The sequence below is a fragment of the Equus quagga genome, chromosome 17, assembly GCF_021613505.1.
Source record: "Equus quagga isolate Etosha38 chromosome 17, UCLA_HA_Equagga_1.0, whole genome shotgun sequence".
NCBI lineage: Eukaryota > Metazoa > Chordata > Mammalia > Perissodactyla > Equidae > Equus > Equus quagga.
In genome coordinates, this window is record NC_060283.1 from 17,057,729 (window position 1) to 17,123,818 (window position 66,090).

General features: G+C 35.3%; 5 pseudogenes; 1 reads left to right on the forward strand and 4 right to left on the reverse strand.

Moving 5' to 3' along the window:
- Nucleotides 1-21,341: 21,341 nt before the first annotated feature.
- On the reverse strand, nt 21,342-22,271 carry LOC124229238 (olfactory receptor 4A15-like; annotated as a pseudogene).
- A 7,729-nt stretch (nt 22,272-30,000) lies between these two features.
- LOC124229283 (olfactory receptor 4A47-like) lies at nt 30,001-30,925 on the reverse strand (annotated as a pseudogene).
- A 5,374-nt stretch (nt 30,926-36,299) lies between these two features.
- LOC124229130 (olfactory receptor 4C46-like) lies at nt 36,300-43,622 on the reverse strand (annotated as a pseudogene).
- Nucleotides 43,623-44,664: 1,042 nt separating this feature from the next.
- LOC124229131 (olfactory receptor 4A47-like) lies at nt 44,665-45,481 on the forward strand (annotated as a pseudogene).
- Nucleotides 45,482-50,737: 5,256 nt separating this feature from the next.
- On the reverse strand, nt 50,738-53,121 carry LOC124229132 (olfactory receptor 4A47-like; annotated as a pseudogene).
- Between the last annotated feature and the right edge of the window lie 12,969 nt (nt 53,122-66,090).

Sequence of the window (66,090 nt, forward strand, 5' to 3'; positions counted from 1 at the left end):
GATTGATAAAGTCTCACCTGTTGAAGAACATAAGGGTAGAAGGTCATCTATATCCAATTAATTCTTTTCACTCCTTACTTTCTGCAGAATCTAGTGCTCTTACTCTTATTAATCATCAATATGGAATTTCACCAGGATGAATCTTCTATCAGCCAGGTAAATTATTTACATGTGAAAATTAGGTATATAAACTATTCTCCATAGTGTCAGTTATCAAAACTTTGATACCATAAAAACCAAAAGATAGTATTACTAGGCTTTCAAGTTAAACCAGTAAGTTAACACTTCTCTACTTTAAGAACATAATTTATCATAGTTTCTTAAGAAGATGTTTTGTTAAAAATACAAATTAAAATCCTTTAGATAGAAAATACTATAGTACTTTATAATTACAATTTTATGCCTTGCTAAGTAACAGTAAGCAAGGTCCTTCCCTGAGCATGGGTTTCTTTATGAATATGTATAAACATGGTTGCTGTGATAATTTTAAAAGATTCACACATAACAATTCTTATCAAGCCCCCAGAACAAAATAGCCACTCATTCCTTTATATTCTAACACACTTTATATATCATTTTAAATTCTCTAATAAAACTATCTAAAAGTAATTATAAATATTAACATATCACATAAAATATAACAGCCCTTGAACCTAAATTATAAATCCATTAGTGTATTTGTTATGAATTACACGTTTCTCTTTGTTATTTGGCAAAATGGACAATGAACATCTGTCAGGCTGTAATACCAAAAACAAATACATTTTGTATATTCTGCTTAATTTTTATGTTTTGCTAGCTTACTTTACTAAATTCAGATCTCCTCCAATGAAAATATATGATGCTTAAGGGTTAGCTATATTTAAATATATATATAAATTAAATATATGAATTTTCAATGAATAGCCCTTGTTGTTTGTTACAAGAACTCACCTCTTGCGTTTTTTTCCTCAGTTTTTAAAATCAGTGCTTCCTTCCTTCACATGAGGTAACTGTATATACCTCATGTATCTATGTGTGACCATAGAACACATAATAACGTATGGCTGATCAGCAGATCTAGAAATAGTTTCAAGTGGCCACATTTTCCATATTTCCACGCAGGCTCCCCATCATCTGAATCTTTTAGATAAATGTAGGAGTATTCAATGTGGATGCCTAGAACAGAAAGACACAAATACAACATAAATATTTACTGTGCTAAGATAATTGAACATTCTCACCTACTGGGAAAATTTCTTCAAAAAACAAAGCTGATATGTTCTTATGACTACGTAGAAACTGACGTAATTAGTGGAAATTAACTTAGGCAAGCCCATTATTTGACAAAACAAAAACGCCCCAAATTTAAAAACACTGAAATTGGTTGTTTGAATGTATCTCTTCTCAGTCAATTACCAAAAGGTACTTTATTTTGTTGATTTAGGATGACATTCATGTCTCTGACCATTAATATATCTCTGTACCTAACAAGGCAAATGTTGAGATTTGACTTCCTAGAATAGCCAATGACTGAGCATTCCCCCTGGTAATAGTAGAGCCATTTAGCCTTTCAATCATTCAAATAGCTTATCCCTAAGGCTTCTTCCTCCATAAAGTAAAAACATGTCTCTACCTCTCTCCAACTTCATCCCAGGAAATTGGGAACTTCCCTAAATTTCTATAAGCAATGAGGGATATCTATGAAAAGGAAAATATAACCAGAAAACACCTACAGGACTAGATATGAGTGGAAAATAGACTGCAACCTGGAAATCTCTTGGGCCATTCTATCAGGAAAATCATTCTTCCATTTATTTGTGTGGACACAGCCTGTGGTATTCACATCATTACTGCTTTAAATGAGAGCTAATGTAAGGTCATTATAGATTAGTTTATTAGAATATTCGGAACAAATGCAAATAAAGTAACCTCTTCTGGACAATTTTCTCCCCTAGAACAATACCTAGAGAAAAAAAAGATTTGGCTCTTGCCAAGAAATAGCAGTAAACAGCCAAATATGTGAAAAGCCAGTAATTTGAAAGGAAAAAACTGTTAAACAAAGTAAGTAATAAATTATGAACTTCATATTAGGAAATATTTAGGTAAGGCAAATAATATTTCAGCCAAAATGAAAGGAAAACCAGCTTCAGTCTTCTTTATCCATTCATATCCCCAACAAAGGAGGTCCTTACTCTAGCTGTTAGAGTGTTTGCTCAAGAGGCCCTGAGGCTCAGAGGCGGAAAGCCTTGAGACTGGAAAGTAATTCAAGTTGATGTTTCAATTCTTCAAAATGCAAGTAATCACAGAACTGTAGTTCTGGTTTGGAGTGGATATTGTTGATCAAGGCCTGAATCTATGTCAGGTGGAATCATAATGTTTTTCAGTCCATCAATTCAGTACCTTAATTTTAGTCCAATATCAATTGGGTAACACTTTGTCAAGAAAGGTATTATTTTCCAGCAAGAGCCTGCCTGTACCTCAAATCTCTGAGAGCTTCCATTGTTGTTTGTCTTAACATGACTTACTATGGGCTCCACTGAGCATGTTCGTCTCCACTGTATTTAGTTTAATATTGCATTTTCTAGGTCATAAGGGTCTTAGGTAAAGAGTCATTAAATACATATATGAACCAACTGAAGATCGTTATTATGTGCTAAGCCACACCAAAAGTTGGAGGTTTTCAGCTTACCTAATAAATGGAGGAAATCCAACAACTCCAAATGTTACATGTATTAATTCTAAGATTTAAAGAATACATGTCAGAACTGTTCCTCTCTTACCGGTGAATGGCAAAACATATAGAAGTTATCCTTAATTTAGGAGAACCATCTGATATGATCAAGGTTACTGTGAACTAAATTGCAACTCAGAGCTGGAGAACTAATATATGCAGAGATATATTTCTCTATGTCCCTCCAAGCTGAATGCAAAAAAACCATTAATGTTTTCTGCATAACTAAATGAAGTGAAAGAATTTGCTAGATGATGGCTACAGCAGCCCAGAAGCTGAATTTATGTGCTCCAACAAGAATAATACACTGAAAATATTAAATGATATAGACATTGCCTTAAAATAGGTAATAATTCACAGTAATTCTCTATAAACCACATCCATTCCCAAACTAGAAAACTAAATGGAGAGACAATATTTGTCAATGGAAAAGCAAGAACAGCTTATTTTGCACGAAATCTCCCAATAAGAGAAGCTGGAAGAGCTAGAGAAATATAAAATGCATGTGTTTAAAAGCATTAGAGATCGAATAAGGAATCAAGGATCTGTAGGGCCAATATTTTCAAGAGAAGAGAAACCAGAGAGCTCGACCCTGCATTTCCTGGCTTCTTTTCTCTATAAAGATGTGAGCTAATTCTCAAAACCACAAATGAAAGCCTGAAAAGCTAAGTGGAACTTCCTACAGACACTTTACCCTGGGGGACAACAAGTGGAATTCAAGGTCTATCAAGGAAAAGAAGCTTGGGGCCAGCTCCGTGGCCAAGCGGTTAAAGTGCCACATGCTCCATTTCAGTGGCCCAGGTTCACAGGTTTGGATCCCGGGTGCAGACCAACTCCATGCATCAGCCATGAGCTAAAGGTATCCCACATACAAAGTAGAGGAAGACTGGCACAGATGTTAGCTCAGGGCTAATCTTCTTCAAGGGAAAAAAAGAGGAGAATTGGCAACGGATATTAGTTCAGGGCAAATATTCCTCACCAAAAAAAAGGAAAAGAGTCTTTAGTAAACAATCAGGCTCTCATTTGAGACCATAATGGGCTTTACTGTTGAAGTCAGGGTGAAGAGAAAATAGAGTAGTTCTCAGAGAAACTCAAGCCCAGCTTGAATCATCTAATTTCTTGATGAGATTATCTGTGTTCTTGCTTTTGCCCAAACCTAGCTGCCAACTAGAAACAAAATGAAATCTCTTTTAAGGATGAAAACACCATAAAATTCTTGAATTATCTCTACAACTTTTTGAATATAAAATCTGGCACAAAAATGAAGATAACAAAACATCGGAGAATACAAGGCTTAATTGAAAAGCAATAGCAATAGAAACAGATATAGATGATCCAGACTAGGAAAAAACAAGCATTTCAAAACAGGCTTAGTATGTTCAAATAATTAAAGCGCAAGATGCATAACAAATTGAATCAAAGAAATTTGAAAACTAAAATATATAACTGAAATTGAGAACTCAATCATTTGGTTTAACAGCAGATTAAACACATATGAATAGGGAATTAATAAATGGGGAGAAAGATTGGAAGAGAATATGCAGAATATGCAAATAAGAGAGAGGTAAAAGGGTAGACAATGCAGGAAATAGCAGAAAAAGACATTTAAAAGGCACAGCGCATAGTTTCAACATACTTTTAATTTAGTTACAATTTAAGAAAGAGAGGAAAAAGAGATAAGGTAGGCAAAATATTTGAAGATAGGACTGAATTTTTCCCAAAACTATTGAAAGGCATTAAGATGTACATTAATTCAGACTTACAAATCTCATGAAGAATAAAATTTTTAAATGATAATTTTGGGCGGCCAGCCCTGGTGGCCTAATGGTTAAGTTTGGCATGCACTGCTTCAGAGGCTGGGCACAGACCTACACCACTTGTCTGTCACTGTTTATCCTGTGGTGGCGGCTCACTTACAAAAAAAGAAGATTAGCAGATGTTAGCTCAGGTTGAATCTTCCTCAGCAAAAAATTTATTTATTTATTTATTCATTTATAAAGTGATAAATTTCAAAAAACGATAAATAGAAAACGTAGGGCATAATAAAACCAAACACAAAGAGAAAACCTTAAGGACTTATTGCATTCAAGGAAGTAACAATAATAACGACAACCAATCTCCTAAAAGGATAGAAAGCAAGAAGATAGAGGAATTATGTCTTCATAGTACCAAATGAAAACAGAACTAATTGGTATGATCCTTACAAGGTAAACATCATAAATAAGAGGATAAAAAGTGAAAATAATAAAGTGGAATAAATTTTAGCCAAAAAAGGGGTACTTTTTCTATGCTACTGTCAGAAAGAGAATAGACTTCAAGGCAAGAAGCATTTCCACATATAAAAGTTCTACAAGAGCAAAAGTTCAATATAGCAGAAATATGCAACAATTATAAATGTGTATGTGACTAAAAACATAGCTTCCTAATATATATTTTGAAAAACTATATTGACTTGAAAGGAATAATAGATAAATCAGCAATAACAGAAATAGATATCAGCACAACTCTCAGTAACTGCAAGAACATGCACACAACAAAAAATTCATAGAGATATAAAACATTTAAAAAACATCACTAACAAATGTGATCTATGACATAAGAAAACAATACATCCAACAACTGCAAAATCCATCTTCTTTTCAAGTGGACAAGGAACATTTTTCAAAATTGATTATCTACTGGGTCATAATGCAATTCTTAACAAATTTCAATGAATTACAATCATAAAGTATGTCTCTGAACATGAAGAAAATAAGTTAGAAAATAAAAACCTAAAAGTAACCAGAAAATTCCTATATGTTTGAGAATTAAGCGCTGCATTTCTAAATCACCCCTGGGTACAATAAATCACATCGGAAATTAGAAAATATTTAGAGCTTAACAATAATGAAAGTACAGCACAACAAAGCTGTGAGAGTCAGCTAAAATTTTATCTGCATGTACTAAAAATTGATAAATCTTGAAAAACCAATGCACTAAACATATATTCAAGAAGATATTAAAATGACAGAAAAGTAAAACTAAAATAAGCAGTGGGATGGAGAGGATAACAATAAGAACAAGTGTATGAATAAATCTGCATAGCATGGTAACAATAGGCAAAAGTGGACAATTGCTGCACCGCAGTCTCACTTGAGGGAGGTCTTGAAGGATTGTAGTGAAGGAAACCCTCCTAGTAAGCAGTATTTGGAGCAGTACATATGGTTTTCCACTTCACATGGAAAGAGAAATTGTTGACTTATGGATCTACACCAACTCAAGGACAGTGAACATAGATTTCATAAACTATTGAAGGAAAGGAAAAATGAAAGAATGGATGACAAAGCAGTCTGGAAGAGCAGTATGTGGATGGATCACTCAGAATGGACACCAAATACAGCAATGTTTGTTTCTCATATAAGTGCCTGTCACAGAGAATCCACTGCAGAGAAGGCTCTCGAAAGTCTGGTTGACAAAATGACCTGTCTTATGAATATCAGTCAGCCTTTATCCCCAGGCACTTTTGTGGTCCCTGTGGCATAAATGAGTGTTCTACACAGCTCAACATGATCTGCCTTTCACCATTCCTGGCCTGGCTACTATCACTGCTAAATGTCCAAAATTCCATTAGTAAAGTCCATCACTGATTCTCTCATAGGGCACAGTTCTCTAGGGAAACCAACCAACAACTGTGGCAGCTTACTTCATTGAAACTCTTCAACCTAGAGGAGACAGTATCTTGTCATCACATATTCTAGATATATATTTGTCCCTGCTACAAGCAGTGATTCAGCCTGCTTTATTATTCATGGATCTGAACCCATTATCCATTGCCATGGTACTCCACTCATTGTCTTCTCTAATCAGGAGACAGATTTTAGAGTAAATAAAGTATAGCAAATTGCTCACCACCATAGAATTAACTGGTGTAACCATGTTACTCATCACCTAGAAACAATTGGCTGAATAGAACATTGGAATGGCCTACTGAAGGCTGGGTCATGGTGCCACCTGGGATACCCTGCTCTGAAAGTTTGGAATACTCTCCTATATGTTTAGCATACAGTATGTATTTAGTCTGCTCTAGTCATATTGTACTATATGCTGTGTATATTTATGAGGGAATTTCCCCATGCTAATAAACTTTCCTCCATGTAGCCTTATATTTTGCCCTCCTCTATTTCAATATCCAAGAGATCCATTTCCACATATTACTCCAGTTATTGCCAACAGATATTATCCAGATACTGCATTTTTTTAATCAAAAAACTATTTCCTTCTAAAACAACGTTGTATTCCCTACTTGGTCTCTACTGACATCTGAACCTAGTTATTTATCTGGAAGTGATGAGCTACTGCTCTGGGAAGGGGCATGAGACCTTTGATAAGGTGGATCCCTGAAGCTTATGTGAACTTTGAAGAAGTTAAACTTGAATAGATTGTCTACCAACAGCACTCCAAGCAACAGGAAAAATATATTATTCTTTACTAAGAGGAGAACAGGGTAGGACATCACCATGCTCACTTCAGTCCACACTTCAGGCCACTTGAATCCCTTTCTTCATATACATCATGGGAACAGTTCATCTAGGCTCCTCTTTCTGGGGGAAAATTAGAAGAGAATGCTTAGAAGAATAAACTATATCCTTTGCCACTGCAGCTGATCTTAGAATTTCAACTTCTACTTATCATCTTCTTCCTTCACTCTCAATTCTATTCTCAATTCATCTTCCGCTAACACCTTGACTGGTCTCAGTGACTTACCTACATGTGTAGCCCAGAACTTCATCCCCAAAAGGTCTGATCACCTCTTCCTATGCTTTTCTTGGGCCAGAGTTCCTGTATTTTCTCATTTACTGTCACAATTGGAATAGAGTAGCAGTAGGTAGCCAAGTGGATCACCTGAGAGACAAAAATATTCTTCCTTGACACTACTGTTTTATAGCATTGCCATTTTCACCTGATAATCAGGTTCAATTACCTCTACCAGAGTCATAGAAAGAGTCCTTTCTCTGAATTGTTACAGATAGCAATCCATCTAGTGCTAAGAGAGCAGGTTAAGACAAAACCAACACTGTGAAAAATGGGACAAAGCGAATAAAGAAAAGAAGCTTTTTATAACATAACTCATTTATTTTATCAGCTACCTATGAAGCTTCCATAACTTTGAGGTTTGCAGTTATATTAGCCAATCAACAAATATCTTTATATTTCAAAATGACTCGAGTTGAGTTTTCTGTCATTTACAAGCAAAAGTATCATAACTGAAACACTCTAATTTTAAATATGTATGTGAAATTGGGTTAATTTATAATTCCTATTATCCATTTACATATATATCTATATTTGAACCAGTACCACATGATTTTAATTGTTGAAACAATGTAATCTGTATTATCATCTAGAATGGCTCATTATCCTTTCAAAATTTAATTACAATTTGTGTATCTTTATGCTTCCAGATGAACTTTTAGAATCAAAGGAATGTCAAGCATAGTTTGCTTTTATGTGGAAAGGAATGCAATATGTGTTTACCATTTTTTCCCAAGGAAATATATACTTAACACACTGCCATATTTTTTAATGAAATTTAGATATGACCACACTCAAAGTAAGCATATTTATTACAGTGATGGCATCATAGTTTGCTTTTCAAAGGAAGAAGCTTGGGAGGATATAAGAGCTATGATACATATGGTTAGTGAAGTATGACTGATCAATCTAGCCAAAGTACAGAACCTGAGCCAATCAGGCAAGTTTCTGGAAATAACGTAGTCCATGACATTCTACAAATCCCACCAAATTCACATCTATCCCTGTAATATCCTAGTACAAAGAAAGAAATGACATTGGCTCTAGGAGATTCATAATGGGAAGATAGTCATGCAATGTCACTGAATCCCATAATACTAGTGATCAGATGTTTCAGAAGTGTCTACTATATAAATACTTGCAACCTGGAGACTTTGGCAGAAGTCTAATACTGTTGCTCTTAAGGAACATTGGGATTTGGGATTCAATAATTCCTTGATACAGTGGCTAGCTGCAGCTTACTTGAAAGACAACAATTGGAAGTCATTGGGTGTTTGTGGACACATCTTAAATGTATCACCAGTGCCATTTATGTCATGGGTGATGTCAGAGGGTCATTCTCAAAAAGATGGAGTAGAACAACAAAGCTCTTTAATGAAATGGAATTACCATATACAGAAAAATGCTCTGGGAGGTGGCCCAGGGAAGGTATATCATATTCATAAACATAACTTTCAGAACAAAATAGAACCTCTGGCAGAGTTTGTCACTCACTCCTATTTGTAAGTGATAAGAATGTAATTATTCACTTCCTGCTACAGAAACGCAAGATACTTAATTGACCAATGAAAGTTCCCAAACTGAATGGTAGGATTCAAATGGAAATCTGCTAAAATTCTCTCTGAAAGGTAAAACCTTGGTCAAATAAGACAAAATTAAGTTTACTCAGTGGCTAAATTTATGAGCAGCATATCAATCAATACAGGGAAACTGGTTCTCACCTTCACAGCAATTTCTGAATATTTACAAATCCATGGATTGTAGCAAATAACATCATCATTTTGTCAGACAAATAAGCCCTTGATGAATGTATGATCATGATATCCATGACAGAGAGTGCTGTTATGGAAGGTCTTAGAGTACTCAGAAGGAAGGTTAAAGTAGGTCATGTAAATCCCCCAAAGAATCCAGGTATTGATTCAAAAAAAGGAATACAATGCATTTTACCTAGCCTCTAGAGGTAGCCATTTGAATATATGAGATAAATGATGTACACTAATGGGCAGAATAACAACATATACCACAAAGTCAACCAAAGTCACTGATGTGATGGAGACTAATGTGCTATAACAATAACAGAAAAGCTGTTTAAAATCATTTGAGGAGGATTTGCTAGGGCTAAGGACCACCATATAGCTTGTAGGGAATGTTACAAAAGACCATTAGCCATAGCTCCTGGTGGCCTCAAGCAGATTATCTTTTAATTCCACTTTGGACTTTAGTTAGCCTGTGATCCAAATCACAAATGAAAATGCTATCAAGCTATTGGAACAATACATGGTGTGCCAATTTGTTCCCATGTATTACATCTTATTGAAACAAGGCACAAATTTTCCCATGTCCAGTGGGCATAAATGGGCTAAGAAGTATATCACATGAACATATTATACCCCTTACAACTCACATAATCATAAGTTAATCAAAATCTGAAATTGGGTTCAGATAGGTAATAAGTGGTTAAATGGGAAAATCATGACAGAAAGGAAACAAGCACACAAATCAGTGATAAATCTTAAGAAGGACATTATTATTCTTTTCCCGTAAGATTGTCTTGACTCTACTGAATAAAACTCAACTATTTCTCTCATGTGTGACATGAAGTTAGTTGGTGCTAGGATAAGGCACTCAATCCCTTTTTACTTGAGTGGGAGAACTTGACCGAAGTTTATTTAGCACTTTACCTGAGAATTATGCTTACATTATTTGTAGGAAATATATAATGCAATGCCTCTACTGAACCACCTGAACTATTAAGTGGTGAAAATTATAAAGGGTAAAGAAGGAAAAGTGGTCCAGTTAGTAGAGGAATACCTAAATGTCCTAGTGTAGTCCTTAATCCTGAGATGTGGACACTAATCCTGAGGCATGGACCTTCTTGGGTTTCAGTGGAAAGTCTGATGCAGAACTTGAATGGAAACTGGCAGAACTTGGGCTGCAAACTCTTTCCCAATACCTCTGCACTGGGAAGCTGCTGAAATTTCTGCCCACTCTTTCAGCCTTTCAGCTATTTTTTCACTGAGCTGAATGTAGTCTCAACCTGTGTATATGGAACTCAAAAATCAGTTCAGTATGTGAGGGGTGGAAAAAGTCGTAGCCAGCAGATTTACATTGCAAGAAATACGAAAAGAATTTATTCAGGCTGAAGAAAACAATATCATATAAAAATCAGGATATACAGAAAAGATGGAAATGACGTATATGGATAAAACAGATTTTTTTCTTAAATACTTTTAAAAATTAATCATTTAAAGGAAGATTGATAATAAATTCAGGGGTTTATAACATTTTTAGCAGTAAAATGTGTGACGATAATTTCAAAGGACAGTGGAATGTAATTGGGATTACAATTTGAAGAGACTGTTAATTTATGTTGAGAAATTGAATTCTGCCAGCGATCATGTGAGAAAGCTAAGAAGTGGATCCTTCCTCAGCTGAGCCTTCATATGAGACTGTAGCTCCAGCCAACACCTTGATTATAGCCTTATGAGAGACCCTGAAGTGGAGGAATCAGCTAAGTCATGCCCAATTTTCTGATGCAAAGAAACTGTGAGATAAGAAGTGTGTTTTGCTTCAAGCCACTAAGTTTTGGGGCGTTTGTCATGCAGAAATAGAAAGCAAGTAGAGATATCTAGAAAACCTTCCAAATATTTGGAAATAGCAATAAATATTTAAAGAACCTATAAATCAAAGAATAAATAATAATAGAAATAAGTAGATATTTAGAACTAAGTAATGAAAACATATGGGGATTTGTGAGATGCAACCAAAACAGTACTTAGAAGGAAACTTATAGCTTTAAATGCTTATATTAAAGATAAATACTGGGGCCGGCCCAGTGGCACAGTGGTTAAGTGCGCACATTCGGCTTCAGCAGCCCAGGGCTCGCTGATTCGGATCCCAGGTGTCGACATGGCACCACTTGGCACGCCATGCTGTGGTAGGCATCCCACATATAAAGTAGAGGAAGATGGGCACGGATGTGAGCTCAGGGCCAGTCTTCCTCAGCAAAAAGAGGAGGATTAGCAGCAGTTAGTTCAAGGCTAATCTTCCTCAAAAAAACAGGAAAAGAAAATAAATGCTTAAAAGAAGCTATCTAAGCATTTATCTTAAGAAGCTAGAGCAAGAGAAGTAAGTTAAAGCCAAAGTAAAAGAAAGGAGATAGTAAAGATAAGATCAAAAATCAATAAAATAGAAAACATAAAATGGAGAAAATCAAAACAGGCAAAAGTTGGTACTTTTTTAGCAAAATTGATAAACTTGTAGCAAGAGTGATCAAAAGACAGAAAACTCCAAATTACCAATATCAGAAACAAAAGAGGAGATAAACATCATACAGATCCCTCAGACTTTAAAAGAATAATTAAGGTTGTCCTTAAAAAACCTTATTTCAATAAATTTGATAACATAAAATGGATAAAGAATAGGAAAAACACATACTTCTGAAAATTACTCAAAAAGAAGATGAAAAACTAAATACTCCTATATCTCTCAAAGAAACAAACTGTCCTTTTTTAGTAGATGACATTATTGTGTCATAGAAAATTCTAAGGAGTCTACAGAGATTGCTATAAATAAGTGAATTTAGCAAGTTTGTAGGATTCAAGGTCCAAATTAAATATTCCATTGCATTTCTATATATTAGCATAAATAACAATTGAAAAAAATATTAAACATCTTTTACAATGGCATCTGAAAATATAAATATTTAGGAAAAGCTGAGCAACATCCCTATACTAAAAATTACATTTCAAAAATAAATTTTGAGAATACCTAAATAAATAGACATATGGTATTCAGGAATTAGAAAATTCAATATTGTTAGGATGGTATTCAACTCCAAAATGATCTATAGATTCAACTCAATCTGAATGAAACTCCAAGCATGCACTTTCAGAGATGTAAACTATTGTATTTTCCAAAAATGAATACAATAATATCTCCCATCCCACCTGCTGTTCTGCAATGTGACTTTGCCAGTCCCCATCAAATGTTGTCATCTACTTCTCCACCAACTCAAATCTGGGCAAGCCACGTAACTTCTTTGAGCAATACAAGATTGTGAAAGTGACAGTCTGATATTTTGGGACATAGCCCTTAACTGGCCTGACACCTTCAACTTTGTACTGCTGGGATCCCTGAGTATCACATAAAACGTCTGACTATCCTGCTTGTGCTCCTGCATCTAAAGGGATAGGGATAGGGATCCTACAGACTGTCGGTTATCACTTGAAAACAAGAAATTAAAACACCATTTTCTTAAAATAAACATGCAAAGTCATGAAATTCTAAATATATTTTTATGAAAAGTTTCCAAACTTTACAAAATGACCCTAAAATTTATCAGGAAAAATAATATATAGGAATTGAAAGAAAGTGCGAAAAAGATGAGTTATTAGGGGAGACTACCCCGGGTAAGTAAAAGTACACACAAAAAAAATCTTGGTCACTGAAATAGTATGTTAGTGGTAGGGACTTACACCAAAGAAGAAGGAAAATGAGGAGGAGGAGGAGGAAAAATGGGAGAAATGGCCCCAAAATTAAACCTTCTAAATTGATAAAATTGACATATTACATAGAAAAGTTTCAAATTATTACCGAAATTAATAATAATCTTGGTGATGTCAACATCATGGCAGAGTGAACTTGCCTGGTAATCTCTCCCATCCAACATACAACAAAAAGCATTCATATTCCAACAGTGGACATCCAAGCACAACACAAATAATGTCAGAGAGACCCATGCAGCCATATGATGGAGGGCAGAGAGGCTGGAGCTGCCCCTCAGATTAGGTGGAGCAGTGTAAGAGAAAACTTCACTCCCTCCCCTAAAGACTGATATAGGGGATCACAAGAGGCCTCCAAGATGGAAGGAACAGTGGAGGAGATGTTTGTAGGAACATCAAGGATCCCAGAGGGCCTGTGCAGCCTAGAGGGAAGACCTCTACAAGAATGAGAGCTTTCGAGGGGGGTGACCTTATCAAGTCAACACCCCAGGAGAGCAGATAGGGAGAGCAGAGTGAGAAAACCCCAAAAGCAAGCAGGAGAAAGCACCCCCTTCCCTCCTTCCCAGTGCGACTCCACAGCCAGGGATCTCAGCTGAAGGCAGAGGGCTCAGAATACTTGGCTCTCAACTCCTACCCAGCAGCAATAGGAGGTAACTGCAACCAAATAATACCAGGATGTGTAGAAACAGAGCCACCACCTCTAGCAATAACAAATATTATATCAAATCTCTAGACCAGAGAGAAAACAACAAGTACCCAGAACTCAGTCCTGAGGACACAGAAATATGTAATCTAAATGACAATGAATTCAAAATAGCTATCATCAAAAAACTCAATGAGGTAAAAGAGAATGTAGAGAAACAATTCAAGGAGTTCAGGAGCAACTTCACAAAAGAGCTTGAAACGATAAAGAAGAATCAATCAGAAATATTAGAGATGGAAGACACAATGGAAGAGATAAAACAAAACATGGATTCCCTGAACACTCAAGTGGACATCATAGAGGGGCATGTCAACATAATCGAAGATAGACATGTTGAAATGCTCCAGATAGAGGAGTAGAGAGAATTAAGACTAAAGAGAAATGAAGAAAGTCTCCGAGAAACATACAACTCAATTAGGAAATGCAACATAAGAATTATAGGTATTCAAGAAGGAGAAGAGAAGGAAAATGGAGCAGAAAGCATGTTCAAAGAAATAATAGCAGAGAAATTCCAAACTTAAGGCAAGAGATGGAAATCCATGTGGAAGACACTTCCAGATCTCCTAGATATGTCAATGTAAAAAGACCTACTGCAAGTCATATAGTAGTAAAACTGGCAAAAATGATTGACAAAGAAAGAATACTAAGGGTGGCAAGGCAGAAGAAAATAACCTAAAAAGGAACCCCTATCAGGCTTTTAGCCAAATTCTCTGCAGAGACCTTAAAGGCTAGGAGAGAATGAAATTACACATTCAAATCTTTGAGAGACAAAAATCTTCAGTGAAGAATACCCTATCCAGCAAAAATATCCTTCAGATATGATGGAGAAATAAAAACTTTCCTAGACGAACAAACGCTAAGGGAGTTTGTAGCCATGAGACACCCCCCTGATAAGAAATCCTCGAGAAGGCCCTCATACCTGAAAAAAAAAAAACGGAGAAAGGGGTTACAGAGTAAGGAGATAAATAGATAGATAGACTCAGAATAGGATAGCAAATACTCAAGTATAGCATTAAAGATAAAGGGAAGGAAAACCAAAAACAAAGATAATCTTGCCATTTTAACCACAAACTAACAACACAAGATGGAATAAGATGTCAGAAAAACAACTTAGGAGGGGAAGAGGAAAGGGACCAAATCGGTTTAGACTTAGGAAATGAGGCCATCAGAAAATGGACTATCTTATACACGAGATTCTGAATACAAACCTCATGGTAACCTTGAAACAAAAAAGCAGAATAGAGACACAAATAATAAATAAGGAGAAAACAAAGGCACAAATCATTTAAAACTACATAATTCAATGGGTAGACCAAAACACACAGGATGAGAAACAGAGGAAATGCAGGAGAACCAGAAAACAAGCGATAATAGGGTAGCATTAAGCTCTCATATATCGAAAATCACCTTAAACATAGAAGGATTGAATTTTCCAATAGAAAGACACAGAGCAGCAAGATGGATTAAAGAACAAGACCTAACAATATGCTGCCTCCAGAAAACACATCTCAGCTCCTATGACAAATACAGGCTCAGAGTGAAGGGATGGAAGATGATACTCCAAGCTAATGGCAAACAGAAGGCAGGTGTCACAATATGTGTATCAGGCAAAGTAGACTTTAAGATGAGACAGGTAAAAAGAGACAAAGAGGGGCAGTATATAATGATCAAAGGGACACTCCATCCAGAAGAAACAACACATAAATATCTATGCACCCAACAGAAGAGCACCAAAGTACATAAAGTAGCTATTAACAAACCTAACAGATGACATTAATAATAACACAATACTAGTAGGGGACCACAACCCTCCACTCACAACCATGGATAGATCATCCAGACAGAAAATCAACAAGGAAACAGTGGAATTAAAGGAAAAGCTAAATCAGTTGGACTTAATAGACATATGTAGAACACTCCATCCAAAACACCACAATACACATTATTCTCAAGTGCAAACAGAGCATTCTCAAGGATAGACCATATGTTGGGAAACAAGGCAAGCCTCTATAAATTTAAGAAAGTGGAAATAATAACAAGCATCTTTTCTGATTACAGTGGTATAAAGCTAGAAATTAATTACAAGAAAAAAGCTGAGAAAGGGACAAAGAAGTGGAGACTAAACAACATGCTATTGAACAAGCAATGGATCATTGAAGAAATTAAAGGAGAAATCAAAAAAATATCTGGAGGCAAATGAAAATGAAAATATACCATACCAACTCATATGGGATGCATCAAAAGCCACATTAAGAGGAAAATTCATCACAATACAGGCCACCTTAGCAAACAAGAAAAATCCCAAATAAGCAATTGCAAATTACACTTAACTGAATTAGCAAAAGAACAAACAAAGCCCAAAGTCAGCAAAAGGAGAGAAATAATAAAAATCAGAGCAGAAATAAATGCTATCGAAACAAAAAAGGCAGTAGAAAAGATCAATGAAACAAAGAGCTGGTTCTTTGAGAAGATAAATAAAATTGACAAACGCCTAGCCAGACTTACAAAGAAAAAAAGACAGAAGGCTCAGATAAACAAAATCAGAAATGAAAGAGGAGAAATAACAATGGATATCACAGAAATACAACAGATTGTAAGAGAATACTATGAAAAACAATATTACAACAAAATGGACAATCTAGATTAAATGGATAAATTCTTAGACTCTTACAACCATCCAAAGCTGAATCAAGAAGAAACAGATAATCTGAATAGACCAATCACAAGGAAAGAGATTGAAACAGCAATCAAAAGCATCCCAAAGAATAAAACCCCAGGACCAGACGGCTTCCCTAGGGAATTCTACCAAACTTTCAGAGAGGATTTAATACCTATCCTTTTCAAGCTATTCCAAAAAATTAGGGAAGATGGAACACTTTCTAACACATTTTATGAGGCCAACATCACTCTGATATCAAAGCCTGACAAGGACAACACAAAACAAGAAAACTACAGGCCAATATTGCTGATGAACATAGATGCAAAAATCCTCAACAAAACTTTGGCAACCCAAATACAGCAATATATCAAAAGGATCATATTTCAGGATGAAGTGGGATTTATACCAGGGACTCAGGGATGGTTCCACATCTGCGAATCAATCAACGTGATACACCAAATTAAACGTGATACACCAAACAAAAACCACGTGATCTTCTCAATAGATGCAGAAAAAGCATTTGACAAGATCCAACAGCGATTTATGATAAAAATTCTTAGCAAAAAGAGGATAGAAGGAAATTACCTCAACATAACAAAGGTCATATATGACAAATCCACAGCCAATATCATACTGAATGGGCAAAAACTGAACGCCATCCCCCTGAGAACAGGAAAAAGACAAGTATGCCCACTATTACCACTCATATTCAACATAGTTCTGGAGGTTTTGGTCAGAGCAATTAGGCAAGAGAAAGAAATAAAAGTAATCCAAATAGGGAGTGAAGAAGTGAAACTCTCACTGTTTGCAAATGCATGATCTTATATACAGAAAACCCTATAGAATCCATTGGAAAACTATTAGAAGTAATTAACAACTACAGTAAAATTACAGGGTACAGAATCAACTTACAAAAATCAGTTTTTTCTATACTCCAATAATGAACTTACAGAAAGAGAACTCAAGAAAACAATTGCATTTGCAATCACAACTAAAAGAATAAAGTACCTAGGAATAAACCTAACCAAGGACGTGAAGAACTTATACAAGGAAAACTATAAGACACAACTGAAAGAAATTGATAATGACATAAAGCGATGCAAAGAGACTCCTTGCCCATGGATTGGAGGAATAAACATAGTTAAAATGTCCATACTACCCAAAGCAATCTACAGCTTCAATGCAATCCCTATCAGAATCCAATTGACATTCTTCACAAAAACAGAGCAAAGAGTCCTAAAATTCGTATGGGGCAACCAAAGATCCCAATTGCTAAAGCAATCCTGAGGAAAAAGAACAAAGCTGGAGGCATCACAATCCCTGACTTCAAAATGTACTACAAAGCCATAGTGATCAAAACAGCATGGTACTGGTAGAAAAACAGGCACACAGATTAACGGAACAGAAGTGAAAGCCCAGGAATGAAACCAGACATCTACGGACAGCTAATCTTGGACAAAGTTGTCAAGAACATATAATGGAGAAAAGATAGTCTTCAATAAATGGTGTTGGGAAAACTGGACAGCCACATGCAAAAGAATGAAGGTAGACCACTATCTCACACAACACACAAAAATAAACTCAAAATGGATCGAAGACTTGAAGATATGTCCTGAAACTATAAAACTCCTGGAAGATAACATCAGTAGTACACTCTTTGACATTGAACTAAAAAGGATGTTTTCAAATACCATGTCTTCTCAGACAAGGGAAACAAAAGAAAAAATAAACAAGTGGGAGTTCATCAGACTAAAGAGCTTCTGCAAGGCAAAAGAAACAATAATCAAAACAAAGAGACAATGCACGAATTGGGAGAAAATATTTGCAAATCATATATCTGACAAGGGGTTAATCTCTATAATATATAAGGAACTCACACGACTCAACAATAAAAAAACAAACAACCTGATCAAAAAATGGGCAGAGGACATGAACAGACATTTTTCCAAAGAAGATATACAGCTAGCCAATAGGCACATGAAAAGATGTTCAACATCACTAATCATCAGGGAAAAGCAAATCAAAACTACACTAAGATACTACCTTATGCCTGTTAAAATGGCTATAATCACTAAGACTAAAAATAACAAATGTTGGAGAGGGTGTGGAGAAAAGCGAACCCTCATACACTGTGGTGAGAATGCAAACTGGTGCAGTCACTATGGAAAACAGTACGGAGATTCCTCAAAAAACTGAAAGTAGAACTACCATATGACCAAGCTATCCCACTACTGGGTATCTACCCAAACAATTCAAAATCAACAATCCAAAGTAACATATGCACCCCTATGTTCATTGCAGCACTATTTACAATAGCTAAGACGTGGAAGCAGCCCAAGTACCCATTTACTGATGATTGGATAAAGAAGATGTGGTGTATATATACAATGGAATACTACTCAGCCATAAAAGAGACAAAATTATCCCATTTGCAACAACATGGATGGACTTGGAGAGAATTATGCTAAGTGAAATAAGCCAGACTGAGACAGACAAACATAGGTGATTTCACTCATATGTGGAATATGAACAAACACATGGACAAATAAAACAGTTCAGCATTTATCAGAGGAAGGGGGTGGGCACAGGAGGTGAAGGGGAGCACTTATGTGGTGACAGTGAAGAAATAAAGTACGACTGAAATTTCACATTGATGTAAACTATTATGAACTCAATTAAAAAATAAATTTAAAAAAAGGGAGCCAGCTGAATCAAATACAATCAAATTACTAATCAAAAAAAAGAAAATAATAAAGTTGGCAGATTGTTTTACGTATTTGGGGAAAATAGGCTTAGATATTTCCTAATCACAAACAAAATTAAAATCTAAAAGGATTAAAAAAGTTTTTTGAAAACTTATCAAAGAAAACAAGAGGTTAAAATTTATAATATCACTGAAGAAAATGGAACATAAAAATATAGCATCTTTATATAACAACATCCATAACTATAACATAAATAAGGTTAACATTTGTACCAAATATCAAAGAAGAGCAAATATTTATCACAAATATGTATATTTAATGCAGAAAGAATTCATCCAAATTCATCAGTAAAAATTCTCACTCCAATAGAACAAGAATTCAAAGATACAAGTAACAACCAAGTTTATGGGGTGGATTCTATGTCCCAGACACTATGCAGGGAACAGAGAGCACAAAGACAACTAAGTACCTTTCCTGACTTCAGGGAGAGAATAGACCAATGAACACGGGCAATTAATAAACATTTTTACCTCATCAATTGAAATAATTATACAAATTTGAAAATTAACCAAATGTTTAATTCCATTTGGGCTGTTATTATAGAATACCATAGACTGGGTGGCTTAAAAAAAAAATTATTTGTCACAGTTTTGGAGGCTCAGAAGTCCAAGATAAGGCACCAGCTGATTCCATGTCTTGTGAGGACCTGCTTTCTAGTTCACAGACAGCCAATTTTTTGCTGTGTCCTCACAGGGCAGAAGGGACAAGGGAGCTCTCTGGGGTCTCTTTTTTAAGAACACTAATCCCATTCAAGAGGACTCCACCTTCATGATCTAAGTATTTCCCCAAAAGCCCACCTTCAAATACTACCACATTATAAAGGATTTAACTTGTGAACTTGGGGAGGACACAAACTTTCAGTCTACAGCAATGTCCAAAAGTGAAGGAGTTAATTATGTAAATTCTGATAAAGTCATATACTTGATATCATTTGGTGAATAGTATTATTTTGGGAAGACTTTGAGATGATGTAAGAAACCTCCAACAACAGGGATAAAAAGCAGCATACAAGGTTTCTCATGCTGTGTGATTTGCCAATGAAAAGGACTTGTTGCCCCATAGCCTTAGCCCCTTAGGAATCCAGACTAAATAAGGGAGGCAGAATTATGAGTTTCTTTGACCACATGCTACCTGACGTCTTAGAGACAGATAACATTTTGTTCCAAGCCTGTTTCAGAGAGAGAAAGGATTTTATGATTGAAGTCTCTGTCAAATAAAACAATATGTTCTGGCCTCTTTATTACCTAATAATCTACATTCCATTAACAAGAGAGGAAAGAAGAGCATATATTGTCAGCATCTTTCTTAACAACAATATCACTCAAAATATCTGTTGTGGAGTTCTGTTTTTCATATTTGAAGCTCAAGGATTATGGATTATGCTGATTTTACATATGAAAGGCAGGGCCTGGGTCAGTATAGAAGGCTGTGAAACACTATAAGCTAAGAAAGGGGATGGAGATATTGAAAAGTAGCAGAGGTATTATCAGATATTCTAAACTATCTGGGAAAGTTAATGGATCATTTTGCAAATGTAAAACCAAAACAAAGTTGTTCCACTTGAGGAGATACTGTGATTTCCCAATCAGAACAATACATAAGATGTAGCTGTTTTTCTGCATATCGGCCTTGCTCATTAGAATCGTCTTATTTACTTAGCCCCCTTATGATTAATATTAAAACTATGAAACATCATTCCTCTTCAACCTTAGCGTGCTAAGCAATATGAACAGAATTATATATTTAAAGTATCTCGTAGATACAAACATAGATATATACTTCAAATATTAATATGGGCTGTCTATATGGAGAGGAGTGAACCAAGTTTTTATTTCTCATTTTATTTTTCTGAAATCTGTAATGAGGACTATTAATTCTGAAAAATATTACATTAAGAGAGAAACATGCAAAAATCTTCTAACTAAAATTAATTTACAGCATTAACTGTAGCATAACTCATCATATAGAACATAAGCCTATACTTTTCAAGAGAGACATTTTATGCACAAAAACTGAACATATATTGTCCTAAGAAATTATGAAAATCTTAAAAATATATTTTAATCAAAGTATTCACATAAACATTTTTTATAATGTCCAAGTTATTAAACCTGAGGAAAACTTTACTATAATTAAATAATCACACATGGCTTTCCTGGAAGGAGCAATTCTTCATTGAAAACAGGTGGTACATTTCTCTGCTGCTTCATTTTCTTTTTCTGGTCCAGAGCTTTTTCATGGCATTTTTCATCTCTCCATTTCTCAGAGTATAGATTAAAGGGTTCAACATGGGGTGATAATGGTGTAAAACACAGTCAAGGATTTATCAATGGGTAAGGTAGAAGGAGGTCTCACATACATAAAAATACAGGGGACAAAGAAGAGGACCACCACAGTGATGTGGGAGCCACAGGTGGATAGGGTTTTGCGCCTCCCTTCCTGAGTAAGATTCTTCAGGGAGTGCAGAATGACCCCATAGGAGATGAGTAAGAGCATAAAGATGACCACACAGATTGCCCCATCATTGGCAATCACAGTGAGACTAATAATGTAGGTGTCAGTGCAGGCAAGTTTTAATAAGGGGTACATGTCACAGATGAAGTGGTCGATGACATTGGGGCCACAGAAGGGAAGGTTGTAGACAAAGAGAAGTTGAACTACAGCATGCAGAAAACCTCCAAGCCAGGCCAACAGAAGCAGCAGAACATGCACGCGTTGATTCATGATTGTCAAATAATGCAAGGGTTTGCAGATGGCCACAAAACGGTCATAGGCCATGACCACCAGGAGTAAAATCTCAGCACCACCAAATAAGTGCCCTATAAAAAGCTGGCTCATGCAAGCTTGCAAGGAAATGGTTTTCTTCTCATAGAGAAAGTCTATAATCATATTTGGGGTGACTGTAGTAGAATAAACAGCATCCATAAATGATAAGTAGCCAAGAAAGAAGTACATAGGGGCATCCAGGCTTGGGCTGACTACCACAGTCATGACAATGAGTAGGTTGCCCACCATTGTCACAATGTAGATGAGCAAGAACACAACAAATAGTATCTTCTGATCCTGGAGGCTCTGAGTGAGCCCCGAGTACAAATTCAGTCACATTGTTCCTTTGTTCCATAGGTTCTTCTCTACATCTTATTTCAGAGTTCAGGCCAAGATTACCTGCAAATATAGTTATTACTAGTGACTTCCTAAAATCTTGAGATAATTTGTTTCTTCATTCAACAAATAGGCATTATGATTTATCATGTACCAATACATTAAGAGATTAAAAGAATACAAGGGTGCTTAAAATATGGTCCCTAACCTCAGTAATATTACCGAGTAATACAGAGACAAGTCATTAGAGACATATGTGGGGAAGAATACATTACTATATAAATAGGTTGCCACAATTAGCTTTCCATCTGGAAGTTAATAAAATTGTACCTATAGCTAATAACAAACAAAAATAAAGTAAAAATAGACTAAAACTTTAATGAAAAAATAAAGTAAGACTTAATTTATCTTTACTTTCCAGTTAATAAAAGAGAAGGCTTTCTACATCCCAGGGGTAGAATAACATTCTTACCTAATAAGTGAAATCCGAAATAGACATAGTTGACAATTTCAAAAACTTTAAGGATTTAGGAAAAGATACCATAGCATCAATAGACAGAAGTAGTTTGGGGAAAAGGTTTACATTTTAGAGGACATACACAGAGCTAATATCAATATAGACAAAGAGCTCTAAGCAATTAACAAATGAAAGGCAAACAAACCAACAGCAAAGTGGGCAAATCATACAAAGAAGCAATTGAAGGAAGACTACATCCAAATGGCAGTAAATAAATGATAGGATGCTGAAACTCACCTGTGAACAGAAAAACAGAAATTGAAGCAACAGCTTGCTTACTAAAGTGTTACCTTGAGTTTTTGAAAGTCACTCATCCAAGTTCTAGAGATGCTGTGTCATTCTCTAATTTTTAACAGATTAACAAACAGTGCTTAGAGAACATAACAATTGAACCTATCAGGAGATTTAGACATATCTGCCCATTAAAATATCCCCAAATAGTTATACTTGGAAATAGTTTCTAAAAATACTGATGCTAGAGAAGATAAATTTATTATGGATCTTTATCATAGGAAAATATGCAAAAAGTGTTACAGAAATGAGTCAATCCCCTCACATTTTCGTAATCACAAAGGATCCTAACATGGCTGATGAACAGAATGACATAGGAGAACTTTCAAAAGACTGTGAATTCCCACACTATCAATGCATTCTTGCAAGATATAAAGCCTAGTTCAGAATCTTATATATAAATACACTTCCTGGGTTACCTGCATAATGAGACAGTCATTCCATCCAAGTTCCAGCTTGTGGCGCCTTCTCCCTTGTCCTTCATGCAGTGCTGCCATCTCTGTGAGCACAGAGAGCAAGATAACATGTCCACTGTCACTGGATCTTGAATGGATTCCCTGTGACTAATTCTTTCCATGAGTGCAGGAAGTCTGGCTCATTTCAGTCTTTCAGAAAAATGTTACCTTTTAAATTATTTGGATTTTCAAAATGTCCTGCAGTCTAAAGAAGTCTGAATCTTGATTGTGAATAAAGAAACCCAAAATCTTCATTTTTGGCAGGATTTGCCCTAATAACAAACAAATTTTAAATCAACCTTTTGAGGTTAAATGTGCCAACTTTGTGGGAGAGAAAATTGTGAATTATTTAGATAAATACTTTGCAGTTTGGGGCCGGCCCTGTGACACAGGGGTTAAGTCCACGCATTCCACTTCAGCGGCCCGTGGTTCGCCAGTTGGGATCCCAGGCATGGACCTACCCATCACTTATCAAGCCATGCTGTGGCAGGCATCCCACATATAAAATAGAGGAAGATGGACATAGATGTTAGCTGAGGGCCAATCTTCCTCAGCAGAAAGAGGAGGATTGGTGGCAGATGTTAGCTCAGGGCTGATCTTCCTCAGCAAAAAGATGAGGATTGGTGGCAGATGTTAGCTCAGGGCTAATCTTCCTAAAAAATATATATATATTGCAGTTTGTGTTTTATACCAATAAAAGTGAAATAGCCTTTACGACATTTTGATTCTCAATTAGTTTAACTGATCTGTCTTCATATAGCATTGTTGAATTTGATTTGCCTGAAGGAATGGAGAATAATTTCATATACATAATTCACTATGATTTGAATTCATCATTCAATTCCTGAAAAAAGCAGTCATGTGAATACTGGTACAGACAAACCTCTCTGAGGTAAGGGCAAAGGTCTGCAAACACTTTGTATACATTTGAAATACGGCACATATTATTGAGTCGTTCAATGATGCATCTCCAACTGTGCTTTTTCTCTAATTAAATTCATTGGGACTTTAATCATAATTTTGAAGGTCAACTCTGCATCTCCAGAGATGCCACCAGGATAATCACCATACAGAAGAAAACTTACAGAACCACCTCCTCTGGGGGTAAAATCATAAAAGAACAACTTGAGGTCAAATCACCCAAAGGGAAAAGTCCAGTCTGGGTAGAAGTGAAATATGTAAAAACTTTCTTGTTTAAATCATGACCTTCAAAATAGACAAACCTGTCTAATTTTGAGTTATGTCTTTGCAGATGACATGTGAACTGACTTCCAGAAGGTGTGAATCTCATTTAAAACTTATTTCAAACGCAGATGAAGTTTGTCTCACAGTTTCAGTCTGGCAAATTGATACAATTTGCATTTGTATTGGAGTGGGGAAAGAGAAAACAGTTGTGGGACTATTACATTTATCTCAAAGTGCCCATGGAACGTTCACCAAAATAGACAGTACACTAGGTCATAAAAAAGTTGCAGTGCATTTCAAAGGATTTAAGTCATACGGGATATATATCTTAGGACAATGTAATTCAACAAAAATTGATAACAAAATTATAACATTTCCCAATTATTTACAAATTAAGCAATACAAGTCTAAATTACTCATGAACATTTTTTAAAATAAATTTTCAACAGAAAGATAATGACATATATAATCTATATAAAATATATATGAAAGATATCTATGAAAGATTTTATGTGTATATATATGTGTGTGTGTGTGTGTGTATAAATTTGCTGGGTGCAGCTAAAGGAGTGCTTAGAGAGAAATCCACAGCTTTAAATGCAAGTATTAGAAAACAAGAAATATTATAAGAAATGAACTAAGCTTCCACCTCTAGAGGCAGGAAAAGGAAAAGCAAAATAAACCCAGAGAACATTGTAGATTGGAAATAGTAAATAAAAGATAGAACTCATTGAAATAGAAATTAATTGAAAATTAGAGAAAATATATAAACCTAGGAATTGATTATTTGAAAGATTAATAAAATTGATAAGTTCCTCGCTAAATGGATTAAGAAAAAATAACAGAAAAAATAAATTATCAGAATCAAGAATGATGAAGAGTGTCATCACTGCAGATTTTACAGTTCTTTAAAAGATAATAAAAGGATTTGTAAATGATTTTATGACAATAAACTTGCCAACTAAGAGAAAATGGACCACTGCTATGAAAAACACAAATTTCTAAGCAAATACAGAAAAAAATTAAAAATTAGAATAATCTAATACCTGTTAAGTAAATTAATTCTTTAAAATCCTTCCCTTCCCCAAACAAAATTCATTCCTGTATAGCTTTATCAATGAATTCTTTATAACAATTAATCATGAAATAGAACCAATCATATAAACACTTGCAGGAATGAGAGGAAATTAAAGTACTTCCTAACTCATTTTGTGCACCCAGCATAACCCTTACACCAGAGTGAAACAAGAGCATCACAAGAAAAATAATCAGATCAATATCTCACTTTAACGTAGACACAAAATTCTGAAACAATATTTGGATTGATTCTTAGGGATGTTTCTTTTGGTATTTTTTTGTTCTCGCTGTTATGGTTTATCAGGCAGGTCTGGCTGGAGCAGTACTCAGTCTAGGGCTAATTATGCCCCATAACTGAAGCAAAATCTTTCCAAGTACTCAACCCAAAGCCCTGCCTGGCGAACCATGAGGTTTTCCAAATGGTGAGAATAGGTGCTATTCCCGGCCGAGTGTGAGCACTGGGCACTCTTCTCTCTAATCCATCTGGATAAATCTTCCCCCAGCTTCAAGTAGTTTCCTCAAACTCACACACTGGTCAGTTCCCTGATCAATAATTGAGAGGGATCCTCTGCAGTTCTCCAGTATTCTCTCTCTCCCCCCACCCCACCCCAGCTCTACTCTCTTCAGTATTTTACCCTCAGAATTCTAGCTTCACTGGTGCCTTGGTGTCTTGGTGCCTTGGTGCCTTGGTCTCCTCAGACTCTCAGCTACATCTGCTCACCTCGAGGAGTCTACCAGGATCTTCCCAGGTATCCCTCTCTGCACCACAGCATGGAAGCTTTTTAAAGTCAGTAAGTCTACATGTGTGTATAACATTTTATTTAACTTCATCCTGATTTTAATTAGTGCTGACTTCATTATAATACGTTTAAGTATGCTCGGCGATCTCTGAGTCAGAAGAGACAAGAACAGTTTATGACATTGATCCAAGTCAGATAAAATTCCCCTTTGCACGTGCAGAAATTCCTGTCCAGTGGTTTTCCTCATGACCTTCAGCACATTGTCTCTCGTCCCTGGACATGGTTAGATAAATGCTGTAAATTCTCGCTCTTGGATCTTCTTTGAACACTCAGTCTAAAATGGCTGCTCGCCTTATGAGTCACTCTCTGTCACATCTTTATTTTTTAAGAACTTTTTACACTCTTTATCTTTTTCATATGTGTTTACTTGTTTATTGCTTATCTCTCATCACTGGGAAGTGTTTCTTTATTCAGGCATGCATCCTTATTATGACACTTACCACAGTGTTTAACAGCACAATTTCTGAAAGAAAACTACATAGGTTCAAACCCTACCTTAGGTATTGGCCAGCTCTGTGACCTTGGATAAGTTATTTAAGTTTTCCAAACTTCTCTTAGTTATATCTGGAGAACAGGAATACCTGTAGCTCTTTCATAAGTCTCTTATGAGGATTATACAAAGCAATGCTTTCACAGCATGTGCCACATTACAGTGTATAAATAATAGCCTTTAATGCAATTATAATTATGCCACATCTTTCTTATTTGACATTAAGAATGTTCATTCAGTTATAAGATTTTCCTTAACCTGATTTTAATTTGGTTGACATTGAAATTATTAAAGTAAATTATTCAGAGTTAATCTCATCCATCTTACGTTAATTTTATTTTGTATACTTTCAGATGTCTTAAAGTCCCTCATGTCCTCTAATATAATATCTACATAGAACTGAATCATAAAAACAAATCATGGGGTTCAAAATGTCAGAGACATTGAGCACTGATGTAGAAGTGAGGGAAGCAATAAATACCGTGACATTAATTAAGCACATACTGAGTGCCAGACATTGTCCTGGATGCTTTGCAAACATTATCTCATCTAATGCTTAAAATAACCCTATGAGTAAAGTACTACCACTTTGTTATATTTAATAACTGAGACTAAAAGGAGACTCTGAGATCAGGACACACATGCTGTGTTACATTAACTACTGAGATGGTATATGACCCTAATTTAGTTGACTTCAGACTAATGAATACTTCCACATTATCTGAAACACTGAATAATGACCCTAAGACTCCATACACAACTGCTTGAACTTCAAATAAAAAATTATGTTGGTCATAATTTGGGTTGGGTTGGTCATACAAGAGGGTACCTTTTTCACCCAAGAAGACAAAGAGAGGGAAAGATTCAACCCCAACTGGAAGTTGGGTCAGTATAAGTTAATACTTTTAAAAACACTTGCTTCTAAAAACACTTTTAATATTTTCTGTATGTCGGACACTGTTATGTGTGCTTAACATATATTAACTCATTTATGTGACCCAGTGACTTTATAAGTTAGGTACTATCATTACTGTTTATACAGATGGAATGGAGAGTTTTAAAAATTTCCCAGGTCACGTTCAAAACCAGGAAGTTTGGTTCCAGAGCCTTCTCTTAATCACTACACCATACTATCTTCTCTAAGAAACGTCTCCCTTTATTTTGTGAGTTCATATTCTGGTTGCCTGTTCTATTGGCCTCATGTTCACAGTAAAATGACCCTTTGGGCACTCAGAAAAGATTTTTCAGGAGAAAATCAGACCCACAAATGGATCAGCCCCAAGAACATGGAGGTACAGGACAAATGTAGATTAGAAAACCAAGAGTCAGAAGCTCAGTAATGGCCAAGGAGTTTGGAAAACATTCTAGTCCTCAATAACTTCTTAAATGACAGTCAGTTTTCAGAATATTCTTCACAACAGAAAGATGCAGAGTATCATTCCTTCTAAAGCTCACAAAAGGTGATTAATGAATATTTCTGTTATACTTTCAGAGACTCCAGTAATAAAGAATATTCGTAATAACCAACATCTATTAAGCATTCAGTGGTAATAACAGCTTTACAAGGATTATTTATTTGATCCTTATAGTATCTCTATCATTCCTTTAATTGAATCCTCAAGATGTGTTTTGCCAAAATTCACACTACAAGTATAAAAATTAAGTTTTATTAGGACTGTCATACTCAGACAATTTTCTCTACACCATTCTAATACACTAAATCCTATCATCCATATCTCCAAAACATGTTTACAAATATACAGAAATCTCCTTCACACAACAAAACCGTGAAAAAGGCTCTCAATATGAATGACTAGTTAAGATAACAATAACAATAGTTTTAGTCCAAATAATGTGGCAAAAATAAATGGAAGACCCCTCCTTTGGAAAAAGAAAGAGAAAGAAAGAATCAGGTAAGATGTGGCAGAAGATTAGGAAGTACAAAAGAAGGACACGGAAAATATAGACCTAAAACATCCTATTACCCAGATTTTTTGTTTTGTAATTGCAAAGGCAGTGTGCTTGCTTTGCATGATTTATCAAAATTTGATCACTGCATGATTCCCATAACTTTAGCTGTGAAGGATACTTCCCAAGAAAGGTCTGAATAAGTTGCCTCCAGAGAAAGATGGCAGATGAGGATATTGCAGGCCCTAGATACCACAAAGAAACACACAAAACAACTAAACTGACTAAAATAACTTTATAGGAGCTTGAGAAACTAGTCAAAGATATACAGCAACCAAACTAATGTCCAACCAATAAAAAGCTGCCTTCAAAATAATAGGATTTTATGACATGATTTATGGCAAAGATTATTACTTGAAGAATCTTAGAAACAGAGTGCAGTGACTGCATTTAAAGAAGAACTGGGAGACCTTGGTGATGGGTGGGCAGTAGGTTTACTCTACACTTTTACCATTCTGTGTGGATTTTCTTTTTAATATTTATTATTTTCTCTTATACTTTCAATTTTTTATTTAAATGCATGACACTAAAAATTTCACATGTAATGCAAATGAAATTGAATAAAAAGATAGTCTATATAGCACTAAATATTTTAACTAATACATTAAAAGAAGAAAGATAAAGGACAAGAATCTGACTAAAACTAAGAATGAGAAAAAATAATAAAAATAAATGAAGAAATTAATTAAAAACCAGTGTAACTCTATAGACATTTCACTAATTCATTAAATATTATTTATTGACCTCCTACCACATGTGCATTTCACCTTTCTAGCTACAGTGATAAACAAGACATTATAGAGCTTACATTCTAGCAGAGAAACTGTTATCAATAGCAAAAACACATTGTTCATTCTTTAATTATAATAATCATAAATCCTATGGATAAAGAAAAAAGTTTGCATCAGATTTAAGAAGAATTCTAACTCAAGGAGATTGGTCTTAATGTCAAATAACGCTCTTCATGGTGAATGTTGAACTTATTTACTGCCAGATATGACTTTTCCTCTCCAGAGCTTTTTCATAGCATTTGTCATCTCTGTATTTCTTAGAGTATAGATTGATGGGTTCAGCGTTGGGGTGATGACTGTATAGAACACACTCAATGATTTATCAATGGGGAAGGTCTCTGTAGGTCTTGCATACATGAAAATACAGGGAACAAAGAAGAAGACAACCACAGTGATGTGAGAACTACAGGTCTGGAGGGCTTTCCGTCTCCCTTCCTGACCAAGGTTCTTTAGAGAATGCAACATGACACCATAAGAGTAACAGCAGAAACACAATAGTACAGCTTACTCCTCCATTGGCCACTGCTAAGAGGCCAATGTCATAGGTGTCAGTACAGACAAGTTTCAATAAAGGATACATGTCACACATAAAGTGATCAATGACATTGGGACCACAGAATGGGAGCCCATAAATAGTGGAAAGTTGAATTACTGAGTGCAGAAACCCTACAATCCAGGAGACTACTAGCAACACAATACACACACAATGTCTCATGATAACCAAATAATGCAAGGGCTTACAGATGGCCACATAGCAGTCATAGGCCATCACTAACAGGAGAAACACCTCTGATCCACCAAAAAAGTGCTCTGTAAAGAGCTGGGCCATACAAGAGTGGAAGGATATGGTATTTTCCCCAAAGAATAATTCAGAAATCAATCTGGGGGAAATGGAAGAGGAATAAAGGACATCTATAAATGATAGGCTAGCAAGAAAAAAGTACATCGGGGAATCCAGGGTCTCACTGACAGTTACAGTCACAACAATGAGCATGTTGCCAACCGTGGTCAAAATGTAAAAGAGCAAAAACATAACAAAAAGGACTTTCTGCTCCTTTGGATTCTGTGTGAGGCCCAAGAGGACAAAGTAAGTCACATTGTTCCTTGGTTCCATAGTCTTTATAGGTGCTGACTTCAAACATTAGGAGCAGTTTGCCTACAACACAAGGGGAAAAACTTCTAAGTGTATTATAAGTTTAACCTTTTATTTACTCATTCAATTAAAAAACTGTGTATGGACTATCTGTTTGTGTTAAATGTGTCATAGTCATTGTAATTACCAAGTTGAATAGTTCCCTACCCTCAATCATATGTTGCACAATGACGGATCAGTCTATTCCAGGCCAATGTAATAAGTGTCATTATAAAAATATTGACACAATGCTAAGAGTCATAGTGTAGGAATATTTCAATCAAACTGGAATCAGAGAAGGCTTCTTAGAGGAAGCAAGATTTTAGCTGAGTTTTAAAGGAAAGTTGAAAAAAACAAGAAAAAATGGGAATGGAATTCCGTTAAAAGGTTCACCATTTATAAAGTCACAAAAGTGTCATACTTGAGACTCATTGAAGATATTTTACATGTTCAAAGTAAGTAGATGAAATTATGAATGGAATATCACTGTCCTGGATTGTGTCATACATCACTGAGACCATTTCCTTAGGGTCTTTAGATGGATATTCCACATTTGTGTGAACAATAAATGCTGAGGAACTTCAATTTTGTGTCTCCAGCCCATATCTCTCCCTTAATTTTCAAACATGTATATTCAACATCTCTAACATTGGACATATACAATTGGAAATCAATTTAATATTTATAAAACTAAATTTTCAGTTTTCTACACTAAGCATAGCTGTTCTGCATCTCATTGAATGGTACCATCTTCCATGTAATTGATCAGACAATAAATCTCAGTGTCCTTCACTCCTTTTTTGCTCTCAAATTACTTATTCATACCTTTAACAAATCCTGTTGACTCCACTTTCTGATCACAAATTTGATCATTTCCCAAACCCCCATTTCCTTGTTAGACCACTACAATAGACTTCTGCCAAGGCTGCCCACTCTCATTCTGGCTTCCAAAAATTTCCACACCTAAAGCAATCCCAATGGTCTGTTTTAAATCTTATTGTGGCCAAATCACTCCACTGCTCAAAACTCTTACAGTGGTTTCCCATCACACACTCACAATTTAATGTATCATATTTAATATTTAAAGTAACAAGAGCTGTAATCCAGATTTTCTAGCTGAAGAAACTGAGGCTCAGAACATCTAATTAATTTTGCCAAGGTCACACATTTTTTTAGGTGAACAAAAATAGGATTGAAATCTAGTTTGATTTATTTCAAAGTGATTTAATTTCTTACATCAAGAAGAAATTCACACAACTGTGGAGCCTAGTTCCCACTATTTACTGTTACTCTTATCTTGTGGAGGCTCGTTTACAGTCTGAAGGAGGACTTTCTAACTCACTCATAGTGGTGTAGAAATCTTCGTTCATCCAGTACGACAACAGAGGACAAAAAGCTGCGTTATTACTGAAGGATGTATTTTGTTTCATTCAGCTGTCTGTGCATTTTCTCCATGGAGTCTTCTGATTATCTAGTATATTATTTTCATTTGCACTGTAGATTATTCAACAGGAATCTCATGGTGCACACAGAAAAACAAAAATTTATCATGTTAGGGTAATTTATCAAAAACACAAGCAAATTATATTTTTCATAATAATGGCTACGAGTCATTTCACAAGGAAATTTTTCTACAATAGCTTCTTTCCTACTAACATCAAATTCAAAATACCTTTCATTTGCTTAGTCCTTCTCATTCTGTCATGTTGTTATGGGCAATCTATTTGACTTGAGATTTTGAGAGACATTCTTGTGTGTTATATGTCATCCTTTAAGCCTAACAAAGGACCTCCTGAAAATTTTGTATCAGTTCTTAAGGGGATACCATCTACTTCCCCACAGGGACAAAGATCATTGGACATTTTATCCCTCCTGATCACTTGTAGCATTGAGTCCAGGAATTGGAATATGTCCAAGACTAATTCTTGCTTAGTTAGATTCACTGGGATTTGCCACAAAATTTAAAAGAACATTTATATGTAAAGACACTACTTGTACAAATTACATAATTATTATCAGAAAGATGTAATGTGGAGAGAAAAAATCCCTTTAGAAGCATTATAAGACTATTGAAACAAGAGAATAAAATGTCAGCCCAATCATTTTGCGCCAATAAAGATTAATTTATCAAGGATTTCCCAATTTGCCATAGCAAAGGTTTCTTTCCTTTTATTTAATACTGAATTTATTATGCCTTGAAGTGTGGCAACAATGTTAAAAATTTTGTCACCAATTTAGATGTAATAACTACTTATTTATCCAATTATTAATTGTTTTTTTAAAACTTAAGAGCACCTATTTTATGCCTGTGTCAACTTAAACGCAAATTTGCCTGTTTTTTTACCCGCAAATGAGTTTATTTGAGAATAGCCAGAGGCATTACAATTCAGGATGTGCAGTCCATGGGGAACCATAGGCAAGTCTGGAAAACAAAGTTGGAGAGCTTGCTTCTATAGAGGAAAATGGGGAGCAGGGAGAGCGTGTTCTAAATGAAAGTCCATGGGGAAAAAAGTAACAGTTCAGGGAGGCAATGGCTTCTCATTGGTTTAGCTGCAGCATTTCTCATTGGCTGGGATACTGCCAGTTTGGGGAGAATTCAGTCTGTAGTAAAGTAGTTTTACTTACTGTTTAGATGCAAGCATAGGTCTCTTCCTGTTTGGTGTGATTGAGTATGATTGATAGGGCATGAGAGCTCCTCCTACAGGCCTTCCATACTCAAATTTAGTTAAGGTTTCTTTGATTAATTTCCACATCAAGAACTGTGCTACCAGTGAGGACACAGCAATTAATAAAACAGGGGGGAAAAAATCATGTAAAAGTTCCTTCCTGTATAGATCTTATATTCTTATGGTAGAGTCAGACAATAAATAAGAGCACAACTGAATAAAGTAACTATAGTCTTATTCAGTGCTTATAAGACAGTAAACAGGTACTTTAACAGAAAATGAGAGGGAGAATTCTACTATGGATAAGGTTATCAGAGAAGATCTTTCTTGAAGGGTGACGTTTAAGCTGAGATCCAGAGGATAGGAAGTTGCTATCATTGGAAATACTGTTACACATAGTAATATTAAGTAAAATTAACTAAGCAAAATTATCTCAACTCACAGATGACATGATTTATATGTAGAAAACTAAAAATTTCACAGGAATTTTTATTGCAGTACCATGTTGAAAAGGAGTGGTGAGACTGGGCACTATTGTCTTGTTCCTAATTTTAAAGAGAAAGCTTTCTATCTTTCACTGTTGAATATGAGGTTAGCTGTGGATTTGTGGTATATGGCCTTTATTATGTTGAAGTACATTCCTTCTATACCGAATTTCTTGAGAGCTTTATATCATAAAAGAATTTTGAATTTCTATACTATCTATGAATGACCCAAAAATGGAATTAAGAAAAAAATTCCATTTACAATAATATTTAGAAGAATAAAATCCTTTAAGAGTAAACAAAACCAAGGAGGCAAAAGGGTTGTACACCAAAAACTACAAGATATTGCTGAAAGATATTATAGAAGACACAAATAAATAGAAAGGCATTCACAGACTAAAAACATTTAATATTTTTAAGACGCCAAGACTGCATAAAATGATCTACATATTCAATGCAATCCCTATTAAATTCCAAAAGTTTGTTTTGCAGAAAAAGAAAAATCCATTCTAAAATTCATATGGAATCTTGAGGGACTCCCAATTGCCAGTAGAATCTTGAAAAAGAAGAACAAAGTTGGCGGTCTCACACTTCCTGATTCTAAAACTTACTACAAAGCTATGGTAATCAAAACAGTGTGGTAATGGCATAAACACAGACATATAGACTAATGGAATAAAATGGAGAGCCTAGAAATAAACCTTTGTGTGTTTTCAAATGCTTTTTGAGAAGGGTGTCAAGAGCATTCAATGGAGAAAGGACAACCCATTCAACAAAGGGTGTTGTGAAACTTGGATATCCACAAGCAAAGGAATGAAATTGAACCCTGAACTTACAACATAACAAAAATTAATTCAAAATGGATCAAAGACCTAAAATAGTAGCTAAAACTATAAAACTTTGAGATGAAAACATAGAGGAAGAGCTTCATAATGTTGGGTTTGGCAATGATTTCTTGGGTGTGACACCACAAGCACTGGCAACAAAAGAAAAACTTAGATGAAATGTACTTTATCAAAATTAAGAACTTTTGTGCATCAAATGACACTATAACAGAGTGAAAGGGACCCCCACTGAATGGGAGAATAGATTCATAAATAGTATATCTGATAAAGTATTATTACGCAGAATATATAAAGAACTTCAACATCTCAACAACAACAAAAAACAATTAAAAATGAGTCAAGGATTTGAATAGACATAACTCCACATTACATATATAAACATCTGGTAAGCGCATGAAACAGAGCTCAACCTCACTAATCGTTAGAGAAATGCAGCTCAAAACCATAATGAAATACCACTTCACACACGTTAGGATAGATACTATTAAAAGAAAAAAATAACAACTACAACAGAAAGCAACACATGTAGGAGAGAATGTAGAGAAAATGGAAGAATTTTGCATTTTTGGTGGGCATGTAAAACGATGTAGCTGCTATGGAAAATGTTATGGTAGTTCCTCAAAAAATTACCCAAAGAATTATCATATGATTCAGCAGTTGCTCTTTTGGGTATATATCCAAATTAATGGAAGAAGGGACTCAAACACACTGCTATTTCTACACCCGTTTTCATGGCAGTGTTATTCTCATAGCCAGAAAGTAGAAGCAATAGAGGTGTCTACTGAGAGATAAATGTATAAACAAAATAAGACATATACATAGGCTTGAATGTTATTCAGCTTTTAAAAGGAGGGAAACCCTCACACATGCTAAAACACAGATTAACCTAAAATACATTATCCTAAATGAAATAAGGCAGTCACAAAAGGACAAAGATTGTATGATTTCATTTACATGAGGTCCTTAAAGCAGTCAAATTTGTAGACAGAAAGTAGAATGTTGATTGTCTAGGGCTCAGAGAGGGGGAATGGGGAATTATTGTTTAGTGGGTGTGGAGTTTCTACTTGGGAAGATGAAAAAGTTGTGTAGATGGATGGTAGAGATGTCTGCATAACAATGTGAATTAACCTAATGCCACTGAACTGTACACTTAAAAATGGTTAAAATTATAAACACCTGTATGTATATTTTATCAAAATTTAAAAACTAAGTGACTTCGTTAATAGGCTCACAATGTGAACATAAACTACAGCACAATAGCTCAAAGTGTATGCAAAGATCATTGGCTACAGATACACCTGGATAATTTATTTAAAAGGTAGATATGTCAATCCAACAACAAAACTACTAACTTAAATCTCTATTGCTGTGTCCAGAGAATCTGCATTTTACAAAACCCTAAGTAATTCTGACAAAACACGGCCACAGCTTTATCAATGGAGAAGCCAGTGATTGGGTGCAAATAAATGAACATGTAGGGCACAAAGACTAAAAAGACCTCAGTTGTGTCAGACACAAATGGAGAAGGCATGTGTCTCCCCTCCAAGATATAAGTCCTTAGGAAGCACAAGATGATTACACTGTAGACCATCAAAAGGAAAAAGTTAAACAGGCAGATGAGCCCAATGTTGGCAGCAACAAAGACCAAGGATATGAGTGTCCACGAAGATGAGATTCAACAAAAAATTTAATTCACACATGAATTGTCTATGACATTGGAGCCATAGACAGGCAGACAGACTGTGAAGAGGATCTGAATGGTTGCGAGGACAAAGACTCTGGCTCATGCCACATGAAAAAAGAAGCCACATCCCTGTCACTCATGATGAGTTCATAGCACAGGGGTTTGCATATGGCCACATAGTGTTCATTGGCTACCATCATGGGAAGAATGATCTCAGAAGCACCAAAAGATGCTCAGCAAAGATTTGAGCTGTGCACTTCCTGAATGAGATAGTTTTTCTTGAAGTAAAAGTTTCAGCTAGCTTTTAGGTGTCATGCATGAAGAACAGCAGCCATATATAAAGGATAAGCAACCGAAACAGGACATGGAAGCACTACACAAGGGCATAAAAGATGACCTGATGGATAAAAAAATCTGCTCTGTTCATGGAGAACAGTTCTCAATACTCTAAAGATGTAAACTCTTCCTAAATTAGTCCTCTTAAATTTAATCTTATTGAAAATAATAACTGAACTTTATTTTGTCATTGAACTGTCTTAAACTTGTTTTAACTGAATTATAAAGTTATTTGAATTTTAAATGTATATTATTTATCCTATTTAAATTGAAATTTATCATTTTATTTTAAACTTAATATTGAAACATACATATGCAAGAATAGGCATAATTCTGAAAAAGAATAGTAATGAGGGACTGTTAGTCCTGTCACAGATAAAAATGTGTTATATACCAAAGCAATTATATTGTGTGTCTATTGGTACCTGAATAAAGAGAGCAATGAAATAGAGTCTTCACTTGGTTCCAAATACCTATGGGACTTTAGAATACAGCAGTTAGAAATTCAAATCAATGGCAAAAAGATGCAACTAGAAAAAAAACCTAAAATTTAGGAAAAGAACTAAAATTCAATCCCTATTTAACTCCTGTATTAAAATAAATTCCAGATAAATTGAAAGTTATAATATAAGACTACAAAAATGCTTAAACATTTAAATGCTAAGGAACAGTTGGAGGATATTTTGTATGAGTGAAGTTGGGAAAGACTTTTAAAGCAAGATACAAAAACCAAATAAATAAATAAATAAATACAAAATGTAAAGAAAAAATTTTGCATAAAAAAGCATTGGCATAGTGTAAAAAATTTCAAAACATAACACAAGCCAGAAAAATGATTATACATTTAATAGTAAAAGGGATTATTTTTTAAGTATATAATTAATTCTTAAATATCAGTATGCAGAGTGACATCAGCATCATGATGGAGTGAGCTCCTCCCATAAACACTGCCCTTCAAGATACAATGAAAAGGATATTCATATTCCAACAGATAACATCCACACAACACAAAAGATGTCTGAGAGACCCATGCAGCCATACATAAGAAAGTGGAGGTGCTAGAGCTCCCCCAACTGAGGAAATGGAATGAGGTAAGAGAAAGCTTCTCTTCCTCCCCAAAGGACAACGACCCAGGAATTGCACAAGACTCCAAGAGGAAAGTGGGGAAGGAGCAGCAGCTGGAACACCATAGATCTCTGAAACCCTTCACAGCCCAGGGGAAACCCCCACAGAGGTTACTAGCTATTGCAGGGATGTCTTCATCAAGCCAACACCCCAGGAGGGAAGAGAGTGAGGGCAGAGTGAGAAACTCCTGAGATCATGCAGGAAAAAGAAAGTGCTCCTCCTCCCTGCCTGGTGCCCCAGCCCAGCACCTGTGAGCTGCTCCACAGATGGCAGTGGGATCAGATTATGCATCTCTTAACCCCTAATCAGTGGCAACAGGTGGAAGTGGCGATCAAATACTACCAAAATGTGGAAGCACAAATCCATGCCATCTAGCAGTATGAAAAAATATATTAAATGTCCAGCTCAGAAGGAAAATGACAAGTACCCAGAAATCAATCTTGAAGACACAGACGTCTATAACCTAAATGACAGATAATTCAAAATAGCTATCAGTGAAAAACCCCAGGAGTTAAAAGAGAATTCAGATAGTCAATTCAATGAGTTCAGGGTCTACTTCACAAAAAAAGATTGAAACTATAAAGAAGAACCAATAAGAAATATGGGAGATGAAAAACACAATGGAAGAGATAAAGCAGAATAGAGATTCCCTGAACAATAAAGCTGATATCATGGAGGAAGAAATCAGAAACATTGAGGACAGAAATATAGAAATGCTTCAGATTGAGGAGGAGAGAGAACTAAGACTAAAAAGAAATTAAGAAAGTACCCAAGAAATATCTGACTCAATTAAGAAATGCAACATAAGAATTATTGGTATTCCAGAGGGAGAGGAGAAGGGGAATGGAGCAAAAAGCTTGTTCAAAGAAATAACAGCAGAGAACTTCCCAAACTGAGAGAAGGATATGGAAATCCAGGTGAAAAGGGCCACCAGATCTCCTAACTGTACCAATGTAAAAAGACTTGCTGCAAGTCATATGGTAGTGAAGCTGTTAAAAGTAAATGAAAAAAAAAACATACTAATGGCAGCAAGGTAGAAGAAAATAACATAAAAAGGAACCTCTATCAGGCTTTCAGTGGATTTCTCAGCAGAAACCTTACAGGCTAGGAGAGAGTGGAGTGATATATTCAAATCTTTGAAAGAGAAAAACTTTCAGTCAAGAATACCACATCCAGCAAAAATATCCTTTAGAAGTGATGGAGAAAAAAACTTTCCCAGATAAACAAAACTTAAGGAAATTCATGGCCACAAGGTCCCCCCTACAAGAAATCCTCAAGAGGCCCCTAATACGTGAAAAAAAGAAGAAGAAAGGGGTTACAAAGCCTTGAGTAAGGAGATAACTAGGTAGAAAAAGATCAGAAAATTTTAACTATCCATCAGAACTGGTTAGCAAATACTCAAGTAAAACATTAAAAATAAAGGGAAGGAAAACACCAAAGAAAAGAAAATCTTGTTATTTTAACCACAAACTCACAACACAAGATGGAATAAGATGTGACAAAAACAACTTAGGAAGGGAAGAGGAAAGGGACTGAATCAGCTCAGTCTAAGGAAATAATAGATCATCAGGAAATAGACAATATCATCTACAAGATTTTGCATATAAACCTCATGGTAACTACTAAACAAAAAAGTAGAACAGAGACACAAATAATAAATAAGGAGAAAACTAAGAAATTCAGCATAAAAAAATACCTCATTGAATTGGTAGTCAGAAATACATGAGATGAGAAACAAAGGAAATGCAGGAGAACCAAAGAATGAGTAATAAAATGGCAGCATTAAGCCCTAATATATAAATAATCACTCTAAATGTAAACGAATTTAATTCTCCAATAAAAAGACATAGAGTGGTGAGATGGATAAAAGTTCAGAACCAGACATCTTCCCTGGAGAATTCTACCAAACATTCAGAAAGGATTTAATACCAAACCTTCCCAAACTGTTCCAAAAAATTAGGGAAGACAGAACACTTCCTAACACACTCTATGAGGCCAACATCACCTTGATACCAAAGCCTGACAAGGACAACACATAAAAGGAAAACTACAGGCCAATATCACTGATGAACACAGATGCAAAAATCCTCAACAAAATATTGGCAACCTGAATACAGCAATACATCAAAAGGATCATAAACCCTGATCAATTGGGCTTTATGCTAGTGACACAGGGATGGTTCAACATCTGAAAAGCAATCAATGTGATACACCACATTAACAAAATGAAGAATAAAAACCACATGATCATCTCAATAGATGCAGAGAAAGCATTTGACAAGATCCAACAGCCATTTATGATTTGAAAAAAATCTTAGCAAAAAGAGGATAGAAGGAAATTGCCTCCACATAATAAAGGCCATATATGACAAACCCACAGCCAACATCATATTCAACGAGGAAAAACTGAGAACAGGAACAAGACAAGGGTGCCCACTCTCACCACTCTTATTCAGCATAGTAATGGAGGTTTCGGCCAGAGCAATTAGGCAAGAAAAAGGAATCCAAATAGGAAATTAAGTAAAACTCTCGCTGTTTACAGATGACATGATGTTATATATAGGACATCCTAAAGAATCTATTGGGAAACTCTTAGAAATAATCAACAACTACAGTAAATTTGCAGGTACAAAATCAACTTAGAAAAACAGTTGCATATCTATACTCTAATAACGAACTAACAGAAATTGAACACAAGAATACAATCCCACTTAAATTGCAACAAAATGAATAAAATATCTAGGAATAAATTTAACCAAGGAGGTGAAAGACATATACAATGAAAACTATAAGACATTATTGAAAGTAATTGATGATGACATAAAGAAATGGAAAGATAGTCCCTTCACATGGATTAGAAGAATAAACATAGGTAAAATATGCATACTACCAAAAGCAAACTACAGATTCAGTGCAATTCCAATCAGAATCCCAATGATATTCTTCACAGAAATAGAACAAAGAATCCTAAAATTCATATGGGGCAATCAAAGACCCTGAATAGCTAAAGCAATCCTGAGAAAAAAGAATAAATCTGGAAGCATCACAATCCCTGACTTCAAAATGTACTACAAAGCTATAGTAATCAAAACAGCATGGTACTGGTACAAAACCAGGCACACTGATCAATAGAACAGAAATAAAAGGACACATCTACAGACAGCTGATCTTTCACAAAGGTGCCAAGAATACACAATGGAGAAAAGATAGTCTCTTCGATAAATGGTGTTGGGAAAACAGGACAGCTACATGCGAAAGAGGGAAAGTAGACCGTTATCTTACAACATACACAGAAATAAACTCAAAATGAATCAAAGACTTGAAGATAAGTCCTGAAACCATAAAACTTCTGGAAGAAAACATAGGTAGTACACTCTTTGACATCAATCTTCAGAGGATCTTTTTGAATACCACATTTCCAGGCAAGAGAAAAAGAAAAAATAAACAAGTGGGACTCCATCAGACTAAAGAGCTTCTGCAAGACAAAGGAAACCATGATCAAAACAAAAAGACAACACACCAGTTGAGAGAAAATATTTGCAAAACATATATCAGACAAAGGTTAATCTCCTTAATATATAAAGAACTCACACAGCTAAACAATAGAAAAACAAACAATGTGATCCAAAAGTGGGCAGAGGATATGAACAGATATTTCTCCAAAGAAGATATACAGATGGCCAATAGGCACATGAAAAGATGTTCAACATCACCAATCATCATGGAAATTCAAATCAAAACTACGCTAAGATATAACCACATACTCGTTAAAATGGCTATAATATAAACTCTGACAGTAAATAACAAATATTGGGAAGGTTGTGGAGAAAAGGGAACGCTCAAACACTGTCGGTGGAAATGCAAACTGGTGCAGCCACTATGGAAAACAGTATGGAGATTTCTCAAAACACTAAAAATAGAAATACCATTTGACCCAGCTATCCCACTACCGGATATCTATGCAAAGAACATGAAATCAACAATTCAAAGTGACTTATGTACCCCTATGTTCATTGCAGCATTATTAACAATAACCAAGATGTGGAAGCAATCCAAGTGCCCATCAACTGCTGACTGGATAAAGAAGAAATGGTATATAATATACACATATATAGAGGCATATATATATACACACATATATATATACACATATGGTGTATATATATACCAGATATAAATGGTATATATATAATATACATATCAATGGTATATAGATATATATACACCCCATAATGTAATTTCTATATATTTTATCACATACACACACACACATACACACACAATGGAATACTACTCAGCCATAAAAAAGACAAAATCATCCCATTTGCAACAACATGGGTAAACCTGGAGGGTATTATGTTAAGCAAAATAAGCCATACAAAGAAAGACAAATGCCACACGATTTCACTCATATCTGGAAGATAAACAAACACACGGACAAAGAGAACAGTTCAGTGGTTACAGAGGGAAGAGGGCTGAGGGATGGGCACAAGGGGTGAAGGGGAGCACTTATATGGTGATGGGCAAGTAATAATGTACAACTGAAACTTCACAGTGTTGTAAACTGTTATGAACTCAACAAGAAAAATATTAGTATGGAAAATATAAGAAATTGAATGAAATAAATAGAAAGATATTAATAGATAATTTACAGAAAAAGGAATACAAATCATATTAAACATGTGAGTTTGAGATGCTCAAACTCAATTATATCAAAAGGATTTTGATTAAAGTATTAAAAACAAAATAAAATAACTAATGCTGAAATCCCAAACTCCCCGAAAAGCTAAAAGGAAGGGTTTTTATTTGGGGTTTTAGGTAGGGGAGGGGAAGCATATGGCCTTGCTGGTTGGAGCTTTCCCACCAGCCTGTATCTCTTTGTGGGGAGGAGATGATCCAGGTGCTTATCCTTGGCTTGTCTGTCTCCATGGAGGATAGTGAATTCTGGAGCCAGGAAGCCAGAGAGTAAGCAGGGAATGAGTGTTTTGTTTTTAACCCCATATATGCTGAGTTTAATGTGGGGAAACTGATATCAGGGTCAATATCATCCCCAGCAAAACAGCTACTTGCTAACTTATTATGTGACCTAGGATTTGTTTTTCTTTTAGACAAATTACCCTCATGTGGAAAGTTTTTGTTTTTCCATTTGCATCATCAAATTCCTTTCAAGTAGATCCACGATGCTAGTAATAATTTTCTGAAGTACTTAGGAGACTGTGAAGAACATGGCAGACATAGTTATGTGAAATCGAATAGATCCTTAACTAACGCAGCTCTTTGTTCTCTGTGGTCTTCTGGATGGAAGAGGTACTCCAGGTCCCTGTGAGTTAGCAAAAAATGTCCTCCTGCTGTTTGTGAACAAAGCTCCAAAAGGTAAACCTATCAGTTCATGGTGGAAGCCAGCCTTTTCAGTTGTGAGAACTACTTTATTACATGGAAGATTCTTACATACTTGAGTTTATAGGAATTGAAAAGTTGAAAAACATCTGGAATCATAGAAGCTTTGAAGTCAAACAGTTTATAATTAATTTCTGTCATCGAAAAATGCATGACTGAGAAAATTAACTAAATATTCTGAGTCTGTTTCTTCAAGTATAAAATGAGGATAAAAATACTTGTTACTCAAAAGATTAAATGTTATACATTCAATGTGGTTTTATATATTTATGGATACAGAGGTGCACATATATGTGTGCATGTGTATATTTATATATAAAACATCTATGTAAGCATGAACATAGCATCTGATAAATAGTTTTGCATAAAAAATGATAGGCATTCTTCTTGCAATGTTAAATGCTAACTATAATATTTTATTATCCTTTTATTCAAATACTTTATACCATGTAATGAGATGAAGAACATCTAGGAAGGAATAAGTTTATTGTGGAAAATTAAAAATTTATTTTAATAACTGCTAAATTGATATCCATTCGGAGATGTCTATTAGGTAGTTGTATACACAGATACATTCATAATTGTTCTCCCCGCTAGGAATATGTAAATTATCTTAAGTGATTCTTCACTTAAGTATTACGCTTTTATGACTTTACACATAGTGCATCTTTTCATGGAATTCCCTTCCCATTCTCTCTTGGTGTCTCAGTTCTCCTTTAAAACTTAGCTTAAGTATTGCTTCCTCTGGGAAGCCTGCCCAGATCCCATGTTGATGTAGACGTTCTGGTGCTGTGTACTGTTAGCCCACGTGAAGATATTTATAGTGACACTTATTGTTGGTCTGTAATGTCTAACTCCTCATCGTGTATCAAATCACTGAGAGTAGCAAACCACGTCTTATTCAAATTGGTGATCCCAATGTCTCTGACAAGTTTGACACAAATAGATACTTCATGCAATTTTTTTCATTGAATGAATACAAAAAGATTAAGCTTATAATACATTTAATGGTTTCTTTCTTTGTTTTTACAGGTAAACTGATTCTAATATATGAAGCCGGCAGCTGTAATAACTAGAGAGAACCAAGGAACAATGTGACTTACTTTGTCCTCTTGGGCCTCACACAGAATCCAAAGGAGCACCAAGTCCTTTTATTTTGTTTTTGCTCTTCTACATTTTGACCATGGTGGGCAACCTGCTCATCGTTGTGTCTGTAACTTTCAGTAAGACCCTGAGCTCACTGATATATTTTTTTCTTGCTAGCTTATCATTTATGGATGTCATTTATTCCTCATCTATTTCTCCTAAATTGATTTCAAACTTGTTCTTTCGGGAAAATACCATATTCTTGCAATCTTGTGTGACTCAGCTCTTTACACAGCATTTTTTTTGGTGGATTAGAGATCTTTCTTCTATTGGTGATGGCCTATGACCACTATGTGACCATCTGTAAACCCTTGAATTATTTGGTTATCGTGAGCATTGGGTGTGTGTTGTGCTGCTAGTACTGTGTTGGATTGAAGGTTTTATGTACTCAGTAATTCAACTTTGCACTATTTATAAGCTCCTATTCTGTGGCCCCAATATCATCAATCATTTTTTCTGTAACATATACCCCTTACTGAAACTCATGAGTACTGACACCTATATTATTGGCCTCTTATTTGTGTCCAGTGGTGGACTGATCTGCATTATTGTGTTTCTGCTCTTACTCATCTCTTGTGGTGTCATCTTGCAAGTTCTAAAGAAACTTAGGAAGGGAGGTAGAAAGCCCTCTAGACCTGTGGTTCCCACAACATGTCGTTGCCTTCTTCCTTGTTCCCTGCATTTTCATGTATGTGAGACCTGCAGAGACCTTCCCCATTGACAAATTATTGAGTATGTTTTATATAGTTATAACCCCTATGCTGAACCAATTAATCTACACTCTGTGAAATTCAGAGATGACAAACACTATGAAGAATCTTTGGGGAAGAAATATCGTATCTTGTGGTAAATAAGTGCATTAGCCACCATGAAAGAGTCTTTTGACATCAAGATCCATTTCCTTGGAATGCAGAAGTCTTCTTAAATCTGATGCTTTCTTTTCTTCAAATAATTTATGATAATCAGAATTAAAAAATGAAGTATGTGATTGTATTATTAATAAGAGTTTCTCTCCTTGCTATAATGTAAGGTCTATAATATCTTATTTACCGCTTCACCTAGAAAAACATAATGCCTATATTGTAAGGAGTCAATAATATGTAATGAATTAGTGAGAAGAATTGGTGACAAAAAAAAACCCAGTATAGTGTATATGGTTACACTAATCTTAATCAACTTATACCTTGGTCTTTTTTACTTTTTTCTGAGTCTTGGTATTATTTCTATTTAGATTCTTGTCATTTAAGTTAATTCTTTTTATTGTAGTATTTAAAATATTTAATGCTGTATGGGTTTTCTTCTCTAATAAATACAGTTGCATTAAATAGAAAACTTATAACGTAATACTTCTACTTTCTACAAGAAAAATTGAAGTGTAATTGATAGCAAATTGTAAAAATAAAAACCATACAAAATGAGATAAAGTGTAGAAGAAATTTCTTGTCTTTCAGTATAGTCTCCAGCCCTCGTCCCCAAATGCAGTCACTTATCTGTTTATTAAGATTTATCAGGTAATGATCTTTGCAAATGCAAATGTATTTAAATATATTTACATTTTATCTGTGAATGTAAATATTTGCTTTTCCTATTCAACATCTTGAAGATATTCCCATACCAGTAATAACTTTAACAAGATTGTCATATGCCATAAATATTTATCAGGTACTGGTTGTTGAGAATGTGGACAAAAGTATCCTCACAGATGGTGGGCAGGAATGCAGCAGTTAGTACAACCTCAAGGGTGACAGTTTGGCAATAACTATGAATACCAGCATTTTATATACATGTGCTATCTGCCCATTGTTTCAAATACATACGTCAACAGTTCCAATTCTAGGAACTCATACTTGCACATATTCAAAAAAGCATATTTATTACACAATTATTGATCATAAAAAAAGGAACAACATGGAGAGGAATGGATGCATTAATTTTAGTACATATTTATAAGGTGGTAGGATACAGTATGAGAAAAACAAAGAGTTAGATCTATATGGACTGGCTTCTTGGCTCCAGAATCCATTATCCTCCATGGAGACAGACACCGTCAAGGACAAGCACCTGGACTATCTCTTCCCGCAAAGAGATATGGGCTGGGGGGAAAGCTGCTGACCAGCAAGGTCACGGGCTCCCTTCTCTCTGCAAGTGTCTCAAGGCCAAAGACAGGCTGGTGGGAAATCTCCAACCAGCAAGGCCATATGCTCCCCCTCCCCTACCTAAAACCCCAGATAAAAACCCTTCCTTTTAGCTTTTCGGGGAGTTTGGAATTTCAGCATTAGCTGCCCTCTCTCCTTGCTCAGCACTGTGCAAAAATTAAATTCCTACTTTCTTCCACCACCCCCGGTGTCAGAAATTGTCTTGCTGTGCAACGGGTGAGCGAACTCACTTCAGGTTTGGTAACAATGTCTTCTAACTGGGTATATCATCTAGTCATGTAATTGGAGTGTGTCCAGGACTGATTCATGCTTCATTATATTCACTGTAATTTTCCACCAAATTTTAAAAGAACATCCATATGTAAGTACAGCGTTAGAGCAATCCCATAATTAGAGTCAGGAAGATGTGACAAAAAGAAATACATAGCTTCAGAACCACTGTGAAATTTTTGCCAGTAGAGAATTAAATATCAGCCCTGCCATTTTGCTTCAAAGATGAATTTATCACTATTTCCCTCACTTCACCATAACAAGACTTTCTGTCTTTTTATGTAATATTCAATTTTTTCTGCCTTTAATGTTGAGTTGGGTATGTTAAAATTTTACCACCTTTTTAGATGGGATAACTATCCAATTATTCATTATTTTTAGAAATTTTTATTGAGCACCTTCTTTGTGTCAGACTGTATGCTATGAGTTGGGGGAATATGGTAGCTATTAAAACAGAAAAAAATGGAATAATAGTCTTGCCTGCATTGGCCTTATGTTCTTACAGTACAGCCAGGCAATAAAAAAGGGAACAACCTAATAAGGTAATTATAATCTGTGATCAGTGTTATTAAGACAAAACACAGGATACTGTGACATAAAATAAGAGGGAGATTCTACTGTGGATAAGGTAGTCAAAGAAGGTATTTATAAAAGGTGACATTTTAGCTGAGATCCAGTGGATGAAAAGTAGCTACCACATGAAGCACTGTTATAGATGCAATGCTTGAACGTTGAAAAGAGCTTGTCAATTTCAAGACCTGGAACGGTCATTGTGCCTGAAGGAGAAAGAGAACGGAGATGAGAACAAACTGAGGCTGAGGAGATGGACAAGAACCAAACCCTGAAGAGCACTGCAGATCTAGGCAAGGGGGGTGGATGTCATTTAATGTTATTTTTAAATTACAGTAAGTTAAGTAAGAATTTTTTTTTAGTTAGGGAATGCTTCCATGTAATAAACATCCAAATTAAGTTGGAAGAGCTACTTGAGAGATGCTACCAAATCATAGGCTAATCTGTGCTAGTGCCAGAAAGTTAAGCACTATTCTGTTCAGCTAAGTTTCTACCTCAGCACTAAGTACAATTACTACACAGCAAATATTCAGTAAAATTAATAAAAATCTGAATGACCCTCTATGATATCAGTAAATTTCCTCATCTCCAGATTCCTCATGGTTCTTTGTTCCCAATTTTCTTCCTACTTGTAAGGTAGAGACTTTTCTAGAATAAACAACAATCTATGTGATAATTGAAACCCATTTTATGACATCCTATCCCCAATTGTAGTGAACGTTAGGAGTGCATGTCTGAACCAAAATCTCTTCGAAGCATCCTACACACGTTAATTTCCAAAGTTCGAATCCGCTTTTCCAACATTAAATCCAAAGATCTACATTTCCCTAGCCCGCTGTAAATTAGGTCCAGATATGCGACTTGAGTTCTGCCAACCAGCAGGATTTCTCCAAGTTTTCTAGTGGAAATTGCTTATCTGAGGCTAAGTGGTTCTGAGAATCAGAATGGTTCTAAGTTCAAGAAAGGGATCACATCTTTGCAGTTTTTCTAGGGGCATAGTGATCATGGCATCAACAGGGTCAGCACCTTTTAGCATCCCGGGCCTGCCCATGTGTGCTTTTGCAGGTTGTTAATAGTGGCTAAGCCTAGAATTAGGGACTCTAACCCTCCCAAACATTTTTAAGCTACTTAATAGTATCTAATAAATATCTTCTACCTAACAAAGCTGGACAGGATTCTGTGTCTTCAGATAAAAACCTTGACGTGTACCAAATGGACCTAAAATTCTCCATTTCAGTTTATCACCAAGAATTTAATGTCATTGGGGGTTGGCCCAGTGGCACAGTGGGTAAGTTCAAGTACTCTGCTTCAGTTGCCCAGGGTTCACAAGTTTGGATCCCGGGCACAGACCTAGCATCGCTTATCAAGCCAGGCTGTGGCAGCATCCCACATAAAATAGAAAATTGGCACAGATGTTAGCCCAGTGACAGTCTTCCTCAAGCACAAAGAAGAAGATTGGCAGTAGATGTTAGCTGAGAACAAATCTTCCACAGGAAAAATATACATTGTCATGAATCTCAGAAGCATTCTAGTTAACAAGTGCTCTTTTTACAAAGGCAATTATTTTTAAGAAGGTTAAAAAGAGATGGTGGTCATTAATTCAGTAAATATGGATTAACTACTTATTCAAGGCCAAGCTTTCTTCTAGGCTGGACATGTGATATTGTACAAAACACATACCCTATACCACTTCTGAACAAATATCTCCTTGTATTTTATGTCTTTACATATTCTGCTTGCATGCTATGTTGACCTAATTTTCATAGTAAAATGACGTTTTGACCCCTAACACAGGTTTTGTCAGGGAAACCAAACCCACAACTAGATCACCTTCAAGTCTTTGGAAGTATGAGGTCACTGTAGATCAGAGAACAAGAGAAAGATGTTCAGGAATGTCCAGGAGACGGGGGACCGTTCCAGTCCCAAGAACTCCTACAAGGCTAGTCAGCTTTCAGAGTGTTCTTCATCTCAGCAGGCACAGAGAAATTATGCACAAATTTTAAATATCCTTTTTAAAGCCAAAATATGCCTTAATACTCTAGGCCAGATGAGTAGTTCCATTACAATTTTAAAGATTTCAGGAATAAAGAGTGCTTATAATAACCAAAATTTGTGAGCTTTTGGTTGTCAAAGAGCTTATATAGATCATTTTATTTGACCTTAAAAATATCTCCTTCATTCCTCAATAACCAAAACTTAAGGAGGTCATGTTTTGCCAAACTTCACATTATAAGTGGCAAAGCTAAGATTTGAACTCAGGACTATCTAATTCAGACATTATGCTCTTAACCATTGTAGTGGACTAAACTTTATCACCCATTCCTCAAAAAGGTACATAAAATATATGATATATAAAATCTCCTTCACATAGCAAAACAGTAAAGATAAGGCTCTCAACACAAATGACTAGTTAAGATTATAATAGGAATGGGTTTTAGTCCAAATAATGAAGCAAAAATAGATGATAGACCTTTCCTTTTGAAAGAAGAAAGAGAAAAAAAAGAGAATCAGACAAGATGGACCAGATTAGAAAGTATAGAAAAGTAAATTGCAGAATAAAGATCCAAAAAAGTCCTATTTTCCCAGAATGCTTTATTTTTATTTTGCCACTGCACAGGTAGTGAGCTTACATTGTATGAACTATGAAGATTTGAGTCTCATGGTTCTCATAGCTCCTGCTGTGAAGAATTCTTCTAGGAAATGCCTTAATAAGGTAACTCCATTAATAAGCTCAGTTTGTGAATATAATCTATAGAAATATTTCTCAAAGTGGTACAAAGATCAGCTACTTCAGAAACGTCAGGGTAATTGTTTATAAGGCAGCTATGTCAATCTACAACAGTCCCACTAAATCAGAATCTCTAGAGCTTTGTCCTGGGAGTCTGCATTTTCACAAAAATCCTAAATGACTCTTATCCCACATTAAAGAGTGATAAACATATGGGCAATAAATAAATCTAAATTGGATATGTTTATTATAAATTTCCTACTGAGGCCTCTCCTCAGAGTATGTATATGTCGATATCAAAATACTTTTGACGTGTAGTGTTCACTTGGCCCTGAATGATAGAAACTATCCTTTTTCCTCATCATCATTTAAAGGATAAAGTCATTTTATACTACTGTGATTATTTCTCCATGGAAGTCACCTTTGACTTGGAGCTTCTTCACAGCACTTTCCACTTCTTCATTTCTGAGGGCATAGATTGAAGGGTTTAGCACAGGAATGATAATGGTTTAAAACACAGGCAGAGATTCATCAAGAGAAGATGGTCACTGGACACAGGTACACAAATATGCAGGACATGAAGAATAAAATGACCATGGTGATGGGAGAGGACAGTGGGAGAGGTCTTCGTGCCTTACCTCCAAGCTGTGATGATTCAAAATGTATACAATGACCACACAGGGGTGGAAGATTAATGAGCAGATGAACACGCTGTTGGCAGCAAGAAAGAGACCAAGGGTCTGAGTGTCCATGTAAATGAGTTTCAATAGAGTTCACGTCAGTCATAAAATGATCTATGACATTGGGGCCACAAAAGGGCAGCCAGACTATGAAAAGAATCTGAATTGTATTGCACACATATAACTTTCATCCCAGGCCACTCCCATGAGACAGCCAAACCTATATCGACTCATCACTGTCAGGTAGTAGAGGTGGTCACATAGTAGTCATTGCCATCCCCATCAGCAAAATGACCTCAGCAATACCAAAAGATGCTCAGCAAAGACTAAAGGCATGTACTTTCTGAAAGAGATGGATTTTCTTACAGCAAGAGTGTTAGCTAGCATTTTTGGGGTCAGGGAAGAAGCATAGCAGCCATCTATAAGGGATAAGTGACAGAGAAATAAAATATAAATCATTACTGAGCAGCACAAAAAAGACTTGACTAAATGTAAATACATACTCTCCTTGTGGATAGGAATTCTCAAACCTCTGAAGAGATAAAATCTTCCTAAATCTTCCTAAATCAAAACACATTGAAAACAACAGAACTTTTTTCATGAATAGCCTATCTTATTATAAATTTAATTGGCAACATAAATATTCAAGAACAGGCATAATTTTGAAAAGAAAGTTAATGAGTGAGTACGAGACTTATTGAATATCAAAATGTATTATGGACCAAATAATTATATTATGTATTAAATGACACATGACTGAAGAGATCAAGAGAAAAGTATGGAGTCCTGAATTGCATGCAAATATATATGGGACTTCAGAAACAATAAAATTAGGATTTTGAATCAGTGGTAAAAAGCTAATTAAGCAACTAAAAAAAGTTCTTTTAGAAAACAAACTTCATGCTATTTAACTCTTCTATCAAAATAAATACCAGGTGGGTAAAAAATTTCATATAAAATACTAAACCAGAAAAATAATTTTAAAAATTCAATGCTAAGAAATGTGAAAGAATATTATGGTTAGAGTGAAGCAAGAAAAGTCTTTTAAGGAAGATACAAAAGCCAAATAAAATGTTCATAAATCTGACTGGGCAAACATAAAAAAATCTACATAGCCAGAAAACCATCAATAGGTAATTCACAGATAAAGTAACACAAATAACTTCAAACATGGGAAAAGATGTTTAAATCAATTATGTTTAAAAAATTTCAATTAACGTATACAAATGAATTACAATTTCTTTAATGAATCAGATTGTCGTGTAGATTAAATGTTTACCAGGCACTGGTTGTTGAGAATGTGGATAGCCGTATATTCTGAAAGACTTTGGGCAGAAATCTAGTTGGTGCAACCTCATGAATGGCATTTAGCAATAATTATGAACATCAACATTTTAAATACATATACCCTTTGATTCAAAAATTCTACTTCTAGGAATTAACATTTCTAGGAACACATATTAGAAATGATATATATTTATCGCAGAAAATAAATATTTTGTATGACATAGAAAAAGATAAAAAACAACATGAAGACTACTGGATACATTAGTTATAGGAATATTTAAGGGAATAGTACATATTATGAAGGAGAATGGGAGCCCATAAATAGTACTAAGTTGAATTACTGAGTGCAGAAAACCTCCAACCCAGGACACTACCAGCAGCACAACACACACCCGTTGCCTCATGATAACCAAATAATGCAAGGGCTTACAGATGGCCACATAGCGGTCATAGGCCATCACCAACAGAAGAAACACCTCTGATCCACCAAAAAAGTGCCCTGTAAACAGCTGGGCCATACAAAACTTGAAGGATATGGTATTTTCCCCAAACAACAAGTTTGAAATCAGTTTGGGAGAAATAGAAGAGGAGTAAATGACATCCATAAATGAAAGGCTAGCAAGAAAGAAGTACATCGGGGAGTCCAGGGTCTTACTGACAGTAATAGTCACAACAATGAGCATGTTTCCCTCCATGGTCAAAATGTAGAAGAGCAAAAACATAACAAAAAGGACTTTCTGCTCCTTTGGATTCTGTGTGAGGCCCATGAGGACAAAATAAGTCACATTGTTCCTTGGTTCCATCTAATCTTTATAGGTGCAGATTTCAGATATTGGAAGCAGTTTATCTACAAAACAAGGAAAAACATCTAAAAGTATTATAAGCTTAATCTTTATGTATTTAGTCATCAATCAAAAAATACCAATAAAGCATCTGTGTCAAAATAGACATTGGTATTATCACGTGGAATAAGATATGATTCCCTACTCTCAGTGATCCGATAGAGAATGATGGGATCAGACAATTAAAGACCAATTTAATTAGTATCATATACACATGTTATGCTGAGGAACATCTAAATCAAACTAAGATCTGAGTATTCTTCCCAGAGGAAGCAATGCTTTAACTGAGATTTAAAGGTGACATGAAAGAACAAGAGAGGATTGGAAAGGAATTCCATAAAAAGATACACAACGTATAAAGTCACAAAACTGTGACTCACTTAAGATAATTTACATATTACTTTTAAGATAATTTACATATTCAAAGTAAGTAGAACAAATTATGAATGGAAGCCTATAGATCAAAGTCACTGTATTAGTTACTAAGGCTGCCACTTTAGAACAAGGATCACCTTTCCTCCAGTTTCCAATAACATGTTCCTTATTTTCATTTGAGACCCCAATCAGAAGCATATTAGCATTTTTGCTTCTTACAAAATTTGTTTATGATGACATATGTATTCTCCACGATGATAGATGCCTTCTATCTGCCTACAGTGCTTCTCATTCTTTTCTGAGCTCTCATCAGAAGCACCTTTTAATTGTCCATATTTCTACCAACAGTCTCTTCAAGGCAATCTTGTTTTTTTCTATAAGTCACTCTCAGACTCTTTCAGCATCTACCCATCACCTAATCCCAAAGCCATGTTCACATTTTTTGGCATTTATTACAGAACTCACCCCACTTCTCAGTACCAAAAGCTGTATTGGTTTGCTAGAGCTGCTGTAACTATTTAGTACAAACTGGGTGGCTTAAGGAACAGAAATTCGTCACATCACAGTTCTGAAATTCAAAATGTAGGTGCTGACAGTGTCGACTCCTTCTGAACACTGTGAGGGAAGAAGCTGTTCCAAACTTCTTTCCTTGGCCTGTAGATAAATGTATTTATGTTCACATGATGTTCTCACTGTATGTGTGTCTGATCCAAATTTCCCTTTCTAATAAAGACACCAGCGATATTGGATTATGGCCTACTCTAATGATCTTTTTTTAACTTGATTACCTCTGTAAATACCCTATCCCCAAATAGGGTCACATTCTGAGATACTGGAGGTTAGCACTTCAACATATGAATTATGGGAGGACTAAATAGACAATAATCTGGCACAGTGTGACCCTTAATAATCACTGGCCTAGATATTCTACCAATTCACTGAAACCTCCTTATTAGTGTCTTTATTTGGATCTTTCTCCTTTTCCTGAACTATAGATGCTAAAGCACTCTAAAATCATGTGCCTTCTGCCCCATCTCTCTCCTAATTTCAAATAGTATATGCAACTGCCTAATCATCTCTATTTGATATCAATTTAGTATTTATAAAATGAAATATTTAATTTTTCACAATAAACTTATTTCTCCCTAGGTGTTTCCTTTCCAATTAAGTGCTACCACCTTACAGGTTATTGTTCAGACCAAATATCTGATAATGTCCTCTACTCTTTTATTCCTCTTACATTACTTAATAATACTTTAATAAGTCCTGTTGACTCTCCCTTTTAAATATATTGCAAATTTGATCATTGCCACTACACTCATTACTTTCCTGGTTTAGTGCAATAGCCTCCTGCAAGTTCTGTCTGCTTTTTCTCTAGCCCTCAATGATCTATTTTCATGAATCAGACCAAATAATCCTCTTTAAATATATTCAGATCATATCACTCTGCTGGCCAAACCCCTAGAGTGGATTCCTATCACATAATAAAATCCAATCTCTCTACCTTGACCTATAAGATACCAGATGACTTGGAATGAGCCTACTTTCCCATATTTATCTTAGAATTCTCCATGTTCATTCTTTTTTTTTTTTTTTTTTTAAAGATTTTATTTTTTCCTTTTTCTCCCCAAAGCCCCCCGGTACATAGTTGTATAGTCTTCGTTGTAGGTTCTTCTAGTTGTGGCATGTGGGACGCTGCCTCAGCGTGGTCTGATGAGCAGTGCCATGTCCGCGCCCAGGATTCGAACTAACGAAACACTGGGCCGCCTGCTGCGGAGTGCGCGAACTTAACCACTCGGCCACGGGGCCAGCCCTCTCCATGTTCATTCTGCTGAAGGCTTTATACTCTTTTTCAACTATCCAAAATGCATTTCTATGTCTTTAGTTGCATCTAATTTTTTGCACAAGCTAATTTCAGAGATCAGAAGCCATGTACCTTTAAAATAATGGGAAACATGGAAAGATGTATTGTAAGTGTAATCTTTACTTATTCATTCAATTGACAAGTATTTATAGAATGTTTACATTATGTCATGCCTTTCAGATAAGGCAGAATTCCAGTATCACAGAGTGTTCACTTACTCATTGAGGCTCATGGTCTACATCAGAGGTCATATCATCTGAAGTCAGAAATGGTGGTGGTGACTGAGGAATCACGTTTTCACCATCAGACTCCTACTTTTTCAGATAAGTATACTTCTTGAGGTTACAAGACAGCTGCTGACCTCATTTTAAATTTAAATATATTTGTAACACGTATCATATAAATCCATTTAATTTTGTGCCACTTTTTTCTCAATGATACTGAGCTTCTCTTGAGGAAGTCTCCCTTTGGCTAGTTGACTATTGCATTTGATTATAAATTTCTTTCTCCTACCACAGAGAGTTAATTTACATACCGTGAAATTCAAAAAGCTTTCTTGTACTGGGTTTTAAATAAACCATATCATTGAAATGCGTGCAGAAACAGTTTTAATTTATTCAAAGTGTATATATCATGCATGTTTGGGAATACATATGCATATACATACATATATCATTATAATTAATGTACTACATTTAATCTTTACAGTAACAAGCATTGTTATCCCAATTGTACAGGTGAAAAAACAGGCTCAGAATATAGAATTAATTTTTCCAAAGTTATATATTTTTAAATAACAACATTTGAGTTGGCATCTAAGCTGACTGACTTCAAAGCCCCTGTACTACCAGCAGAAATTTTGTAAACTTTTCAGTTATTATAAACTCAAGTGATAGAACTTCCTACGTAATAAAGAAATTCATACAACTGTATAGACTTGTTTCTACTATTAACTGTTAAAGTCTTAACTTTTTTAATGTTGTTGACAATGTGAAGGACTTTTAATCTCACTTATAACGAACTGGAAAACCCTCTTCCATCCCCTATGCCCATGGAGGTCAAAAGGCTGCATTATTCCTTGAGACTATACTTAATATCCTATGGCTATAGTCTGTCCATTTTCCCCATGGAATTTTTTAAATGCTTTAGAAAATTACTACTTGCGTTGTAGCTCCATTTCAAAGGAATTCCATGGTGCAAACAGAAAAATTAAAATGTTCCACGTTAGTACAATCTATCAAATATGTAAACAAATTGCATGTCTACACAAAAAAGGTAGCAACTAGCCATTTTACCAGGAAATTTTTTTTAGTAATTTCTTTTCTAGAAACATCAATAAAGAATAACTACCATTCAGATGTTTGGTCTATCTCACTCTATTGTGTTGGTATGGCTAAATAGTTGTTCTTGAGATCTGGAGAGGAATCTCTCGTGCCTTTTTATATTCTGCTTTAAGCCTAACAAAGCATCTTCTGAAGTAACTATATTAGTTCTTAACAGGATAGCATTTTCTACACAATACAGGCAAAGATGATGACCATTTTACACCTTCTAACAACACCATGGAGTCCTACAATTGGAAAGAGTCCAAGACTGTTGCCTAATTAAATTCACAGGGGTTTTTCACAAAATTTTAAAAGAACATTTACATTAAAAAAATCTGCTAGACCAATCACATAGCTAGGGCAAGGAAGATGTAACAAGGAGAAAAAAAAATAGCCTTAGATGGGGATGTAGAGGGACTTCTAGTTTCTGGCCTAGCCTGTAAGGAGCTTAGAAGTCACAACTCCATCCTAACAACAAGTAGAAAGTTGAGCAAGCTGAAAGATCAACAAATCTTCTTACATCTGTCAGAAGAGTGAGGTCACAAGACAAACTGCTGAGCCCCAAAATGGAGAGACAGACAGGTGGATACAGAGAATCACAAATTACCCAAAAGCAGAAACCACAGCGGGAATCAGTACTGGGATAAGAAAACCTGAACTGTAATTGATGAACTGCTGGAGGCTAAATAGAAAAGGCATAAAGGAAAACTCCAGGTAGACTCAGTCATCAGGGGCGTGACACTTTTCTGAGTTTTACCTCTAGATTCTCTACCAAGTCCACATGGTGAATGTTGGAGAAAAATATCCTGTATCAGGAAGAGGAGAAAGGAACCATTAAAAATACACTGGAGCATTCTGTTCTTAACAATGCTGCCCTCAGGAGGAACTATTTTACCAGAGCCTTACCACCTGGAGTCTTTTCAGAAGGCTCTGGGGGAATGGAAATGCACAATTCTAGCATCCTGTCCCACTTAAGAGGACAGCACATGTGAAGCACAGGTGAAGTTCACCGTCCAGAATTATATCAGACATTTAGTATAGATATTACACCAATTCTTCACAATGTCCTCCAGAAAACAGAAGCAGAGTGATTCCTTCTTAACTCATTCTACAAGGTCATTATTATCCTAATATGAAAACCAGATAAAGTCATTACAAGAAAAGACAGCTAGAGAGTAATATTTCTCATGAACATAAACTCAAAAAACCTCTACAAAATATTAGCAAATATAATCCAACAATGTATAAAAATAATCATACATCATAACCGACAATGAAATATCATGTCATATGTATTAGAAATACTACATCAAAAAAATAAAGATAATAAGTGTTGGCAAGGATGTGCAGAAATTGGAACCCTTGTCCACTGTGATGGGAATGTAAACTGCTGCAGACACTATAAAAATACCATACAGTTCCATAAAAAATCAAAATAGATGCACCATGTGATTCAGCAATCTCACTTCTGGGTATATATCCAAAGGAATTGAGATCAGGATCTCAAATGTATATCGGCACTCCCATGATCATTGCAGCCTTATTTACAATATCCAAGAAATAGAAGCAACCTGAATGTCAACTGGTGGATGAACGGATAAAGAAAATGAGGTATATACTTATTATGGAATATTATTCAGTCTTAAAAAAGAAGGAAGTCCTGTCATTTGCAACAGCATGGATGAATCTTGAGGGCATTGTGCTAAGTGAAATAAGCCAGACACAGAAAAATAAATACTAAATGATACCAGTTATATGATGAATCTAAAATAATCAAATGCTTGGAAGCAGAGAGTGAAATGTTAATTACCAAGGGCTGGCTGGGAAGATGGGGAAATGAGGAGACATTAGTCAAAGGGTGCAAAGTCTTGGTTATACAAGATCAGTAAGTCCTAGAGACCTACTCTACAGTACATTGTCTATAGTTAACAATACTGTTTTGTATATCTTAAAATTTGCTAATAGAGTAGATATTATGTTGTGTTCTTATCACACACAAAGAATAATAATAAAAAAGAGGGCTGGAGGAAACTTGTGGAGATCTTTTGATAGGTTTACGACATATATTGTGGTGATGTTTTCATGGATGTATACTTATCTCCAAATTCATCAAGTTACATACATTCAATACGGACAGCTTTTTGTATGTCAATCATTCCTCAATAAAGTGGTTTTGAAAAAAAGAAAACTAAGAAGTTAGAAAATGGGCGAAGCCTGAAGAGACACCTCACAAAGAAGTTATAAAGATGGCAAGTGAACATATTAAAAAATGTTCAACATCATATTTTATAAGTAAAATGCAAATTAAAATAACAGGGAGATACTATTACACACCTATTAGAAGAACCAAAATCCAAAACACTGGCAACATCAAATTCTGGCGAAGATGTGGAGAACCAGGGACCCTCACTAATTTCTGATGGTAATTAAAAATGTTACAGCCACTTTGGATGATCGTCTGGAAGTTTCTTACAAAACCAGGTATGCTCTTACCAGGAATCACACTTATTGGAATTTACCCAAATGACCTGAAAACTTTTGTCCAAGAAAAACACGCACATGGAAGTTTATAGCAGTTTCATGCATAACTGCCAAAACTTAAAGAACCAACATGTTCTTTACAAGGAGAATGGATAAATAACTCCAGACAATGAAATATTACTCAGCACTAAAAACAAATGAGCTATCTGACTATGAAATATATGGGAGAAACCTAAATGCTTATTATTAAGTGAAAGAAGTGAGTCTGAAAGGCCAGATACTATATAATTCCAAATATATGATATTTTGGAGACAATGAAAAGATAAGGAATTGGGGTGATGAGAGGGATGAACAGGCAGAGCACAAAGGATTTCTAGGGCAGTGACACTATTCCGTGTGATACTACAGTGCTGCATTCATGTCATTATACCTATGTTCAAATTCATTGAAGATATAACATCAAGAGTGAACCCTAATTTAAACTATGGACTTTGGGCAATAATGATGTGTCAATGTAAGTTCACCAATTGTAACAAATGTATCACTGTGGTGTGGGATGTCAATAGTAGGAGACAAAAAACACAGCTTATATCACTTCTGAACAAATATCTGCCTGTATTTAAAGTCATTACATATTCTGCTTGCTTGCTATGTTGATCTCACTTTCATAATAAAATAACATTTTGACTCTTCACACAGGTCTTGTCAGGGAAATAAGACCTAGAATTCGATCACCACCAAGTCTTTGGAGGTACAGGGCCAATATAGATCAGAGAACAGGAGAGAGAGAGATTCAAGAGTAGCCAAGGAGATTGGAGACCATTTTAGCCCCAAGAATTCCCAGAAGGTCAGTTGCTCTCAGAGTGTTCTCAGTAGGCACAGAGAAAGTATGTATAAAGCTTTCTAAAGTTAAAAAAAATTATTAGCTTGATACTCTAAGCCAGGTTAGTAGTTCTACTACAATTTAAAAAATCCCAGTAATAAAAATTGTTCATAATAACTAACATTTACAAGCATTTAGTTGTCTAAGAGCTTACACACAATATTTTATTTGACCTTGGAAATATCTCCATCATTGCCCAATAACTGAAACTTAAGGAGGTCATATTTTGTCAGAGTTCACATTACAAATGGCAAAGCTGAGATTTGAACTCAAGACTGTCTAACTCAAACACTATGCTCTTAATTATTATGGTGTACAAAACCCTATCATCCATTCCTCAAAAACTTACATAAAATATGATACCCAAAATCTTCACACAGCAAAACAGTAAAAACAAGGCTCTCAATGTGAATGATTACTTAAGATTATAATAACAATGACTTTTAGTCCAAATAAAGTAGCAAAAAACAGGTGGTAGACCTTTCCTTCCAGAGGAAGAAGAAGAAAAAGAGAATCAGACAAGATGTGCCAGAAAATTACAAAGTACAGAAAGAGAAATTGGAGAATAAATACCCAAAATTCCTTTTTCCAAGAATGCTTTATTTTTCTTTTGCAATTAAATAGGTCACAAAGTTGCATTGTAAGAATTAAGAAGTTTTGAAAATTTCATGATCCTCACAGCTTCTGCTATGAACAATTCATCCCAGAAAATGCCTTAATAAGATAATCCCATTGATAGGCTCAGGATGTGAATGTAATCTATAGGTCTATTGCTCAAACTGCATGCAAAGATCACATAACTTCAGAAACATTAGGGTAATTGTTTAAAAGGCATCTAAGTCTACCAACTAACAGTTTTTATTTTTTTAATTTTATTCAACTTTATTCTTTTTTCTTCACCACTCCTCTCCCTAAATAAGACATAAATTTTTTTTCACAGTCACTGAATATTTTATTTTAAAGAAAGAGTCCTGGTTGTTATAACCAATTCTTTTTTTCAGTTATTTGCTATAATTTTATTTTGATTGATTTATTTATTTACTTATTTATTTTGTTGCAGTATTGGTGGATTATAACATTATATAACTTTCAGGTGTACATTGCAATGTATTTCAAATTCTGTGTAGATTACATCATGTTCACCATCAAAGACTAATTACAATCCATCATCACACACATGGGCCTAATCATCCCTTTCACCCTCCTCCCTCCCTACTTCCCCTCTTGTAACCACTAATCCAATCTCTGTCTCTGTGTGTTTGTTTGTCATTTTTTTAATCTTCTACTTATGAGTGAGATCATATGGTATTTGACTTTCTCTCTCTGACTTATTTCATTTAGCATAATACCCTCAAGGTGCATCTAGTTTTCACAAATGGCCAGATTTCATCATTTCTTATGGCTGAGAAGTATTCCATTGTGTATATAAACCACATCTTCTTTATCCGTTCATCTCTTTATGGCCACCTATGTTGCTTCCAATTCTTGGCTATTCTGAATAATGCTTTGATGAACATAGGGGTGCATGTATCTTTATGCATTTATGTTTTAAACTTCTTTAGATAAATACCCAGCAGTGGAATAGCAGGATCATATGGTAGGTCTATTCTTAATTTTCTGAGGAATTTCCATACTGCTTTCCATAGTGGCTGCACCAGTTTGCACTCCCACTAGCAGTGTATGAGGGTTCCCTTCTCTCCACATCCTCGCCAACACTTATTGTTTCCTGTCTTGCTAATTATAGCCATTCTGACAGGAGTGAGGTGATATCTCACTGTAGTTTTGATTTGTATTTCCCTGATAGTTAATGATGTTGAACAACTTTTCATGTGCCTATTGACATCTGTATATCTTGTTTGGAGAAATCTCTGTTCAGATCTTTTGCCCATGTTTTAATTGGGTTGTTAGTTTTTTTGTTGTTGAGATGTATCAGTTCTTTGTATGTTTTTGAATATTAACCCCTTATCAGATATATGATTTACAAATATATTTTCCCAATTCTTAGGTTGTCTTTTTGTGGTGTTGATGATTTCCTTTGCTGTGCAGAAACTTTTTCATTTGATGTAAGCCCATTTGTTTATTTTTTCTATTGTTTCCCTTGCCCAGTCAGACATGATATTAGAAAAAATGCTGCTAAGACTGATGTCAAAGAGTGTACTGCCTGTGTTTTCTTCTAGAAGTTTCATGGTTTCAGATCTTACATCCAAGTCTTAAATCCATTTTGAGTTTATTTTTGTACATGGTGTAAGATAATAGTCTATGTTCATTCTTTTTGCATATGGCTGTCCAGTTTTCCCAATACCATTTATTGAAGAGACTTTCCTTTCTCCATTGTATGCTCTTGGCTCCCTTGTCAAAAATTAGCTGTTCAAAGATGTGTGGCCTTATTTCTGGGCTCTCAATTCTGTTCCATTGAAATGCATGTCTGTTTTTGTGCCAGTACCATGCTGCTTTCGTTACTATAGCTTGTAGTATAGTTTGAAATCAGGCATGTGATACCTCCAGCTTTGTTCTTATTTCTCAGGCTTCCTTTGTTATTTGGAATCTTTTGTTGTTCCACATAAAGTTTTGGATTCTTTATTCTATTTCTGTGAAAAATGTTGTTGGAACTTTGATAGGGATTGCATTGAATCTATATATTGCTTTACGAAGTATGGACATTTTAACTAAGTTCATTCTTCCAATCCAAGATCATGGAATATCTTTCCATTTCTTTGTATCGTCTTCAATTTCATTCAACGTTTTATAGTTTTCAGTGTACAGAGTTTCACCTCTTTGGTTAATTTTATTCCTAGGTATTTTATTCTTTTTGTTGCAATTGTAAATAGGATTATAGTCTTAATTTCTCTTTCTGCTACTTCATTTTTAGTGTATAGAAATGCAACAAATTTTTGTATGTTGATTTTGTATCCTACCAATTGACTGTATTCATTTATTATTTCTAAAAGTTTTTAGTGGGTTCTTTCAGGTTTTCTATACATAAAATTGTGTCGTTTGCAAATAGTGACAGTTTCACTTCTTCTTTTCCAACTTGGATCCCTTTTATTTTTTTTTCTTGTCTGATTGCTCTGGCTAGGACTTCCAATATTATGTTAAATAAGAGTGGTGAAAGTGGGCATCCTTGTCTGGTTCCTGTTCTTAGAGGGATAGCTTTCAGTTTTTCTCCAATGAGAATGATATTAGCTGTGGGTTTGTCATATATGGCCTTTATTATGTTGAGGTACTTTCCTTCTATACCCATTTTATTGAGAGTTTTTATCATAAATGATTGTTGGATCTTGCCAAATGCTTTCTCTTCATCTATTGAGATGATCATATGATTCTTACTCTTGATTTTGTTAATGTGATTTATCTTATTGAGTGATTTGCAGATGTTGAACCACCCCTGTGTCCCTGGAACAAACCTCACTTGATCATGGTGTGCGATCCTTTTGATGTATTGCTGTATTCAGTTTGCCAATATTTGTTTCACCTGATGTTCAGAATATAATTAATTTGTCTAAAGTTATATATTTTAAGGGGAGAGAACTGGAATTGGAATCTAAGTTTGATTTACTTCAAAATTCCTGTACTGCCAGCAGAAGGTTTTGAAACTTTTCAGTTCTTATAAACTCAAGTCATACAATTCCTACATAAGAAAGAAATTCACATAACTGCAAAGCCTGGTTTACACTATGAACTATTCAAGTCTTACATTTTGGAAGCTTGTTCACAGTTTGAAGGAGGATTTTTCACTTGACTCATAAAGCACTGGAAATCCCTCTTCTATCTCCTTTCCCCACAGAGAGCAAGAAGCTGGATTATTCCTTGAGAATATATTTGATTTCATATTCTTATATATATATCCTTTGTCTCCACGGATTTTTCTAAATGTTCCAGAAAATTACTACCTGCATTGTAGCTGTATTTCAAAGGAATCATGGTACAACAAGAAAAAGAAAAATTTTCCTATTAGGAAAATTTATCAAAAATGCAAACAAATCCTATGTCTAGATAAGAAGATAGCAACTAGTAATGTTACCAGAGAAATTTTTTCTATCAACTTCTTTTCTGGTAACTTCGATAAAGAAGAGCTACCATTCAGATATTTAGTCCATCACACTCTATTGTATTGGTATGGTGAAATAGTTGTACTTGAGATTTGGAGAGGACTTTCTTGTGTTTCTTGTATACCAGACTTTAAGCCTAATGAAGCACCTCCTGAAGTAACTATATTAATTGTTAAGAGATAGAATTTCCTACCCAATATGGGTAAAAACCATGAAGATTTTATACCTTCTAATGACACTAATGATGGAGTCCTGCCTTTGGAATGTGTCCAAGACTTATTGCTGCCTAATTAAATTCACTGAGATTTTCCAAAAATGTTCTTTTTTAAAAGAACAGCTATATTCTAAAAAGGCTGTTATACCAATGACATAACTAGGGTAAGGAAGATGTAACAAGGAGGAAAAGCCTCAGAACCATTGTGGAGTTATTGCCAGTTGAAAATCAAATATCAGCCCTGTCATTTTGTTCTAATGAAGATGAGTCTCTCCCTTATTTCCCCACCTTGCCGTAGCAAGATTTTCTTTCCTTTTATCTAATACTCAATTTTTTCTGCCTGTAAAAGTGAGATTCCATATGTTAACATTTTATTTCCAATTTAGTTATAATAACTATTTATGCAATTTTTTTAATTGAGCATCTATTGTATGCCAGATTCTATAATCTGTGTATACAGTAGTTAATAAAACAGAAAACACATCAAGATGAAAGTTGTGTCTCCATTGACCTTGTACTCTTGTAATAGAGTCAGACAATAAAAAGAGGAACAACTTAATAAAGTAATTATAACCGGTGATTATTGTTAATAATACAACAAAACAGGGTTCTTTAGAAGGAGCTACTACTGTGGATAAGGTAATCAGAGAAGGCCCTTTTCAAAGGTGATATTTTAGTTGAAATTCAAAGGAACAGAAGTTGTTACCAGGAGAAGCACTATTGCAAGTGAAAAACCACAACATTAAAAAGCACTTGGCAAGTTCAAGGCTCTGAAAGGTCATTGTTCCTGAAGGGGTACAGGAAATGAAGAGGAAAGAACTGAGGTTTAATAGATGAACAGGAACCATACCATGCTGGACAGTACAGCTCTTGATAAGGAGTTTGGATTTCACTTAAAGTTCTTTCAAAATGAGACTAAAGAAGCTTCCAATTCCAGTTGGAATGTAAGGAGCTTAGAAATTGCTACTCCCCCCTAACAAAAAGTATTGAAATCACTACTCCCTTCTAACAAAAAATAGTAGAAACTGTTACACCCTCCTAACAATAAGTAGAAAGCTGAATAAATTTAAAAATCAGCAACGCTTCTTGATCTGTCAGAGAAATGAGGTTATAGAGCAAACCACTGCTCCTAAATTGGAGAGACAAACAGTTACAGAGAATGACAACTTACCAGAGCAGAAACCTCCATGGGAACCAGTGCTAGGGGTACAAAAACCTTAACTGTAATTGAAGGACTGCTGGAGGCCTCATGTGGACAAGCCCAAATGATAAAAACTCCAAGGGGACCCAGCCATATGAGGACTTCCACATTTTTGTGAGTATTAACTCTCTACCAAGTCCACACAGTGAATATAGGAGAAAAATGCCCAGGTGCTTCTGGCAGGGAGAGTGAAAAGAGATCACTTTTAAATACTTCAGAGCCCTCTGTTCTTCTAAATAAGGCCTGCCCTCAGAATAGATTTTACCACAGCCTAATCTTCTGGGATTTCATCAAAGCCCAACTTACCTGGAGGAAATGAAAGACCCAACTCTAGCCTCCTCTAGCCATCTTGTCCCACCTGAGTGGAGATTTGGGGAGGGACTGGGAAGCACTGCTGAACTACATAGTCCCAGGACACAGGCTCACCAAAGACTGAGACTTTATCAGAGAAATATAGAATGCTCCCCTTGTCAACACCTTACTACTACATTATTAAAGGAGTATTTAGCACAGTTTTCTTTCACCTGGTACTTCATG